The sequence below is a fragment of the Heterodontus francisci genome, chromosome 31, assembly GCF_036365525.1.
Source record: "Heterodontus francisci isolate sHetFra1 chromosome 31, sHetFra1.hap1, whole genome shotgun sequence".
Taxonomy (NCBI): Eukaryota; Metazoa; Chordata; class Chondrichthyes; order Heterodontiformes; family Heterodontidae; genus Heterodontus; species Heterodontus francisci.
In genome coordinates, this window is record NC_090401.1 from 39,846,293 (window position 1) to 39,918,381 (window position 72,089).

Consider the following 72,089-nt stretch of genomic DNA (forward strand, 5'->3'; position numbering starts at 1 on the left):
GTGGAAGTCTGAAACTAAATGAACCCTTTGGGAAGAGTGATCAACTTTGTCATCCGATAACCTGAACCAGGTAGATCCATAGTCCTCCAGGGCATTTTTAATAATTTACCAGCCAGTCTGAATCATTAATGGAACATTGAGGGGTTGTCGATGAGGACATAAGAACATAAGAAATAGGAGCTGGAGTAGGCCATTTGGGCCTTCAAGCCTGCTTTGCCATTCAACAAGATCATGGCTTGTCTACCTCAACTCCACCTTCCCACACTATCCCCATATATCTTGATTCCATTAGTACCCAAAAATCTATTGATTTTCTGTCTTGAATATACTCAATGGTTGAGCATCTACATGTTTGTGTGGTTTAAAAAAAAATTCCAAAGATACACAGCCCTCTGAAAGGAGTAATTTCTCTTCATCTCAGACCTAAATGGCCAACCTCTTATTCTGAGACTGACCCCGTGTTCTCGGTTCCCCAGTCAAGGGCAACATTTTCTCAGCATCTACCCTTTTAAGAATTTTATGTTTCAATTCGATTGCCTCTCATTCTTCTAAACTCCAGGGAATGTAGGGCTAGTCTACTCAGTCTCTCCTCTAAAGGACAATCCTCTCATTCCAGGAACTAGTCTAGAGAACCTTAGTTGCACTCTCTCTAGGGCAAGTATGCCCCTGGGTAAAGGGACCAAACTTGTACACAGTAGTCCTGGTGTGGCCTACCAAGGCTCTGTACAATTGTAGTAAGACTTCTTTACTGTTCTACTCAAATCCCTTGGCAATAAAAGCTAACGTACATTTGCTTTTCTAATTCCTTGCTGGATGTGCAATGTTAATTTTTTGATTCATGTACAAGGATACCCAGGTCTCTCTGAATGCAAACATTTTCCAGTCTCTCGCCATTCAAAAATAATTCTGTTACGACCAGGTGAGAAAGGGGTCTAGGGTTTCCTCTCAGCCTTTACCTGCTTTAACTGTAACAGGGTTTAATTTTTAAAACGCTGTTTTTAGCTCCCCCTCAGTGAATCCATAGTGTCATACGGCACAGCAACAGGCCCTTCGGCCCATCATGTCTGTGCTGGCCATCAAGCACCCAACTATTCTAGTCCCATATTCCTGCACTTGGCCTGTAGCCTTGTATGCTATGGCGTTTCGTATGCTCATCTAAATACTTCTTAAATGCTGTGAGGGTTCCTGCCTCCACCACCACTTCAGGCAGTGCATTCCAGATTCCAACCACCCTCTGGGTGAAATTTTTTTTCCTCAAATCCCCTCTAAGCTTCCTACCCCTTACCCTAAATCTATGCCCCCCTGGTTCTTGACCCCTTTGCTAAGGGAAAAAGTTTCTTCCTATCTAACCTATCAATGCCCCTCATAATCTTGTACAGCTCAATCATGTCCCCCCTCAGCCTTCTCTGCTCCAAGGAAAACAACCCTAGCCTTTTCAGTCTCTCTTCATAGCTGAAATGCTCCAGCCCAGGAACATCCTGGTGAATCTCCTCTGCACCTTCTTCACTGCAATCACATCCTATAATGTGGTGCCCAGAACTGTACACAGTACTCCAGCTGTGGCCTAACTAGTTTTATACAGCTCCATCATAATCTCCCTGCTCTTATATTCTATGCCTTGGCTAGTAGAGGCAAGTATCCCATATGCCTTCCTAACCACCTTATCTACCTGTGCTGCTGCCTTCAGTGATCAATGGACAAGTACACCAAGGTCCCTCTGACATCTGTACTTCCTAGGGTCCTACTATCCATTGTATATTCCCTTGCCTTGTTAGTCCTCCCAAAATGCATTACCTCACAGTTCTCGGGATTAAATTCCATTTGCCACTGCTCCGCCCATCTTACCAGCCCATCTATATCTCCTTGTAATCTAAGGATTTCCTCCTCACTATTTACAACAGCACCAATTTTCGTGTCATCTGCAAACTTACTTATCATACCTCCTATATTCATGTCTAAATCATTAATGTACACCTTGTTCACTACTCTCCAATTATAAGGCAAAGACATCAATCAGACAGGTTTTCTTAGATTTAAACGAGAAAGGTGGAGGTTTATTAACCTTAAAACTGTAATTCGGTTAAAACGACTGAATACGCGACACGACCACTCTAGCATGCATACGCGATAAACACACACGCAGATAGAGACAGAAAAGTAGAAAGAATAAAGGGGAAAAGTTTGAAGCAATAGCTGGGGTTTATTTATTGTCCTTTGAGTTCCATGTAGAGTCTTTGATTGCAGGTAAATCTTGCCGTTTCATTGGGGCCCAGTGAACGCTTTCAAACTTGTTTCGATGTAGGAGTCTTCTCTCTTAAGGTTTGTGTCTTCAGTGGATCTGGAAATTCATGAGAGGGAGAGCGAGCCAGGCTCTTTCTTCAAGTTCAGTTGTAGTCTGACCCAAACTGTTATGTGAGCAGTTCAAAACCAAACCTGGGTCAGCAGGTTAGTCATATGACTAGTTTTTTTAACAAACTCTCCTGCGTTTTTGTGGGTTCCTTTCATCTTAGTAGACACCTGCAGTGGGGGAAGGGGGTTGGGGAAGGAATGCTGGCTTGTTCCACATTCAATGTCGAGTGATCAAAATCCATTTGGGTTAATTGGATAAGGAAGCCATTCTATTGTCTCTCCAGGCAACTGTCTCTTAGTATGCAAATTTTTCCAGTCACTGCTGATCTCTTTAAACAATTCATATCTTCAGTCCAGCAACAGTTTAAAATTAATGTTTCATATGACAAAATTAATATGCCTCAGTCTTGGCAGGTGGGGTCTTCATACCATCTGCTTTTTTATTTTTCCTACCAAAGTGGATAACGTCACTTTCCCACATTGTATTCCACCTGCCATGTTATTGCCCACTCACCCAACCTGAATATATCCCTTTGCAGCCTTTTTAAGGTCCTCCTCACCACTTACTTTCCCACTTTGTATCATCACACAGAGTCCCTTCATCCAAGTCATTAATCTAGATTGTAAATAGCTGAGGCCCAAGTACTGATCCTTCCAGTACCCTCCTTGCCAACCCTTTTCACTTAGCTCCAAATAATCTAATATGTTGAGTGGACATAAGTGGACATCTATCAGAAAGTAGCTCTGAGCAGTTGCAAAGTTTTAGCTGGTTGATCATCTTCTTTGGCCTCCTTGTCTTGAGAGACAATGGGTAAGCGCCTGGAGGTGGTCAGTGCTGGTAATCCTGTGTACACTTGTGAGGGGTTGTTAAGGCTTGGTTCTGCCAACCTATACAAAAACTCTATAGAATCATAGGATGTTTAAGGCACAGAAAGAGGTCACTTGGCCCATCATATCTGTGCTGGCTGAAAAACGATCCACCCATTCCAAGCCGAACTTCCAGCATTTGGTCCGTCGCCCTGCAGATTATGACACTTGAGGTGCACATCCAGACTCCTTTTTAATGAGTTGAGGGTTTCTGCCTCAAATACCCTTTCAGGCAGTGAGTTCCAGACCCCAACACCTTCTGGGTGAAAAAAGGTTTCCTCAACTCCCCTCTAATTTTTCGACCAATCACTTTAAATCTATGCCACCTAGTTACTGACCTCTCTGCTAAGGTAAATAGGCCTTTCACCTCCACTCTATCCAGGCCCCTCAAAATTTTGTACATTTCAATCAAGATCTCCCCTCAGCCTTCTCTGTTCCAAGGAGAATGACCCCAGCAGGCTTGGAGGGCCAAATGGCCTGTTCCTGTGCTGTACTGTTCTTTGTTCTTTGGATGTTGTAGATAGAAATGAGATATAAATATTTCCACAAGTGATGCTGGGTGAAAACTCAAGTGGATTTGTGGATTTTTCAGGCTTGTGAACGGACATTATTGAGTCTTATCCTACTTCTGGTTGTATTGAGAACACCTATAAAATATTTTCAATTTAAAAATGGTTTTACTTAAAAGAAACGGAGAAGATCTGATGTAGAAATATAAAGATAGATTTTAGGAATTTGTGCACCTCGTGAGGAGCTTCACGTGCAACGGAACATGTCAGAAATTCAGACATTCTGTCCGTTTATGGTGTGCTCAGTTTCTGCGGATTGCGGTTTCCAAATATGGAAACTACGTTGAAAAAATTGAAAAACACATGGTATGTGCTGACCTTCTTGCCCAAATTGCTGATATATGTTCCCGGCCCACAAAGCTTTACACAGGAAGATAAATTTGTGAAGTCTCTGCTCTCTAATGAATCAACCTCCAAGCAATGTTCCCAAATGACCATTCTCCATCTTTGAGCCCAGAAAGTAGGCATTGGCAGGTTGTTTGAATGTGAGGGGTACAACAGCCAACCTTGATTTTTCTCATTCACAGACAGGAGTTCCTCAGGGTAGTGTCCTAGGCCTCAATTGCACCATCAATGATCTTCCCTCTGCCATGAGGTCAGAAGTGGAAATGTTCACTGATGATTGCACAATGTTCAGTACCATTCGTGACTCCTCAAATATTGAAGCAGCTCATGTCCATATGCAGCAAGACCTGAACAACATCCAGGCTTGGGCAGATAAGTGGCAAGTAACATTTGCACCACACAAATGCCAGGCAATGACTATCTCAAACAAGAGAGAATCTCACCATCTCCCCTTGACCTTCAATGCCATCGCTGAATCCCCGATCAACATCCTGGGGTTACCATTGACCAGAAACTGAACTGGACCAGCCACATAAATGCTGTGGCGACAAGAGCACGTCCAAGGCCGGGAATCCTGTGGCGAGTAACTCACCTCCTGTCTCCCCAAAGCCTGCCCACCATCTACAAGGTACAAGTCAGGAGTGTGATGGAATACCCTCCACTTGCCTGGATGGGTGCAGCTCCAACAACACTTAAGAAGCTCGACAACATCCAGGACAAAGCAGCCCGCTTGATTGGCAACCCATCCACCACCTTCAACATTCACTCCCATCACCACGGACACATAGTAGCAGCAGTGTGTACCATCTACAAGATGCACTGCTGCAATGCACCAAGGCTCCTTCAACAGCACCTTCCAAACTCACGACCTCTACCAGCTAGAAGGACTAGGGCAGCAGATGCCTGGGAACACCACCACCTGCAAGTTCCCCTCCAAGTCACACACCATCCTGACTTGGAACTATATTGCCGTTCCTTCACTGTCGCTGGGTCAAAATCGTGGAACACGCTTCCTAACAGCACTGTGGATATACCTACACCCCAAGGACTGCAGCAGTTCAAGAAACCAGCTTACCACCACCTTCTCAAGGGCAGTTAGGGATAGGCAATAAATGCTGGCCTAGCCAGTGATGCTCACATCCCACAAACAAATTAAAAACAAATTTCCATCAGGAATCGCTAGATAGTGATCAGGAATGGAAAACCTATCTGCTTTTTGCATTCCTTTGCAAGAGGCACTGAGGTCAGTGCAGAACCCTATTGACCTGGTTGAAATCATCTAACTCAGCACTGACTATGGATTGAACCTGGAACCTTCTTGGTCTATGTGGCATTGTTCCACATTGTGTAATACATTTGCCAAATGCTCCATGAGAGGAGCTCACTTTTTACTGAATATTTACTCATTTAAAATTTCTTCAACTATTAGCAAGGCTAGGTTAAAAGTTTTCACATGATCAAGAAATGCATACTTGCAAACATTCAATACAATATTTAATCAAAAAACAAAAAGAACCAAATAACGCATAAGCAAGAGAATTTTGACAAATGGCCTTCCCAATCCAGTGGGTTTTCAACATGGACTGAACACGCTTCTCATTACATTAATCCTTTGCTAAAATTCAATAGATTTTTGTTCTTTTCCTTTGAACACTTTTTGTGAAATTAGTTCCACATTTTTGAAATGATTGTTAATCTCTGGTCTCTTGTTTCAAAATAGGAGCGATGTTGGTGAATGTCCTCAGATTGTAGTTGCTAGGTGTGGAAACTATATAAGAAAAAAAATTGAATCAGTTCTACTGTTAACTACTTTCAATGCAGCTTACAGCAGACATGAGTCCGCAGAGCAAAACATATTAATAGTTCTTTTAGAGTACTTCTCAGAAAAAGAAACTAGATTTAATGAAAGGTTGATGTACAGCAGTTCACTCATCTTACAGTTACTTTGGCTTTTGTGTCATTTGAAATTGCAGACATCTTAATCTATAACATTATAATTTGAAAGATTTCAGCTTGTGAAGATAAACCAGTGCTTAGTTAAAAAATATTTGATGCCTGTGGCATTGTCATTTAAAATGAGAAGGCATGTTACATTTTAGATTAAAGCCAGAGGTGATTATTTAAAAGGCTTAGTGTTATTTTAGTTTCACTGAGGAAATCCTTGGTGGACCACCAAGTCTGATTTTCTTAGAGACAACCCTGGCTTTTCCAATGATTTACAGAATAGTTTACTGATAAACTGATACCTTTTGCCACTTATCAATTCTATGGCTTGAATCTGCAGGTATGGGCAGCATTTGTGCAATTAACCTGCAGCCCAGTGGAATTGCTTTGCTCTGGTGGTGCTACATCTAGAATGTAGCTTACCTTTTCTTTAGCAGTCCATTCCTTGGAGAGAAAGAACCACAGAAGTGAAGAGAGAAAGAGAAGTGGAGGAGGGACAGAGAAAGAAAAGTGGAAGTAGAGAGACAAAGAGTAGTGAAGGGGCAGATATATTAAAGTCAATGGGAAAGAAATTTGGACAGAATGTAAACAGGCTGTTGATGTGTTATTGCCTACTTAAGATGAATTTCATTGTCATTATTTTTGCAAAGATTGCTATCAGTATCCTTCGGTAAAAGAATGTTAGAAGTTCAGAGATTTCTGGTGGGGCCCAGCCTAACAAAGTTTGAGAACCACTAAATCAGATAGTCTTGTTCAAATTCATTGTTAAGAATGACAGTGGACTTGAGCAATAGTACCAATGCACAGTGCCAGGGAATGCTGGTTCACTTGCCCATCCTAATGAATTCCTGACCTCAGCTGCACCACTATTGACAGATGTAAAATGAGGTAAGGTAACTCCCCAGAAAGAGGGAGAGACAATCATATTGGGCTGCCTTCTACTCTGGCTCAACAGCAATTTAATTGAAGGCCTGGGAGCAAGTAGTTTGCCCACTGATTTGGGTCCAGAGGGTGCATCACCCATTGAGGCCAAAAAAAGGAGAAATAGGAAGATAATAGAACAGTAGAATTCTGCCCAAACGATATTGTTTAAAATACTGGTTGTAACTGATAAGTTCTCAGGCAGAAAAACAAAAGAATGGAAAATTCACCTCCAAAACAGTGGTGCTGCACAATATATTACGTCCACCAGTCAATAATTATTCATAAAATACTCATTCAGTGATGATTTGAACTCGAGTAAAATGTCATTTAGCATAATTAACTCAATAATTAACCCAAAGGGAAATAGGGAACTTCTGTTGTGCACTGGTAGGTTCCTCCTTACCACCAAATATGCTTGGTCGTCGTAGCATTTTAAATCAGGGGGCTGCTTCCAAATATTTAACTTGAGAATAAAACCTGTAAACAAAAAAAGGGAAAGTTGCTAAGGTTGCATCTTTAAAGGCAGACACTTTATCGTTTTAAAAATACTCAAGTTCCACTCAAGGCTTAAGTATCTAAACTGACACTCCAGTGCTATACTGAGGGAGTGCTGCATTGTCAGAGGTGTCATAATTTGGATAAGATGTTAAACTGAGGCTCCATCTATCCGTTCTGGTACTTGAAATCGATGTTGTAATACTCCAGGAAGAGCAGAGAGCCAGTTCCTAGCATTCTGGTCAACATTTTTCCCTCAGCCAAAATCAACCAGAATAACAGACCATTCATTTCATTACTGTTTGTGGGATTTTTCTGTATTCAAAATGACTAACATTTGCCTATATAACAGCCACTGCATTTCAAAGCAGGCCACAATATATGAGATGCCTTGAGACATTTCTGGAAAACATGATAAAGCACTACATAATTCAATTCTCTTTTTCCAAGTGAATTAATCCTGTGGGCACTTTTAAGTCCTTTTATTTGTGTCTATGTCTGCAGCATAGCACTAGTGAGGTGTGGTTTTCTACATTGGGCTCTTCACAATGCTCATGAACAGATGAGGAAAATACCTTGGATGTCGTTATCATTTGCTATTGGTAAAAACAAAATGATGGGCTTTTAAATGTCTTAATTGCAAGACAGTAGTTTCAGGAAGATCTTCTATCACATCATGGAATACGTCTAATATTCCAAAAAGAAAAAGATTTAACAGGCATGCATCATGTGTTTTTCTGGGCTACATATCATTTGGGAAGAGATTAATGCTGAGGAATGGGAGTCTGATGTTTAGATTCATCTTTGGATGATTCAAAGCCAGATTCAAATTTGAACTTATCAGGATATTTGTCTTTCCAAGATAAGAGGAAATGCTAAATTCAATATAAAGAAAAAAATATATTTTAAATACTGTTATTAACTACTGATAGTTATTTCTTAGTTCTCAGGATGTGGGGAACATTGTCAAGGCTACATTTATTGTCTATTCAAAGTTGCTCTGACAGAGAGATGACTATTGATGAGGCAGTAGCAGGTAAGTGGGCTGAGAATGCTTCCTTGAGGAACACCTGCAGTGATGATTTGGGGCTGTGATGTCAACCACAACCCTCTTCTTTTGAGACTAGTATGACTCTAGCCACCAGAGAGTTTTCCTTTTGGTCTTCATTGACTTCAGTTTTGTTGGGGATCCTTGGTGCCACACTGGTCAAATGCTGCCTTGATGTTGAAGGCACCTATTCACACCTCTCTTCTGGAATTTAGCTCACCTCAATGTCTCGGTTAAGGTTATAATGAGATCTGTCGCCAAACAGTTTTGGTAAAATCTGAACTAAGAATTAGTGAACAAGTTATAGGTGAATAGGTGTCACTTGTGGCACTATTGATGACTCTTACAATTAATTTGCATATGATTGTGAGGTTGCTATTCAGGTGGTACATGTTAGATTTGTTGTGGCTAGCACACACTTGGGAAATCTTCCGGGTAGACACCAATGTTATAGCTGTACTGGAACAGCTTGGTTAGAGGAACAACTAGCTCTGGTACACAGGTCTTTTACACTGCAGCCAGGGTGTTTCAGGGCCCATAGTCTTTGTGCACTCAGCTACTTCATAATGTCATGTAGATTGAACTAAATTGGCCAGACACTGGTATGATGGTGGGGACCTTGGGAGGATGTTGAGTGAGTTCATCCACACGGTACTGTGGCCGACGATACTTGAAAACACTTGCCTTGTCTCTAGCACTCATATGTTGGGCTCTACTATTGTTGTGGATAGTGGTGTCCATGGACACTCCACCTCCTGGTTGTGTACCACCATTTGATCAAATGTTGTAGAGTTACAAAGCTCTGCTCTGATCTGTTAATTGTGGAACTGCCTAGCTCTATCTACAGCCTGTTGCTTTAAATGTTTCACATGCTGGCGGGCCTGTACAGTAGTTTCACATGGATTATACCTCATTCTAAAACAAGGCTGTCCAACCCTTTCGGGCGGAGGACCGCATTACGATTCTTGCTCGGCCCGGGTTGGGGGCCGGTGAGCAAATTTCGAAGAGATGAGGGCATTAAAAATTTATCTTACTAAGAAAAACAACAGCAAATGTGCATTTTTGTGAAGAAACTTTAAATAAAACTAATTTATTAACTTACATTCTCGTCACTATATTGAAAACTGATTTAGTGACATACCAGGCATTGGTTTTGCTTGCATAAGTAGTCAATCTCTGCCTGCACACTTGACGTAGCGATGCAGAGTACTCTGGATGGATATCCATCTGTCAGGACTGATCTTGATCTCTCTCTAGGTCTCTCCCTCTGATCCCCCCTCTCTGTGTTGTTCCTCCCTCTCTGTGCCATCCTCCCTGTCTGTGTTCGCACCCCCCCCATTCCCCCTCTCTCTCTGTTCCCCCTCTCTCTCTCTGTTTTCCCCCATACTTTCTGTTCCCCTTCTTTGTTTTCCCCCTCTGTCTTTTCCCCCTCTCTCTGCTTTCTCCCCTCTCTCTGCTTTCTCCCCTCTCTCTGCTTTCTCCCCTCTCTCTTTGTTTTCCCCTCTCTCTTTGTGTTCCCTCTCTGTCTTTCCCCCCTCTCTCTATTTCCCCTCTCTCTCTGTTTCCCCCTCTCTCTCTTTGTTTCCCCCCCCCACCGTCCCCACTACTCCCTCTCTCTGTTCCCCTTCTCTATTTCCCCTCTCTCTCTGTTTTCCCCTCTCTCTCTCTGTCCCCCTCTTTCTTTGTTCCCCCCCCCCTCTCTCTGTTCCCTACCACCACCCCCACCTCTCTCTCTCTGACAGTTGCACTGAGCGGGAGTACACTGCACTGCAGCTTTGTGCTCAATCAGTTTGTTCAAAACATCACGCTGAGTTTCACGGCTGACAGCTGCTGAAGCAGGAACGTGCTTCCCAACATCGAACAGATACTGGGTTTTCCGGCGGTCTTTTTAAAAAAGGTCAGTAAACCCCTTAAATAAGGTGAGAAAACTGTACACAGTACTTTAGGTGCAGTCTCACCAATGCCCTGTACAGTTATAGCAAGACTTCCCTACTTTTATACTCCATTCCCCTTGCAAAAAAGGCCAACATTCCATTTACCTTCCTAATTACTTGCTTTACTTGCATGCAGACCTTTTGTGATTCATGTACAAGGGCACCCAGGTCCCTCAGTACTGCTGCATTCTGCAATCACTCTCCATGTAAATAATGTTCTGCTTTTCTATTCTTGCTGCCAAAGTAGACAACCTCATATTTTCCCACATTATACTCCATCTGTCAAATTTTTGCCCACTCACTTTCAATTCTAGCATTTTTCCAACGACAGACATTAGGCTAACTGGCCTATAGTTTCTTGCTTTCTGTCTCCCTCCTTTCTTGAGTAGAGGTGTTACACCTGTCCAGAATCTAGGGAATTTTGGAAGATTACAACCAATGCATCACTATCTCTGCAGCCACTTCCTTTAGACCCTTGGATGCAGGCCATCAGGTCCAGGGGACATATCAGCCTTTAGTCCCATTAATATTCACATTACTTTTTCTCTAGTGTGATAGTGATTGTTTTAAATTCCTCCCCTTCTTTTGCCTCCTGATTTTCTACTACTTTTGGGATGCTTTTTGATTCTTCTACTGTGAAGGTGGATACAAAATACTTGTTCAAAGCCTCTGCCATTTCCTCCTTTCCCATTATTAATTCCCCAGTCTCACACTCGAAGGGACCAATGCTCACTTTAGCTACTTTTTTTCCTTTTTATATATTTGTAGAAGCTTTTACTGTCTGTTTTTATATTTCTTGCTAGTTTTCTCCAATTTCTCACTATTTATTATTTTTTAGTCATCCTTTGCTGGTTTCTAAAATTTGCCCAATCTTCGAACCTACCACTAATCTTCACGGCATTGTACACCTTTTCTTTCAATTTGATACCACCCGTAACTTCCTTTTTAGCCACAGATGGTGCATCCTTTCTTCCTCAATTAAGTATATCTTTGTTGAGAGTTATGAAATATCTCCTTAATTATCAGCCACTACTTCTCTACCATTTTACCTTTTAACCTATTTTGCCAGTCCACGACACTCTGCATTGAAGCAGGGATACTTTGCTGCCTTGATGGAGGCTGAATGATATGATTCTGTGAGTATGACAATATTAGGCTGTTGCTCGACTAGTCTATAGAACAGCTCTCCCAACTTGGCCACCAAATGTTGGTGAAGAGGACTTTGCATGTTTGATTGGGCTGAGTCATCACCAATAGGTCTGCCTAATTTTCTTCATATCATTGAGTTCTGTAGTACAAGAACAAAGAACAAATAAAATTACAGCACAGGAATAGGCCCTTCGGCCCTCCAAGCCTACGCCGATCCAAATCCTCTATCTAAACCTGTCGCCTATTTTCTAAGGGTCTGTATCTCTTTACTTCCTGCCCATTCATGTATCTGTCTAGATGCATCTTAAAAGACGCTATCGTGCCCGCGTCTACCACCTCCGCTGGTAAAGCGTTCCATGCACCCACCACCCTCTGCGTAAAGAAATTTCCACGCATATCCCCCCTAAACTTTTCCCCTTTCACTTTGAACTCGTGTCCCCTTGTAATTGAATCCCCCACTCTGGGAAAAAGCTTCTTGCTATCCACTCTGTCTATACCTCTCATGATTTTGTACACCTCAATCAGGTCCCCCCTCAACCTCCGTCTTTCTAATGAAAATAATCCTAATCTACTCAACCTCTCTTCATAGCTAGCGCCCTCCATACCAGGCAACATCCTGGTGAATCTCCTCTGCACCCTTTCCAAAGCATCCACATCCTTTTGGTAATGTGGCGACCAGAACTGCACGCAGTATTCCAAATGTGGCCGAACCAAAGTCCTATACAACTGCAACATGACCTGCCAACTCTTGTACTCAATACCCCGTCCGATGAAGGAAAGCATGCCGTATGCCTTCTTGACCACTCTATTGACCTGCGTTGCCACCTTCAGGGAACAATGGACCTGAACACCCAAATCTCTCTGTACATCAATTTTCCCCAGGACTTTTCCATTTACTGTGTAGTTCACTCTTGAATTGGATCTTCCAAAATGCATCACCTCGCATTTGCCCTCATTGAACTCCATCTGCCATTTTTCTGCCCAACTCTCCTGTCTATCTATATTCTGCTGTATTCTCTGACAGTCCCCTTCAGTATCTGCTACTCCACCAATCTTAGTGTCGTCTGCAAACTTGCTAATCAGACCACCTATACTTTCCTCCAAATCATTTATGTATATCACAAACAACAGTGGTCCCAGCATGGATCCCTGTGGAACACCACTGGTCACATGTCTCCATTTTGAGAAACTCCCTTCCACTGCTACTCTCTGTCTCCTGTTGCCCAGCCAGTTCTTTATCCATCTAGCTAGTACACCTTGGACCCCATGCGCCTTCACTTTCTCCATCAGCCTACCATGGGGAACCTTATCAAACGCCTTACTGAAGTCCATGTATATGACATCTACAGCCCTTCCCTCATCAATCAACTTTGTCACATCCTCAAAGAATTCTATTAAGTTGGTAAGACATGACCTTCCCTGCACAAAACCATGTTGCCTATCACTGATAAGCCCATTTTCTTCCAGATGGGAGTAGATCCTATCCCTCAGTATCTTCTCCAGCAGCTTCCCTACCACTGACGTCAGGCTCACCGGTCTATAATTACCTGGATTATCCCTGCTACCCTTCTTAAACAAGGGGACAACATTAGCAATTCTCCAGTCCTCCGGGACCTCACCAGTGTTTAAGGATGTTGCAAAAATATCTGTTAAGGCCCCAACTATTTCCTCTCTCGCTTCCCACAGTAACCTGGGATAGATTCCATCCGGACCTGGGGACTTGTCCACCTTAATGCCTTTTAGAATACCCAACACTTTCTCCCTCCTTATGCCGACTTGACCTAGAGTAATCAAACATCTGTCCCTAACCTCAACATCCGTCATGTCCCTCTCCTCAGTGAATACCGATGCAAAGTACTCGTTTAGAATCTCACCCATTTTCTCTGACTCCACGCATAACTTTCCTCCTTTGTCCTTGAGTGGGCCAATCCTTTCTCTAGTTACTCTCTTGCTCCTTATATATGAATAAAAGGCTTTGGGATTTTCCTTAACCCTGTTTGCTAAAGATATTTCATGACCCCTTTTAGCCCTCTTAATTCCTCGTTTCAGATTGTGCCTACAATCCCGATATTCTTTCAAAGCTTCGTCTTTCTGCAGCCGCCTAGACCTTATGTATGCTTCCTTTTTCCTCTTAGCTAGTCTCACAATTTCACCTGTCATCCATGGTTCCCTAATCTTGCCATTTCTACCCCTCATTTTCACAGGAACATGTTTCTCCTGCACGCTAATCAACCTCTCTTTAAAAGCCTCCCACATATCAAATGTGGATTTACCTTCAAATTACTTACGATCTGCTAAACCACTACAGAGGGCATTAAAAATCAATCACTAAGTGTGGGATTAAAGTCACAAGTAGGCTAGACTGGGTGGAGGGGACAGACCCCTTTCCCTGAAGGACATTCTTCCAAACTTTGATAAAGATTGTTAAAAGAACAGTTTTTTTAAAAGAATTGTAATTTTATTGACACATCCATCACCCACTAAAATATGGGATTAATGTAGGATTAGTATAAATGGGTGGTTGTTGGTCGGCACAGACTCTGTGGGCCGAAGGGCCTGTTTCATCGCTGTATCTCTCTCTGACTCTAAAACTATGCTATTGAAAGAGACACTGGTGCAATGACCTACATGACCAGTAGATGGAGCTATTGTGCTCCTTTATTAAAGTTGCATACCTGATATGGCTCAGTTGCTAAATACATTGTCTGAGATAATACTGAATCAGGAAGCTGCTATGTTCCATATCTCTCAATCTGCAAACTTGAAAATCACTAACACCTCCAAAAATAAGAACCACTTTATTTATACAATGTTGTTATGATTATTTAAATAACATTTTCATTTATTACTTCTGCACATGTGTTGTTATAGTTTTTGCACAATTAAATTAAGGAAGTTTCATTTTGGAATGCATTTAATTTGTTAAGCCTGTTTTTTTTTAGGTTAATGCCACCTCAGGTTCACCACTGCTCCTTTGAGATCAGTATCACAATTCAAGCATTAATTCACAAATATGTTCCCCACCTCTCTGTGATTACTGTCACCAATCTGTCTCTGCCAAAATCCACAAGAATTATTGCAGGTTTGCCTCTACGCTCCATTATTCCCCTAGTAAAGGTAAGCTTTTCATTCCAGAAAGCAAGTGTCACAAGAGTAAGCCATGTAACTAAGTTCTTTCATCAATGATAGACTCTCTCACCTTGGCTGACCATGCAATTCCTAAAGACATCACCATTGTTTATGAGGACACCACTAGCATTCACAAGGCTGTTGCTATTATCCTTAATCTAGTCCAGCAGAATATATAACCAAATTTAATGTGACTCCTTTCCTTGCCTATAAAAAAACTATCTCTCCTCGTTCTTTTTATCCTGTATGTAGCTTTTGACATACAGGGAGGCGGTGGCGTAGTGGTATTATCACTGGACTAGTAACCCAGAGACTCAGGGTATTGATCTGGAGACATGGGTTCGAATCCCACCACAGCAGAAGCTGGAATTTGAATTTAATTAATAAATCTGGAATTAAAAGCTAATCTAATGATGGCCATGAAACCGTTGTCGATTGTTGTAAAAACCCATCTGGTTCACTAATGTCCTTTAGGGAAGGAAATCTGCTGTCCTTGCCTGGTCTGGCCTACATGTGACTCCAGACCCACAGCAATGTGGTTAACTCTTACATGCCCTCTGAAATGGCCTAGCAAGCCACTCAGTTGTACCTAACCACGACGAAGTCAATAAAAAGGAATGAAACTGGACGGACCACCTGGCATCGACCTAGGCACCGGAAACTACAACGGCAAACCCAGCCCTGTTGACCCTGCAAAGTCCTCCTTACTAACATCTGGGGGCTTGTACCAAAGTTGCGAGTACTGTCCCACAGACTAGTCAAGCAACAGCCTGACATAGTCATACTCACGGAATCATACCTTACAATGTCCCAGACGCTGCAATCACTATCCCTGGGCATGTCCTGTCCCACCAGCAGGACAGATGCAGCAGAGGTGGCGGGATAGTGGTATACAGTAGGGAGGGAGTTGCCCTGGGAGTCCTCAACATCGACTCTGGACCCCATGAAGTCTCATGGCATCAGGTCAAACATGGGCAAGGTAACCTCCTACTGATTGCCAAATACCGCCCTCCCTCAGCTGATGAGTCAGTACTCCTCCATGTTGAACACCACTTGGAGGATGCACTGAGGGTGGCAAGGGCACAAAATGTAATCTGGGAGGGGGACTTCAATGTCCATCACCAACAGTGGCTTGGTAGCAGCACTACTGACCGAGCTGGCCGAATACTAAAGGACATAGCTGCTAGACTGGGTCTGCAGCAGGTGGTGGACGAACCAACACAAGGGAAAAACATACTTGACCTGTCCCCATCAATCTGCCTGCCACAGATGCTTCTGTCCATGACTGTATTGGTAGGAGCGACCACCGCACAGTCCTTGTGGAGACGAAGTCCCGCATTCACATTGGAGATACCGCCCATCGTGTTGTGTGGCACTATCACCGTGCTAAATGGGATAGATTTCGAACAGATCTAGCAATGCAAAACTGGGCATCCGTGAGGTGCTGTGGGTCATCAGCACCAGCAGAATTGTATGCAACCACAATCTGTAACCTCATGGCCCAGCATATCCCCCACTCTACCATAACCATCAAGCCAGAAGACCAACCCTGGTTCACTGAAGAGTGCAGGAGGGTATGCCAGGAGCAGCACCAGGCATACCTCAAAATAAGGTGTCAACCTGGTGAAGCTACAACACAGGACTACTTACATGCCGAACTGCATAAGCAGCATGCAATAGACAGAGCTAAGCAATCCCATAACCAACGGATCAGCTCTAAGCTCTGCAGTCCTGCCACATCCAGCCATGAATGGTGGTGGACAATTAAACAACTAACTGGAGGAGGTGGCTCCACAAATATCCCCATCCTCAATGGTACGGGAGCCCAGCACATTAGTGCGAAAAATAAGGCAGAAGCATTTGCATCAATCTTCAGCCAGAAGTGCCAAGTTGATGATCCATCTCTGCCTCCTCCTGAAGTCCCCAGCATTACAGATGCCATACTTCAGCCAATTCGATTCACTCCGCGTGATATCAAGAAACGACTGAAGGCACTGGATACTGCAAAGGCTATGGGTCCTGACAATATTCCGGCAATAGTACTGAAGAACTGTGCTCCAGAACTTGCCACAACCCTAGCCAAGCTGTTCCAGTACAGGTATAATACTGGCATCTACCCAGCAATGTGGAAAATTGTAAGGCAGCATTTGACCGAGTATGGCATCAAGATGCCCTAGCAAAACTGGAGTCAATGGGAAACAGTGGGAAAACTCTCTGCTGGTTGGAGTCATACCTAGCACAAAGGAAGATGCCTGTGGTTGTTGGAGGTCAATCATCTGAGCTCCAGGACATCACTGCAGGAGTTCCTCAGGGTAGTGTCCGAGGCCCAACCATCTTCAGCTGCTTCATCAATGACCTTCCTTCAATCATAAGGTCAGAAGTGGGGATGTTTACAGATGATTGCACAATGTTCAGCACCATTCACAACTCCTCAAACACTGAAGCAGTCCGTGTAGAAATGCAGCAAGACCTGGACAATATCCAGGCTTGGGCAGATAAGTGGCAAGTAACATTTGCGCCACACAAGTTCCAGGTAATGACCATCTCCAACAAGAGAGAATCTAACCATTTCCCCTTGACATTCAATGGCATTACCAGTGCTGAATCCCCCACTAGCAACATCTTAGGGGCTACCATTGAGCAGAAACTGAACTGGAGTAGCAATATAAATACCGTGGCTACAAGAGCAGGTCAGCGGCTAGGAATTCTGCGGCAAGTAACTCACCTCCTGACTCCCCAAAGCCTGTCCATCATCTACAAGGCACAAGTCAGGAGTGTGATGGAATACTCTCCACTTGCCTGGATGGGTGCAGCTCCAACAACACTCAAGAAGCTCGACACCATCCAGAACAAAGCAGCCTGCTTGATTGGCACCCCATCCACAAACATTCACTCCCTCCACCACCGACTCACAGTGGCAGCAGTGTGTACCATCTACAAGATGCACTGCAGCAATGCACCAAGGCTCCTTCGACAGCACCTTCCAAACCCACGACCTCAAAGGACAAGAGCAGCTGATGCATAGGAACATCACCATCTGCAAGTTCCTGTCTAAGTCACACACCATCCTGACTTGGAGCTATATCGCCATTCCTTCAATGTCGCTGGGTCAAAATCCTGGCAAAACCCATTCCTAACAGCACTGTGGGTGTACCTACCTCACATGGACTGCAGCGGTTCAAGGAGGCAGCTCACCACCACCTTCTCAAGGGCAATTAGGGATGGGCAATAAATGCTGGCATTGCCAGTGACGCCCACATCCCATGAATGAATGAAAAAAAACATGTCTGACCACACCATCATCCTTCAATGTCTCTCCACTGTCGTTCAGCTGGTGGGACTGGGCACCCTGGTTCCATTCTTGTCTATCCAGCCACCTGCAGTGGCTTCTCTTCCTGTTCCCGCCCCATTACCTCAGGTGTCCCCCAAGGATTCATTCTTGGTTCCCTTCTATTTCTCACACATACTACTCCTCGGCAACACCATCCAAAAATGCAGTGACAGTTTCCACATGTATGCAAACAACACCCAACTTTAATTTGCCGCCACCTCCTGCTATCCTCCACTGTGTAAATTGCCAGACTGCTTGTCCAACATCCAGTAATGGAAAAGCCAAAATTTCCTCCAACTAAATATTGGGAAGACTGAACCCATTTTGGTCCCCACCACTAACTTTGTTTCCTAGCCACCGAAACCATCCTTCTCCCTGGCAACTGTCTCAGGCTGAACCAGACTGCTCATAATCTTGATGGCATATTTGACCCGGAGATGAGCTTCTGACCACATATCTGCGCCATAAAACTGCCTATTTCCACCTCCGTAACATTGCCTAACTCCACCCCACCTCAACTCATCTGCTGCTGAAACCCCATAGAAACTCCACACTTTAGTTATCTCTAGACTTGACTATTCCAATGCACTCCTGGCCAGCCTTGCACATTCTACCCTTGGTAAACCTGAGGCCCTCCCAAACTCTGCTGCCCATTGTCCTAACTTGCAACAAGTCCTGTTCACCCATCACCCCTGTGCTCGCTGACCTACATCAGCTCCAGGTTAAGCAATGCCTCAATTTTAAAACTCTCCTCCTTGTTTTCAAATTCCTCATAGCTGTTATCTTCCCGATCTCTGTAACCTCCACCAGCCCTACAACCCTCCAATATCTGCACTGCTCCAATTCTGGCCTCTTGAGCATTCCCAATATTATTCACTCCCCCATTGGAAGCCGTGGCTTCAGCTGCCAAGGCCCTAAGCTCTGGAACTCCCTCTGTAAACCACTCCAAATCTCTTTCCCATTAAGACGCTCTTTAAAATCTACCTCTTTGGCCAAATGTTTGGTCATTGGCCCTAGTATTTCCTTATGAGGCTCGGTGTCAAATTTTGTTAACACTCCTATGAAGCACCTTGGGACATTTTATGACATTTGAGGCACTATGCAAACACAAGTTGTTGTTGCCATGAAATTCTGCAAGGCAAAGAGCTGCATTCTAAGAATGTCCTTCTAGATACTAATTTAATGTTGGCAGTGACACAAATCTGCTTGTGTAGCTTGGCAACTGATGAAAAATACCAAGAATATCATTGGGTGGGAGAAGGCTCGGTTTTTAAGTTCCTGACATCACTCAGATCTAGTTAAGGCATTTTCCGGCACACAGATGTTGTACCATCATCTCATAAATGACAGCAGCGTAATTGAAATTCTATCTATATAAGGTATTTCACTCTCTCACCTGTGATTAATCCTGTTAGAAGGCTCATTGCCATGGTAATAAACATAGTTGTTTGCCAGTAGTCAGCATGCAATGTCTTACTGAAAGCAAAAAAACACAGTGCTTAAAATTGTGCCAGGAAGAAAACTATGGGTGTACATTTTACAAGTCTGCATTGCCGGTGGGGAGTCCAACCCGCCAGCAGCAGAAATTGGTCATTCAGTCACACAGTACTAAAATGAATACTGACAAAATGGTGAGTAGAGCACGCCTGAATTTCTGATTTGTGCTACGGGTGGAATTGTAAAATTACACTCTCTTTTAGAAGTTGCAGATCACAGGAGGCATGATAACCTGTCTACAATGTTGTTGATTCTTGGCAAAATACAGAATGCTTTATACTTACTGAAATGACGTGACTGCTGGGGAATCGGATACTTTTCCAACTTTGCAACTACTGTCAACATTAAACATGAGCCCTGGAATCCTGCAACACTTCAAAGCCAATCTCTGCCACAAGCCAATCAATTTCTGAAAGATGGAATAGAATCATGGAGCTGAACTTTTGGGCCCCATCAAGGTCGGGAATGGAGGTGGATGCGGTCCGAAAATACCGGCACCTTCCGGCATGCCACTTTCCCAAACCTGTTCCCAGCGCCGGTCATTTTTGCGGAGGCGTGTTTGGGGCCAGCAGGGCTACCAATCCCCACAAGGCAGGTAGCCGATTAGGTTCATTAAGAGCCTAGTTCGGTGTAAGTAAAGGAGGCTGACTGGACTTTTCCAGTTGGCCTCCAGTGTCCCCGCACAGGCAAGGAGCAGTTTAGCTGCCAGAGGTGGGCACCCAGTGGCAATCCAGGTGGCCAGCACTCCTAGAGGCCCTCCATGCCTACCTGGGTGTGACAGCAGCCACAAGCTGCCCTATTGAGGGGCTCCCCTATCTCACCCCACACCCCACAGAGGTGGCCCGGGCTGCAAGAACCATTTTTTAATTAAAGTTTTTGAAAAGTTGGTGAATGAGCATCTCCATGTTGAAGCGCCCTCTTTGTTATTTACCTGCCATCACAGCCTGCTGTGCCTCTCAAGCTGGAAGGCCTCTGATTGGTCCCTCCAGATTCAAAAGCCTTCCCGTCCGCCATCCTTATTTGGACAGAGAACTTGTCTCCAGGCCAATTAAGGGGGCACCTCTGTGAAAATCCAAATAAGTGACGGTTACCTCCCACCCCCACCCCTCCACCCCCCACCCCGCCCCCGAGGGGTGAGGTTGGGATCTGGAAACAGTCCTAACTTCTGTTTCCCACCCTCATAGGGAAAATCCAGCCCCATGGAATCGTACAGCATAGAAGAGGCTACTTGGCCTATTGTGCATGTGCGGCTCTTCAAAAGAGCTCTCTAATTCAGTCAATTTAGCAAAGGAATGTAGATTCTGGGACACATTTCCAAGTGAGCTAAATACGTTTATGTCATAAGAATACTGTAACAGCAGACATTTTTAGATTCAAGAACTCTTGAGCATTAAACTTATGGTCTCTGATGAGGAGGAAAGGATATAGAGAGCAGCAGCAAAACAAAAGCTAAAGCGGAGACTGCAGTGGTCGGCAGCAGAGCAGGAACCAACTTGCCCACAGACGACCAATCAATTTGTAGTCAGCCAGCTTCCTGTACCTAAACAGCCAGCCGACAGATAATCAATCAGACTGTAGCTACCTACCCACGCTGCAACGGTTGCATACAACATTTCTGTGGTATTTTCAGCAAAGATTACTGCCCTCCCAAACTTCTGCATTTAAATTTAGAAAAGGAATGTTCCAATTTTTTCAGTTCAGCCCATAGTAATGGTGGACCTCTTCCCCGCAGCCATGAAACACTCTATTCTTTAGACTATTCCACCTGATAGGTGGAGCATTGGCCCAGGTATTAATTTGTAACTGAAAATCAGGTTCAAAGACAAATCAATAAAACCAGCAAATCAGCAGCATTTGTTTGGGAATGGGTTAAACACTCAAATACAGCCTCTTTCCAATTCTGTGCAGGGGAGAAATTCTGTGGCAATTTCCACTGCTTTAGAATCATGGAGCTCTGGTCCTGGTACTCAGGGATGCCTTGGGCCAGATACACAGTGAAGCTCTTTTTAGTCTGCCACAACAATGTATTGTAACGCAAACCTCAAGAAAGGAACCTCATACACCCTTTTTCTATTTTCACACCAGCAGAGACAAATTTCAGGGCCATAAAGGAAATCCACTTGCACCTTACATTCAAATGTATGTTTATTTATTAGCAAACTGACAAATCCTGCAGCTGAGACTGTTGTCTTGCACATCCCCAAAGGCTTGTATACTTGGAGGGGTAACCGCTTGCCAACTGGCTTAGCACTTATAAACTCACTGAACACGGCTTGTTCAGAGTGAGGCAAATTACATTGTTCTCTTACCTTTCTGTAAAGCTACAATTTTCTGTGGGGGCAGAAATCCAAAAGCTTCAGGAATCGCATAAGACATGAGGTCACTTATGGGGAACAGCGTGAGACCAATGAAAAATAAGGATGGCTCATTAAAAGTAACCTCAACCCTATCTCAGAGACTGACATGCTTGCTTGGATCAATGGAAAACCAACTTTACCACAATCTGTGTAACGTGAGAGTGCTTGATTTTGACACAGGTACAAAAAGCGGAAATGGCTTCAGCACAAATTCACAGAAAAAGGAAGGAATTGGGAAAAGAAATGGAAGATTTCTCTACTTAAGGGCAAACTAGACTAAAAATTAATTTTTTAAAAAAGAGGGAACAAATTAACAGAACTTGTTGAAAATTAAAGTGAAATTTCACTTATAAAGCAAAACAGGTCACACTAGAATAAAAATTATGCTGCGTATTAAAAGCTTCAAGATACTTATTACATTTATATGACAAACCCTTCATTAAAATGTTGGATAAAATCATTTGGTATGAATGCTTTACACACTTGAATGCTTATATTGCACAGCAAAAGGCCTTAGACATTTTGTTTAGTGTAAAGTTTGAAAATATACCTTTGCAAATCCTCACTGGAAGGCACTGAAAGTATGATGATGTACACTATGCCTCCTATGATTCCAGGTAAGCCGTGGGTATATAAAACACCACAGGTATCATGCAGGCCCAAATATAATTCAAATCTGCCCTAGAAGAGATGTTAAAATTGTTAGATGTTGTCTATACATACAGACAAAGAAGAGAGGAAACTAAACAATACTTTAGAGTGCTTTGAATAAGACTGCCACAAATAAAAACTGGCAAATGCAATAATAGATCTTTGACAGTGAAAGTGTGATCAGTTTGACAGTGGATGCATTTTTAAGAAATGGTCTTTTAAAATCTTTTCTCCCCTCCTCCCGTGAAACTGTTGACTCTTGTTGGTGTACAGTTTCACATATGTCTGCAACCGTCTGGTACCTGACCCAACTGCCCATTCTTCACACGGAAGCTTTGACAGTGAGCATCACCAGGCAGCTCAACTTTGGACATGTGCCAAAGCTAAGCACATGCCTACTTACTCTCCACACGTGTGCACTCTCCAGTGCCATCACTGGACAACGATCAGCAGTCGGAACTTTGGCTGCATGAATATTTTTTCTGTCTTGTTATAGCAACTCAGTTGTTAAACCAGTTATGACAAGCCAACTCAGCACAAACTAGAGATCAAACCTAGGACCTTGCAGTCTGCATGGATGAATGCATTCTTACATTGACATATGCTTACTGCATTTGGCTTGCTTAGCGAGGGAGCTTCTCAAGCAGACTTTCTACAAACTGCTCCTGATAGCCATCTGTGCTTGAACAGTAAGTGCCATAAAATCCAGTAAATTGCTTGCATTAGTCTAAAAGATGCACTTCTGAATTTATGTGGGGCAGCCAGTCAATATATGATCAGCATGTTGACAATAGGAACAGGAGTTGGCCATTTAGCCCCTTGAGTCTGTTCCATCATTCAATGAGATCATATCTGATCTGCAACCTAATTCCACATGCCTGCCTTTACTCCATATTCCTTAATACCTTTGGTCCACAAAAAGCTATCAACCTCAGTTTTATAAAATAACAATTGATCTAGCATCAATTGCCATTGCAGAAGAGGGTTCCAAACTTCTACCACCCTTTGCATGAAGAAGTGTTTCCTAATTTCTCTCCTGAAATGTCTGGCTCCAATTTTTTGATTATGACCCCTAGTCCTAGACTCCCCACCTAATAGGAATAGTTTCTCCCAATCTACCCTATCTGTTCCCCTTAATGTCTTGATAACTTCAATCAACTCACCCTTAACCTTCTAAATTTGAGGGAATATTACCCTAGTTTGTTTAATCTCTCCTTGTAGTCCATTGGAGTCCAGGTACCATTCTAGTAAATCTAAACTGCATTCTCTCCAAGGCCAATATTTCCTTCCTAAGGTGTGGTGCCCAGAACTGAACACAGAACTCCAGTTGTGAAACTCGAAGTCTACTTAAAAACTTACAGAAAACCATTGGATTCATGATTCTGTTTTACAGGACCTTTTGCCATTGATTAATGACTTCTGCAAGCTATTGCTCTTACTGCCTCATGCTCCTGCATGCTTAATTTGCAATCTTAGTGTTTATATTTCAACAGACCGTTCCAGGCACATTACTCTTTCGTCAAAGAGAAAAAGGACAATATATTAAAAATAAATAGAATAATTAAGGTACACACAAACATTTTTTTACTTTTAGTGGTCTTCTTCAGTATTACCTTCAGGTATTTCATCCCCAGGGTAGAGATAATACCAGCAATGAAGCCGATTATCATTGCGATATAAGCAGATGGTATCAGAGAAGCAGAAAGCCCAACAGCAACTCCCCCTGACAGTGTAGCACTGTGGATATGCGACTGTAGGGACACAGTTAAAACAATTAGTGTAAAGCACCAGTTACTTCTGAATCTTTATTTTACACACAAAGGTAGAATGTTGTCCAGTTCCTAAGTTCATTTTTCAAGTTTTCACATGTTAGTTTTGAGTACAGTATTTGAAATTGTGTTCTAATGCAGCAGAGGTGGTCACTCATCTTTTTATTAAGACTGCAATCTCCAGCAATAAATTGTTTGAGGACCACTCTCACTCACCCCATAAACTAATGTCATGTGCTTAATTTTTTTGAGCTTTTATACTTCGTGCCTTTTTCAACTGCTCTCTCTTTTTCTCTGTAACATCCCAAAAGCTGAAAGGCTCAGAATTCAGGCTCACTGACACATGGAACTGGAACTTTGTTGAGGATCACAGGTGAAGGGAGGTGCACTGTAAGTACCAATATTCTAACACATTTCTCTAAAATCACAGATTCGGCTTTTACTAAAAACATTATAAATTATAAAGGAAACTCTTTCTGATTTTACCTAAGGGTGAATTCAATAGTTTATTTTAAATATGACTTTGTTCTTTCGGTGCCTGGTAAATTAATTGTTGGGGGTAGCTCACACAAATACATTGGCAAACCAGAGGCATAATCACAAATAGAATATGCAGCACAGAGAAAAAGCCAGAATTTAGAACAGTAACATGGAAAGAAAGCTGGAAACTGAGTTGCAACATAGAGTGAAAGCCAGAAAGAGACAAAAGTAGTGAAACAAAAAGCAAAACACTAGAGATAAAGATTTCAAAGAACAAAAGATCCAAATGAAGTGGGTAGAAATTCCAGCTGTGTGTTGCAGGCCCACTGATCTGTCCGATCACAACCTGTCACAATCTCATCCCAAATCCTGGATGAAGGATTATTTATATAATGGGCAGGTGCCCACGCCAGCACTGGCACAGACCTGGTGGGATGTAACAGCCATTCCTAGCTCCATTCGGGGCAACTGAAGTCTACTGGTCAAGCTGGCTGAGGATTGAAGAGCTCAAAAATGTTGTACAGATGCGCCCTTGCAATGGGGCCCCACATTCAAATGTTTGAATATGACATTATGGGGCTCAAATACTGCCCAGTGCAACATTCATAGCTTGCAAGCATACTTACCCTTGGCACATAGCTGGTATAACTGGCAGGATTTCCAGGGTGAGACCAAGTTCCTGTCAGGCATACCCCTGTCGTGACATTAGGATTGGGGTGGTGGATTTGGAAGCCTGTCCACACCTCCACCTCCTCACTGGATGTCCATTTGGGAGGCCATAACATGAGCATGAAATTTGATAGAAACATATTTTTAAATGAAATGTGGGTATTTAAAAAAAACATTTAATTTCTCATGATTATTTTTTATTATTTTATTCCTCACTTTTTTATGGAGAAAAATTCTCACCTAGCCTGAATGGGTTATTTTTATTTGAAGACACACGTTATGTAAATATTATCATGAACTAATATTAATTGGAAAACTGGTGGAGACACGTTCTGCCCCATGTACCAGCAGCACTGCTCCGGGAACACCCAATTTCCACTTCAAAACAGGGCGAAAATTCTTGGCTCAAAGAATTTATTTTTCCTCAACAACTTTCTCTCATTGGCAGAAGGCACTGACTCCTTGCTGGCGTACTGTTCCAAAGACACCAGGTGCTCTCTGGTACCTCAACCATATTGTCATCTTTATGTATGAGACTCAACACTGAGTGTTAGCAAGCTGTTACATACTGGAGGCATTATTCCTTGATCCTCCAGCCTGGAACTTGTCCTCACACAACATCCTGACTTCCAGTGGGTGATTTTTAAAAACTCATTCATGGGATGTGGGCGTCACTGGCTACAGCAACATTTATTGCCCACCCCTAATTGCCCTTGAGAAGGTGGTGGTGAGCTGCCTTCTTCAACTGCTGCAGTCTACGTGGGGTAGGTACACTCACAGTGCTGTTAGGGAGAGAGTTCCAGGATTTTGACCCAGCGACAGTGAAGGAATGGTGATATAGTTCCAAGTTAGGATGGTGTGTGGCTTGAAGGGGAACTTGCAGGTGGTCGTCATAGAGTTATACAGCACAGAAACAGGCCCTTCAGCCCATCGTGTCTGCGCCAGCCATCAAGCACCCAACTACTCTAGACCCATTTTCCAGCACTTGGCCCGTAGCCTTGTATGCTATGGCATTTCAAGTGCTCATCTAAATACTTCTTAAATGTTGAGGGTTCCTGCCTCTACCACCACTTCCAGATTCCAACCACCCTCTGGGTGAAAACATTTTTCCTCAAATCCCTTCTAAACCTCCTGCCCCTTACCTTAAATCTATGCCCCCTGGTTATTGACCCCTCCGCTAAGGGAAAAAGTCTCTTCCTATCTAACCTATCAATGCCCATCATAATTTTGTATACTTCAATCATGTCCCCCCTCAGCCTTCTCTGTTCTAAGGAAAACAACCCTAGCCTTTTCAGTCTCTCTTCATAGCTGAAATGCTCCAGTCCAGGCAACATCCTGGTGAATCTCCTCTTCACCCTCTTCAGTGCAATCACATCCTTCCTATAGTGTAGTGCCCAGAACTGTACACAGTACTCCAGCTGTGGCCTAACTAGCATTTTATACAGCTCCATCATCACCTCCCTGCTCTTATATTCTATGCCTCGGCTAATAAAGGCAAGTATCCCATATGCCTTCCTAACCACCTTATCTACATGTGCTGCTGCCTTCAGTGATCTATGGACAAGTACGCCAAGGTCCCTCTGACCTTCTGTACTTCCTAGGTTCCTACCATCCATTGTATATTCCCTTGCCTTGTTAGTCCTCCCAAAATGCATCACCTCACACTTCTGAGGAATAAATTCCATTTGCCGCAGCTCCGCCCATCTTACCAGCCCATCTACTTCATCCTGTAATCTTAGGCTTTCCTCCTCACTATTTACAACACCACCAATTTTCATGTCATCTGCGAACTTACTTATCATACCTCCTATATTCACATCTAAATCATTAATGTACACTACAAACAGTAAGGGTCCCAACACTGATCCACTCGCAAAAACAACCCTCGACCATTACCCTCTGTTTCCTGCCACCAAGCCAATTTTGGATCCAATTTGCCAAATTGCCCTGGATCCCATGGGCTCTTACCTTCTTAACCAATCTCCCAAGTGGGACCTTATCAAAAGCCTTACTAAAGTCCATATAGACTACATCAACTGTTTTTCCCTCATCTACACATCTCGTCACCTTCTTGAAAAATTCAATCAAGTTAGTTAGACCCGATCTCCCCCTGACAAAGCCATGCTGACTATCCCTGATTAATCCCTGCCTCTCCAAGTGGAGATGAATCCTGTCCCTCAGAATGTTTTCCGATAGTTTCCCAACCACTTATGTTAGACTCACCGGCCTGTAATTACCTGGTCTATCCCTCCTACCCTTCTTGAATAATGATTCCACATTCGCTGTCCTCCAGTCCTCTGGCACCTCTCCCGTGGCCAGAGAGGATCTGAAAATTTGTGTCAGAGCCCCTGCTATCACCTCCTTTGCCTCACACATCTCAGCTGGACCTGGGGATTTATCCACTTATAAGCCCACTAAAACATCTAATACTTCCTCCCTTTCAATGTTAATATGTTCAAGTATATCGCAATCCCCTTCCTGATCTCTACACCTACATCATTGTTCTCCACAGTGAAAACAGAGGAAAAGTAATCATTTAAAACCTCACCTATGTCCTCCGGATCCACACACAGATTGCCACTTAGGTCCCTAATGGACCCTACTCTTTCCCTGGTTATCCTCTTGCCCTTAATATACTTATAAAACGCCTTAGGATTTTCCTTTATATTGACCGCAAATGTTTTTTCATGTCCCCTCATCGATCTCCTCATTACTTTTTTAAGAACCCCCCTACACTTTGTATACTCCTCTAATGCCTCTGCTGTTTTCAGCCCTCTGAATCTGCCACAAGCCTCCTTTTTTTTCCTGATCCAATACTCTATATCCCTTGACATCCAGGGTTCCCTGGACTTGATGGTCCTACCCTTCACCTTAATGGGTACATATTGGCTCTGAACCCTCACTATTTCCTCTTTGAATGACTCCCATTGGCCTGATGTAGACTTTCCTACAAGTAGCTGCTCCCAGTTCACCTTGGCCAGATCCTGTTTTATCAAATTGAAATCGGCCTTCCCCCAATTCGGTACCTTTATTTCTGGCCCATCTTTGTCCTTTTCCATAACTACCTTAAATCTTACAGAGATATGCTCACTATCCCCAAAATGCTCCCCCATTGATACTTCTACCACTTGTCCAGCTTCATTCCCTAGGATTAGGTCCAGTACTGCCCCTTCTCTTGTAGGACTTTCTACATACTGGCTCAAAAAGCTCTCCTGTGTGCATTTTAAGAATTCCTCCCCCTTTAAGCCTTTTGCACTAAGACTATCCCAGTTGATATTAGGTAAGTTGAAATCCCCTACTATTATTACCCTATTATTTTTACACCTCTGAGATTTGCCTACATATTTTTATTTTTATTTAGAGATACAGCACTGAAACAGGCCCTTCGGCCCACCAAGTCTGTGCTGACCATCAACCACCCATTTCTACTAATCCTACACTAATTCCATGTTCCTACCACATCCCCATCTGTCCCTGTATTTCCCTACCACCTACCTATACTAGGGGCAATTTATAATGGCCAATTTACCTATCGACCTGCAAGTCTTTGGCATGTGGGAGGAAACCGGAGCACATCTGTTCCTCTATCTCTCCCTGACTGTTTGGAGGCCTGTAGTACACGCCCAGCCAAGTGATTGCCCCTCTTTTGTTCTTAAGTTTAGATTTAGATTTAGATTTAGATTTAGATTTAGAGATACAGCACTGAAACAGGCCCTTCGGCCCACCGAGTCTGTGCTGACCATTAACCACCCATTTATACTAATCCTACACTAATCCCATATTCCTACCACATCCTCACCTGTCCCTATATTCCCCTACCACCTACCTATACTAGGGGCAATTTATAATGGCCAATTTACCTATCAACCTGCAAGTCTTTTGGCTGTGGGAGGAAACCGGAGCACCCGGAGAAAACCCACGCAGACACAGGGAGAACTTGCAAACTCCACACAGGCAGTACCCAGAATTGAACCCGGGTCGCTGGAGCTGTAAGGCTGCGGTGCTAGCCACTGCGCCGCCCATATGTTCTATCCATATGGCCTCATTTGAGGAACCTTCTAAGATATCATCCCTCCTTATTGACTCCTTGATCAACAGTGCAATATCACCTCCTCTTTTATCCCCTCCCCTATCACGCCTGAAGATTCTATATCCTCAAATATTGAGTTGCCAGTCCTGCCCCTCCCTCAGCCATGTCTCTGTGAAAGCAATAATATCATAATCCCATGTGCTAATCAATGCCCTCAATTAAAGTGCCTTATTAGTAAGACTCCTTGCATTAAAATATATGCAATCCAGCCTTGCATTTTTCACTTGTGCCTTAACAGGTTTATATTTGCTCTACCTTCCAAACTGACTCAGTTTCTCTTCTATATTTGGCTGTGCCTCACCCCCTACTGTACCTCCACTCTATATCCCACCCCCCTGCCAAATTAGTTTAAACCCCACCCCAAAACAGCACTAGCAAACCTCCCAGCAAGGATGTTGGTCCTGTTCCGGTTCAGGTGCAACCTGACCAACTTGCACAGGTCCCACCTTTGCCAGAAACAGACCCAGTGATCCAGGAACCTAAAGCCCTCCCTCCTGCACCATCTCCTCAGCCACGCATTCATCTGCTCTATCCTATTTCTATGCTCGCTAGCACGTGGCACAGGGAGTAATCCAGAGATTACAAACTTTGAGGTCCTGCTTTTTAATCTGCTACCTAGCTTCCTAAAATTCTTGTTGCAGGATGTCATCCCTCTTTCTACCTATGTCGTTGGTATCAATGTGTGTCACGACCTCTGACTGCTCCCCCTCCCCCTTCAGAATGTCCTGCAGCCGCTCCATGACATCCTTGACCCTAGCACAAGGGAGGCAACATACCATCCTGGAGTCTCGTTTGCAGCCACGGAAACTTCCATCTGCACCCCTTATGACAGAATCCCCTATCACTATAGCTCGTCCACCCCTTTTCCTCCCCTGCTGTGCAGCAGAGCCATCCGTGGTGCCACAAACTTGGCTGTTGCTGCTTTCCCCTGGGAGGTCATGCCACCCCCAACAGTATCCAAAGCAGTATATCTGTTTGAGAGGGGGATGGCCACAGGGGACTCCTGCACTACCTGCCTGTGCCTACTACTCCGTCTGGTGATCACCCATCCCTTTTCTGCCTGTACAGCCATTACCTGCGGTGTGACCACCTCGCTAAACATGCTATCCACGATGTTCTCAGCATCGCGGATGCTCCACAGTGAATCCATCCGCAGCTCCAGCTCCGTAATGCGGGTAGTCAGTAGCTGCAGATGGATACACTTCCTGCACACATGGTGGTCAGGGACACTGGAAGCGTCCCTGATTTCCCACATAGCGCAGGAGGAGCATATCATGGGGCTGAGCTCTCCTGCCATGACTTACCTTTAGATTAATTAGTTATTCCCGGAATTAAAAAATACTAATTACACTAAGGGGCCTTGTTCTACCCACTACAATCTAATGTCTTTAATAAGTTACACTGAATTTTTAAAAAACACTTTAGTAGTACTCACCTTATCACTAGAGGTTCTTTTTTCAACAAAAAAAACCTTTCCTTTTTAAGCTATTTAAATGCACTAACAGCTGCTACTCACTCAACCAATCACCTTGCAGATTTGCCATGATGTCACTGTAAGTTTTTTTTCCAAGTCTCAGCGCACGCTGCGAGAGAGCAGGTCCACCAGCTGCCGCTACTCCTGTCTTCAGGTAAGTGAGGGCCTTGAGCCCCGCGCTCTCTTTTACAGCTCCCGCTCCGGATCAGCTTCCACTCAGGTTCACCAGCCGTCGCCACTCCTGTCTTCAGGTAAGTGTTCCCATGTATCTGCTGCCCTTGTCCTTCTAGATGGTAGAGGTCATGGGTTTGGAAGGTGCTGTCGGTAGTGGAGGGAGTGAATATTCGTGGATGGGGTGCCAATCAAGTGGGCTTCTTTGTCCTGGATGGTGTTGAGCTTCTTGAGTGTTGTTGGAGCTGTACCCATCCAGGCAAATGGAGAGCATTCCATCACACTCCTGACTTGTGCCTTGTAGATGGTGGACAGGCTTTGGGGAGTCAGGAGGTGTGTTACTCACCACAGGATTCCTAGCCTCTGACCTGCTCTTGTAGCTATGATATTTATATGGCTACTCCAGTTCAGCTTCTGGTCCATGGTAATGATGCCAGATAGCAATCAGGAGCAGGTACTTTGGTTGATTGCCTCACCCTAATGCAGAGACACCAGAACCAATTGTAGGACCCTTAGTGTTGCCCAGGCAACTAACTCAACACAGAGTGAAAATTGAAGGTGTAACCATACACGACCTGTACTTCTCAGCTCGTCATTATCAAAACCTACTGTGCCACGTGGAAAATATATTTTATTTTCAAGTTGCTATGGAAAAAAAGGACACTTAATAAATGAAACTGAGGTACCTGACAGAGTGTAATAAAAGCAAAATACTGCGGATGCTGGAAATCTGAAATAAAAACAAGAAATGCTGGAACCACTCAGCAGGTCTGGCAGCATGACACTGACCCGAAACGTTAACTCTGCTTCTCTTTCCACAGATGCTGCCAGACCTGCTGAGTGGTTCCAGCATTTCTTGTTTTTATTACATGACAGAGTGTGTTCTATAGAAAGTTTGCCACACCACTCTTGCTCTCAGTTCAAGACCAACAGAAAACTAGTGGAATACCCCATTTGGTCTTTTAATTTGTTTCAATGTCACTCTTTAAATAAAGTTTATAAATATAAATTATATTGAATTTACAAAAAGAATAATGACCAACACTGGATATTTGAAAGAAAAATAGAATCTGAAGAGGAAAGGGAGGTTACTGTTTCAGGTGAGACCCTTCATCAGAACAGAAAACCGCATCTTTCAGATGCTTCAAAGAATTGTGTGGAAAACAATTCCCACTGAGTTTTATGGATCAAATATGTGAGTAGTTTAATAAAGATTTATATAAAAATATGAACAAATGCTGCAATACTGGAGCACAGTCTTTCAAATTAAACATTAAATTGAGTCTTGGTTCCTTGGCCCAGTGAATGAGAATGCCCTACTTTGGTCAACTTTAAGCACAAGTTTGTGAAAAAACAATATAAGTATGTAGTAACTTGGCACAGTAATAACATACTTGTCTCCAGCAAGTGCACTGATCATACAGTTCACCTTAGTCCCAAGTCTGTTTAACACTGGAATGAATTGCATACTTATCACATAAGTTTAAAAAAGATCTATTATTTAAGCTCTGTGTTTTAATGGTATATATTTTTCACTTTGAGTGAATAATGAAGCATTGTGATCCCACTCAGGATCATTGTTTACAACTCAGAATAATAACTTGGCAACAGTAGTACAGTAATTATATGGAGGAAGCAGGGTACCTGTCACTGCTAGAATTCTGATAAACACAGTTAAGCGAAGTAGATGAAAAGTATTTTGTTACCATGTCTATTTTTCCTTTATTATGGATCAGACTGGAAATCGCAAATGTTGCAACAGTGCAAGCAGCCAAGGCATAGTAGGTGTTGAAAACAGCTTTCGCCCTTTCCATATCAAGAAGTGCTGCATTAAAACTGGGCCAGAACATCCACAGAAAGATTGTACCTGTGGACAAGAGGAAGAATTTTAGTCAGTGGACTTAGAACTGCAGGATATTTAGCACATAACTTCCTATTGTATGGAAACCACACAAAGAACAAAGGTAAATACATAGCATAATTTTAACTGCTTATAAAACCTTTCACAACATATTATTGCAAATGGAACATCACACACTGTTTGATGGATTTCCTGGAAAGTTGCTGAATCATTCGTTTGATTGGCTGTTTCCTGACATAAAGAATACTGCTGGAAATTTTATGAAGCTTTTCCTTTTGTAAGTTTGGAAAGGAATTAGAAGTATACATAAGCAAAACAAACTCTGATTGTGGTGAGTTGGATGGAACAGGAGTCTTAAAATCTTATTAGTGCAGGGTATTCTTTTGAAACCGTTCTATCAGACAAGCAGATGCGAATGGCCTTCAGATAGAATGTTAGGCTGAGGTCCCATCTATCTGTTCCAGTGGTTCAAGGGAAATGTAAACATCACTGGCATAATTTAAAGGTCGGAGACTTCTCTAGTGTCATGGCAAACCTCTTCCCCCAACCAATGCTGCCAAAAGCACATTGCTGTTTATGACATCTTCCTGTGTGGAAAATGGTTGCCATGTTTATCTACATAGCAACTAACATTGTTCTTCAAACTAATTCATTACATGTGAAGGATTTTGAGATATTTCTGAAGTTATATAAATGCAAGTCTTCTTTTCTTGCCAAAATATAAAAAAATGAAGTGATTAAGTAGTGGAGAAACATCTCATTGCAGGCTTAATCTCTTTTTTAATTTTGTTCAAATGTTTCCAGTTTTCCAAATCCGTTACTGTCCAGATGAGAACTGAACTCATTTTGGCCCGGATTTTGCGGGAGTAATGATGGAGAAATTGTCAGAGTTGGCCGTCATTACTCCTCTGAAAATGACCGCAACTTCTGGAGTTCGCACACATGCAGTTAAATGCGGAAATCCAGAAGTTGCTGTCAGTGATGCTACGGCATCCCCACCCCACCCCACATGGTGCACTGATGACGTTTCCATAGACTGCAATCAATTAGAAATCACTGAACTGGTGACAACTTCCACTATTACCCCATTAGTCACGCTGTATAAACCCTTGAAAAAGTTACGTCTTGTTGAAAGATGTGTAACTTGGGTTTTTAACAGCATATTATGTCCATAATTACTGCTAAACAACCTCTCTAGCCTGAAAAACTTATTTTATCTTTGTGGAATGTCAAATTCCTCCATTGTGATAAAAAAAAATCAACATATTTTTAAAATAATAGATTTTTAAAAAAGTTTGGTTATGTTTCAGCTTTTACCTTAATCCCATGTGTATGCCCCAATCTTTATTTCACTCTCTGTAAAACGATATTAAAAAGTGATAAAAAAAAAAAATCAGTGCTTTTAACTTCCTGGTTTGATGTCTGTAAGATTTCTTCAATGTGATTGGTTACTTACCCTGGTTGATGACATTACCGTTGCTGGACTTCTGGAGATCCCCTTGACTTGGTCCCAGAATCAAATTAACATCAGGGAAGGTGAAATCCACTCCAAAGAGATTGTTAGATCTTAGTTGACAGCTTTCTTTGAGATCAGCGGCGAGTGCCATCACTTCACTGCTGACCACAAAATCTGGGCCAATGTTAACCTTTCTAATGTCCTAATGTAAAACTTCATCCTGCTAACTATCTCCTGCACTCCTTATACAATAATACCTTGTTACAGTTTTTAATCATCCTCCTTTGTCACTTTTAAGAGTGTTTAGATATTGTTTCCAGCAATGACAATTTGCCCAGTGTCTGGTGTATTAATTTTCTGACAGTTAAAAATGTGAAACACGATATTGTAATTGGAGACATGCTTGCTGTATTGCAGTGTATAATGGTGAGTCTTCCACACTGCAGGATCTAGGACATGATCTGATTTAGAATTTTTTTCAAAAATGATGCCCAATTTTTTTAAACAATGCAAACAGTAAATCACCTATAATAAAATTCTTTATGCATACTAGTTGATCTCCCATGGTATGGGGATATAGTATTTGCAGGAAGCAAATATTAAGTGTAGTTTTCAGGTGAAAGGGGTTTAGAGGATGGGGAATAATTGGACCTGAGTGTGCAGATGTAATTGGATACCCTTCTTAAATTCATCCATCTGACCTTTAATACTTTGACAAAACGTATGGCAATTTGTGGAAAAAGATTGAGTTTCTCTGCAGTGCAGGCTGAGAAGTTCGGAGATGCAAGACTGAGGTGCTCCAGCACTGCCACTGGTGGGAGGGTGTAATTGCAGTGAGACAAGTTTACATAGGCAGCTTGCACTGGAAATGTAGACAAGGTGGGAGTGAGGCAGGTCAGATTTTAACTATTCGGTGGCCGGCCAGCTAAGCGCACCAACTGACTAGCCGATAGTGCCGGTGGAAGCCCTGGTCCGTTAATATATATGCAGCGGGCTGTGAGTGCATCCTGATGTAGCTTGCCATCTCTGGGCCAATGCACCATCGGGCAGCCCATAGGGTGACCACCTGGGCAATAAAGTCAGTTTGGAGCAGAGGTGGGCATGGGTGTTGCTATCAAGGGGATGAGGGAGCCTGGGCTGGCAGTCGTCCACATTTTTCTTGTGGAGACCTGAAAAGCATTCCTTCTCTTCACGGCCCCACAAAAATAATTTCAACACTTACTTTCTTGAGCCTTTTCTACTGTCGCACTGTTTGAGCAGAGTATCCAAGTCGCACATTCCATGCAATCGGCAGTTAAAGTGGCATTGAGGTTTTATGAATGTCTTAGTATTCCTATTTACAGGGATTAATGAGGCTCCTATCTGATTTAGGTTGGTGCTTTAGCGGAAGGCACTGGAAAAAATGGCAGTGGAACAAGAAAGGAGCTGTGAGCCTACCATCTTCAGTTTAACTCCACAAACACCCACTTTCCAACAGGCGGAGGGAGTTAAAATCTCCCCCAGGCAATTATGATGGTAAAAATTGGTGCAAGATTGAAAGAAAGACTTGCATTTATATAGCGCCTTTCATGACCTCAGGATGTCCCAAAGCATTTACAGCCAATTAAGCACTTCTGATATGTAGCCATGGTTGTGAGGTGGGATAAAAGTTTGCACTTTCATAACTACTTCAGATATTTGCACTTTACACTTCCTAACAGATTTCCTGGACAGTTTCTGAAATATCAGTTTGATTCGAGGTTTCTGGAAAAATTATCCTGGAAACACTTCATGGAAAGTTAAATCTATTATTATAACACTGAGTTCATGTATAATTATATATTATAACACATATAATTATAATGGCTTGGCCATGTGAGCCGCATGGAAGATGGCAGGATCCCCAAAGACACATTGTACAGCGAGCTTGCCACTGGTATCAGACCCACCGGCCGTCCATGTCTCCGCTATAAAGACGTCTGCAAACGCGACATGAAATCGTGTGACATTGATCACAAGTCGTGGGAGTCAGTTGCCAGCATTCGCCAGAGCTGGCGGGCAGCCATAAAGACAGGGCTAAATTGTGGCGAGTCGAAGAGACTTAGTAGTTGGCAGGAAAAAAGACAGAGGCGCAAGGGGAGAGCCAACTGTGTAACAGCCCCGACAAACAAATTTCTCTGCAGCACCTGTGGAAGAGCCTGTCACTCCAGAATTGGCCTTTATAGCCACTCCAGGCGCTGCTTCACAAACCACTGACCACCTCCAGGCGCGTATCCATTGTCTCTCGAGATAAGGAGGCCCAAAAGAAGAAGAAGAAAGAATTATAATGATACTGCTGCTTTTCTAAAACACTTTACTGAGATTTTCCTTTTCTATATTTTGAAAAAGAATTAGAAACTCACATAATCAAAACAAAATCGGATCTGATTAGATGGACTGGAGACTGACCACGTGCTCCTAAAATCCTACTAATTCACAGTGTCCTTTTGAGTAGCCTAAGGGCAGCGAGTAGGATCTGCTGCAGCCTGGACCTGACGCATTTTGGTTCCTTTCTTGTCACACCTTCTCATTACACATGTCTGAAGCATTTCAGTTGGGTTTTGGGCAACATAAAGTGCATGTTGGAAACCCTGTAAGATGTTACATATCCTGCACATATAGGTGCTAACTGGAATGAGGCAGCTGAGGCAAGTGACAGAGCAGTGATAAAACCTTAAAATAGCTGATGGGTATCCAAGAACATATCCTTGAATTCCAAAGACGATGCTTAAATCGATGCATACCAATCATAGAAAAGAGATCACTTATAGGGAATGATCCTTCCTTTTCATGTCCGTTTCGCAGCCCTGGGCGATAGAGAACTCGTGAAACCATCAGACCAAAAAGAGCGCCAAAAAGATGCAGATACATGCCACTAATTTTGCGGTCAACCTGTAATGGAAGAGTTGAAGAGCTTAAATCTACCAGTGAAATCATGGATTAAGATTTGAACATTATTTTTCTTACTCTAAATTGCTCCACAGCAATACTACGAGCAGCACTAGCTCTGCTTCTAGCCTCCACCAGGGCACACCCTGGGGTCTGTGGCCAGACAGGCTGCCGGCCCAGATTAGACAAGTACATGGAACAGGAGTAGGCCTTTCAGCACCTCAAGCCTGTTTCACCATTCAGTTAGATCATGGCTGATCTGTACCTCAACTCCAGTAACTTGCGCTGGCTTCATATCCCTTGATATCCTGCTTAACAAAACTCTCTTTATCTGAGTCTCGAAAATTTAATTGGCCCAGCACTCACAGCCTTTTGGGGGATAGAGTTCCAGATTTCCACTACCTTTTGTATAAAAAAGTACTTGCTGATTTCACGCCTACATGGCTTAGCTCTAATTTTATTATGCCTCCTTGTTCTGGATTCCCCCACAGAGGAAATAATTTCTCTGAATCTACCCTATTAGATCCCTTATCGTTCTAAACACCTCAGGAACCAGCAGCTTACTGGAATTATTAAAATAAGACCTGAGGCTCAACATTGGATGAGCCTCAGGCCCCCAGCTTCTGGTATGCATTACGTGCATGCTGACTGTACTTAGCCTGAAAACTAATTTTAGGCCGAGATTTTTTGATGCAAAATGATTTCCTTAGTTAGCACCCAGCTGTAAAATTTCACCAATTGTTTTGTGTTAAAAGCACTGCCTGATGTGGTATTGGGTCACGCCAACAAGAAAAGTCCCCCGAATTAGTCGATTCAGGCTGGGCAGCCAGTGGGGGCACTATCGAATGGGGGAAGTCAGTGATAATTCCTACTCCTGACCACTTTTCCATGACTCCCGTCTGAAACAGTTCAGGTAAGGACAGATTTGAACTCATCTGTAATGCCCCCAGAGTCAATTAACGTGTCAACACTCAGTGTCTGAACTTCTGCATGAAATATGGTCGCTTAGATGAAGAATCAAATGATGCCCATTAAACCAGGATAAATCTAAAATAGTGAACAGAAAAACCAGGAAAAACAATTGGTAAGAATACTAGCCAGTGGATAATATACAGAATGAACAATACTCCCTGTTATCACCTATAGAGAAATAGTACCAGAACAATGCTAGATATAAGAAAAAGCTGGCATAACACTTCAAAGAGCGTTTATAACAGATGTATTTGACCTTTCTAATTTTACACTTACATGTGATTAATCTACGCAGTGAAAATTCCCAAATACAGTTTTTGCCTTTCCTTTTGTTTGCTTACCTCGTACAAAAACTTCAGGAGCCATTTATTAACAGTGAAACATGTCACCTCCAGAATGGTCATCAGGAGTAACTGCACAGGACTAGTGTTTCCCAGAACTGCTCCCATTGAGACCAGTGCAGATACTGCACTGAGGTCTGCATGGATTACGCTAAAAATAATAACAAGTTGCAGTAGTTACGATAGGCAATCATAAGAATGAACCAAATTCAAATGGAACCAGTTAGGGATAGTATATTATATGGTGTTAGAGCCTGGGGAGATATACCTGTCGAAACTAAACACTGTAAGTATGCAGGTAGCCATATAATATATCAGGTTTAACAATAAGTCTCATTTGCGTCTGCAGTTACATGTTTTTGCATCAATGTGTAGCAGTTTCATATGCATATCAATGCAAATATTGGCAGTATAATTCAGCTCCTCATTTGATACCAAGCACACTCAAGCAAAGTGGTGTAGGACTTCCTTATATCACTTCTAGTTTGCATCAGCTGTGGTCTAACTCCAGTGTAGTGATTTGCTGCATTTCAAATACCTAATTCTGCTCCTTGTAACAACAGCAAACACAGCCAACTGAGATTGTTTTCACTCCTTTTATTTATTTATTGATACAGCACTGAAACAGGCCCTTCGGCCCACCAAGTCTGTGCCAACCAACAACCACCCATTTATACTAAGCCGACATTAATCCCATATTCTCTACCACATCTCCACCATTTTCCTACCACTTACCTACACTAGGGGCAATTTACAATGGCCAATTTACCTAACAACCTGCAAGTCTTTTGGAGGTGGGAGGAAACCGGAGCAACCGGCGGAAACGCACACAGACACAGGGAGAACTTGCAAACTCCGCACAGGCAGTACCCAGAACAGAACCCGGGTCGCTGGAGCTGTGAGGCTGCGGTGCTAACCACTGCGCCACTGTGCAACCATGTTGGGTTTTGGTGTATATCATGGTGAACTTACCTCTTCACAGAACAATTTATTGAAACAAAACCAAAAAAGTCATCATATAGAAATAGAGAGAAAATCGGAAAAAATGAATTGCATAATATGCAATATCAAGCTTCACAGATTTCGGAATATGGATAAATGTGAGCCTTAGAGTCATCGGGCTGAATTTTGTTGAGCTCCTGATATCAATCTCCGTGGTGAGGGAGGCTGGAAGATTGCAGTGGCAGCAGCCCGCCATGGAGCCCGACGCCGGATTGCTGGGCCTGATCTTCTCAGTGGCAGCGAGGCTCCATGGCGGCTACCCACCCTCCCCCCACACTTGGTGATGGGACCTGACTTTAAATATTTAAATAAACCACATGAATACATTTACATACAACTCCCCGTGATCTTACCAGCTGTCCAGGATCTTCCGTGTGATGGGTGGCACTCACCGCCTTCACTTTCCTATCTGGGGAAAGCTGGCACGACCCAGCTGGGGAAGGGGGGAGCTTAGGATTTTTAGTGTAATGGCAGGGGTTGGAAATGGGGTCAACTCTACATTTCAATTTTGGGGGGCAGGGGAAGCGGTGACCTCTGCACTTTGTGCAGTTGGTGGTGGGGGGGGGGGCGGGGGAAGAGGACAAATGTTCAATGCAAGTGTTTTGGAGTGGGGAACGGGGTGGCCATTTATTTTCATTGTATTGGGAGGGCTACGGGTCAGAAACTTATTTACAGTGTAGTGGGGGAGGGGTACAGGGTTCAACTGTGCTGGTCTGGCAATCCTTTAAAAATGGTGCCAGCGCCTGCTCAGAGGCAGCTGACGCCGTTCACGCTTTGCAGAGCCTGCCCCGCCACATGATTGGGGGGGGGGGGAAAACGGCCCGCCGTGCATATTTAAATGAGCCGTCGCGCACTAGATCTCAGCGGCTTGCGACCCATGTGCGCAGACCACCATTTCTTCACCTGCCGCTGCTCCCGGCAGTGGTGAAAGGAAATTCAGCCCAAAGGGTCATTTATGGCACAGAAGGAGACCATTCAGCCCATCAAGTCCATGCCAGCTCTCCACGGACCTATGCAGTCAGTCCCAATTCCCAGCTCAACCTTTGTAGCCCTGCAAGAATATTTCTCTCAGGTGGCTATCAAGTTTCCTCTTTCAGTCATCGATCATCTCCGCTTCCACTATCCTTCACTGGATCGCCTACAGTCTAAATCCAAGGTACAATATTGAACATAGTTATTCCTGATTTATGTCAATTTATCCCCAGAAGTACTAACTAAATTGTAGCCCCTCATCATAGCTGGTAAGATTCAGTCTGACCACTGTAATCCCCTACATTGGGCTGGAGTTGCTTCTCCCGCCACCGTGAGTGGCGGCGGGCATTCCGGCCAGTGACAACTATATTTAAAAAATGTTTACCCAGTTACTGATTCCGTAAATCATACACTGTTTATCCCAGAAGAAAAATACACTAATCAGGTTTCTTTAATAAATAACTAAATCATCAGTTTATTATCAAACAAGACTTACTCAGTAACAAAGCAAAGGCTTAACACACAGGGCTGAACTTTATAAGCTGCCGCCAAAATGGGCGAAAAAATGGCGGCCCGCCCGTACGGACCGCACGCCAAAGAGCCGCCGCGATTCCAAGCGCAGCAACTCATTGAAACAGCTGGGGTGGGCCACACCCCCTGATCATGTGGAGGGGGCGGGCTGTCTGTCTCCGGCAATGGCGTCAGCTGCCTATGCACAGGCGCTGGTGCCATTTTTAAAGGGTTGTCAACTCTACCAGAATATTTAAATATTTAAAGAAAGATTTAATTAAATTAAATAAATACATCTCTTTTGCCCCTCTCCCACACCCCCATAATAATTAAATTAATTATTTGCCCTTCCCCCCCCCCGCAAAACACTTACCTTTACCATCTGACCTTCCCCTCCCAAACTGCACAGACTTTAAACTACAACCCTTCCCATCATCCACTACACCCATGACGTTAATTTGACCCCGTTCCCCTCCCCCTCGCACTGATAAACTTACCTCCTCCCCCCTCCCCACCAGTGTTGCGCCTAGTTTCACCGGACGGGGATCCAAAGGCACGGGAATGCTGACTGCTGGGCCAAAAATCACAGCGGAACATCAGGAGGCAACATAAGTTTATTTAAATTAATTATTTTAATTGATTTAAATATTCAAATTATGGTCCCGTCGCCCAGGGGCTGTGAGGCTGCCACGGTGCCTTGACATCATCGGGAGAATCTGGCCGGGCCCTGTCGGTGTCAAGGTCCATGGCGGCCTCATCTGGGGCCATCTTCAGGCTCCCCCCACCCCCTGCCACAGATCCCGATGTCGAGGGCTCCTTAAAATCCAGCCCACAGATTGAAATATGAAAGTTCCCTTTTTAAATTACCTCCACATACACACACACACTGAAAAAAATACAGAAATTCTCTCTGCAGAGGTCTGTTGCAAAAAAAGACAAAAAAAGAATACTTTGGCCAAATACTTGCTAATCCCTTTTGGTCTGGCATCCAGGTATATGGAGACGGGCCACTGGGATCTTTTCTAAAGCAGTTCTTTTTAGGCGGCGTTGAGATTTAATCTGGCAGGTTTTTCCAGCTTCTCAGGAGAGATGCAGCACCAGGGATTTTAGTTCTCCCACACTGAATCTTTGCGGGTATCTTCACAGCGGTAGAGAAAGAGGTGAACTGGGTGGTTTCTTTTTCCTTGGCAGGCAAAACACCAACTGTCTTCAAAACAGTTCACATCCCAACTGAACTGGAAACAATATCCAAAACCCAAACAGAAAGTCAACCTCCTGGTTGCCATAAACCTTGACATGCGGCTTCTCTGTAAACATCTTCCCCAGGTCACCAAGGTTTCTGTTGTTTATTGAGCTTAAAGCACATGATTTCCAGCAAAAGTTGTTTTCAAACAATATCTTAAGTGTCCTTTCAGTGAACTTGGAAAAAAACACATCCATGGAATCTTTTCAGTTTTAAAACACAAGTCCTCAAAAATATAAAATATTAAAAAATTGAAGCACTTTTGTAACAAAATGTTAATCTGGGTCCCATTGCCCAGCAGCGGGGTGGGTCGGGGGGTTGCCACAGAGCCTTGCCACCACTGGAAAGATTGGGCCCGGCACTCCCGGCATTGGGCTCCGTGGTGGGCCGTTCCCGGAACGCTCTTCCGGCACACCCCACCATGGAGCCCGACGTCAGGAGCTCAGTAAAATCTAGGCCATTGAATGCATCCTTTGATCTCCCTTCCTTTACAACATACCTTTTAAATTTTCTGCACAGGCTTCAAACTTTGCTAAGTATCACCTTTCTGCTTAAAACTCTGCCAATTAAAAGTATTCCAACTTACCCAGCTTCAATGGTAGGCTTCAGACTCTTCCAACTGCAAAGAATTCTTTATAAGGTACCAGATTTAGTCAAGTGTTTCTGGTTGAGACCACAGATAGGTTTTTTTTTCACGATACATTGGTATAAGTTTAGCAGGAATACAACCACTTATCAGTCCAATTCCTAGCTTTATGTATGCTGATTTTTTAATGCCCATATCCTACCACAATTATTCTTTTTATTTCTGTCTCCATATTTATTTCAATTTTACCCTTCTGTCTTTCTTTCACAAAACATTATTTCCTGATCAAAACTTGGTAATGACATGCTGCTACATGACTTTGGCTACAATGATTCTGAACTGTTAACCATGTAATGTATGTGAATAATGCGGGTTGATTCATCCTTTACTTTTCTTTCCTTGCTTGTGGGGAATGCCTTCACTCTACGTTAACATACTGTGCCATATAAGTTAGATCATCGTCAGTATATTGCCATGCATCTGAGCTCTTTCTTTGAACCCAACTACCATAGTTAATGATAAGTGGCATCAGTTCATATTGTCAAATTAGTGGTGTTAGGAATGTTGCATTGTTACATAACCTCCTCCCATGTTGAATGTTGTCATTTCTTGATCACAGGCCAGAGTGCAACCGCAGAAGAAACAACTCAGCTGATCAGGCTAATGAGTAAAACCAAATCCTGTGAGCCAAACTACTCTTCAGCTGCAAGTTTAAAGGATTCAGCAGTCTGTCCTGACTCACAGCTTTGCCTTACAAGCCGCCAATGCATCAGCAGGAAGTTGAATGATTTACTATTTTAGTGCACTCCACTTTGGAGTTGGCTAAAACTAAAAACAAAGTATCATAACTGTAACAACTTAAATCTAATAGAAGGCAGTTTTGGAATTTGAATTTATGAGTCTATACAAAATGCAGTTGTTAAGTTTATAAATCACGATCGCTCGGATTTTGCTGTGAGCAACAAATGAGCGGCTTTGGCCATTCACCTGATGTTGCCCGGAGACTTTTTGCGGGCTTGTCAGTGGAGAGTTCTAGTTTTTAGGTGTCTGATCCAGTGTGGTGTAACAACCATGTACATCTGTGAGCAGGGCAGAAAGCAGGGAAGTTTTTCAATCAATCAGGTAGAAAAATCCTCACTGAGACACAGAGACTACAAAACAGGGTGTAAAAAAACAGGAAATATAAAGAACATTTAAATCATTATACAGGCAGCAAAATAAAAATTGTAACCTGCACCTGGGATTACGGGATAAATATAGATGAGAAAAAACAAAAAAACTAAAAAAAAATTAACTTTTTTTAAAAAACCTGCAACATTAACTTTCTTTTGAGGCAATGAGAGCCACAATTTAACATTGATTTTTCAGGGCCGGAGTGGTTATTCAGAAGTCTTTAGGGTGAGAATCGTGGGTAATTAGCCTAAATTCACATCATTATAGTGATCTCTGTACGGATTCCATTGGTAACAACTGAAACAGTACAGCTGTGAAGAAGCAAGACATTACTGACAGCAACTTCCAGATTTCTGCATTTAACTGCGCATGTATGGATGCCAGAAGTTGCTATCAATTTTATCCTGTAATAATGCCAAGCACTGACAGTCTTGCCATCGTTAGTCAAGCAAAATCCGGGCTATGATTACTCTTTTTTTTAACTGTAATCATACTAAAAAGCGAAGCTAATATATTCAATCCCCATACGTCAAACAGAGCACATACTTTCAGAGGTATAAAAGTTTGTTCCCAGTGTATTACACAACTGTCCGTAAAGATCAACCTACAAGAAAAGGAACTATGCAAGACATTTTAATAAGGATCTTATTGTACTTCAGTCTCTGTTGATCCAGCATATGACTCTTTTCAAAATCTGCAATCATAAATATCTCATTAAAGCTCACATTTGTCCAGGTATCAAGTAAGCATTTCCTGGCTAACAATGGCCTCCGAGGTACCAATCAAGATTTACAGTCCTGTCTAGCTTAAGTACAGTTGATCTCCTAGGAATGCACAGGCCTGGTCAAAGGAAACTCAAATCTGCAGGAAGCTCTGGGAAAGATGAGGTACTACACTTCTCTCCAAAATGTCTGCACTCTCAAGTAATCAAGTATTTACCATTCCGGTACAGTTCACTTTGGGTGGCAGCTGAAACAAAAGACAAATACTAAACACAGATTTACTGGAAGTATTCACATTCGGTACAACCTATTAAGCTTAAGATCTTTACTAATAATGAAGTATGAAGAAAATTTTACCTGATTATGCTAATTCGTATCTTTAAGTTTTCAAAGTCAAAGAGCAAACCTTCTAGGATTGTTGCCCACTGAAGTGCAAAGGCTGCAATGAGCATAGTAAAGGCAAGGCCGCTGTGCCCATATCTCTTGAGGAACGTGGCCAGGAAGCCAAAGCCGACAAAGACCATTGTATTGACATCTTGAAATACTATTATTGAAAATAAAAGAGTGAAGTGCAGTCAAAACTGAAACTTTAATCATTGGAAGAGAATTAACTCATGATCTAAAATGACATATGACTTTATTCGTTGTGTCCCAGTATTACTCCATTGAGCTAACACTTTCACTATAATAATTACATTTCGTCTTTGAAATGACTTCAATTAATGGAAACTTTGTTTCAGAGCCAGCTATAAATCTGCATTCTGGCTATTGGTTTCCTACATTACAACAGTGACCACACTTCAAAAGTACTTCATTGGCTGTAAAAAGCTTTGAGATCTCCTGAGGTCATCAAAGGCGCTATATAAGTGAAGGTTCTTGCCTTCTTTATAGGCGTGTGGTAACCAACATTTACTTTAACATCTGCTATATGCAGTTCCTAGGTTTCACCACAAAACTGGATGGCAGTAAATGGTGCCAGTTAAGTCTAAACAATATATATTGAATCTGTATTTTATTGTGACTTGAACAAACTGCAAGTACCAATGTTAATTGTTACAATGGAAAATAGTTTGAGCTGTTAATCCTCCACAATCCTGTGGATCTAGTGGACACTGAAGATCCAATGCCACTTTTTAAAGTAGAGTTCTTCCAGTGTCCTGGTTACCATTCCTCCCTTAGCCAACACCACGAAAACAAACTCATTCATCACATTGTTGGATATTGCTTCTGCAAATTGGCTGTTGTGTTTAGCTGTATGTGAAGTGCTTTGAAATGCTTCCAAGAAGTGTGACTTGGTGATATGTAACTGCAGATCTTTTACAATAACATGAAAAAATGTAAATAGCAACATTAAATGGGAGGGGGGGGGGGAGTAACTACCTGGATGAAAAATATAATTAATAAGTATTTTCTACACAAAACTTTTTTCATGGTATCTATTTTTTTCTGTACGGTGTGTCTTAGTTTAAAGTCAAAATTAGGATAAATGGAACTCCAAAATGACTTTAAGAAACAGTTATGGGTTTCTCTTATCAGCATTGTCAGAGTTTGATGCCCGATTATTTTAACACTGAAACTAGTGGCTTGGTTTTATCATGTCTTAGCAGCTGCTGTTGTGAACTTACGAGCCTCGCCCAAATATGTTGCATCAGAAGGACATTCAGAACACAGCATTTGAACATCTCCATTTACATCCTATGTTGTAAGACACGTTCACAAGTGCACTTTAACTTTGTTGTTTACAGCCCCTGGTAACAAAATAAACTGCTGCAGATGAACCATGTTTAAAACTGTACACAAAATTGTTTTAAAATCATGTTGCGGTGTACAGAAAATTATGCATTAACAAGCCAAATAAATTCACCAAACTGCTGACATTTGGGTTTGGACATGATTTTAAAATGTTTAAAAGATAGAAGCACATCAAATCCTGTGAATTTCCACAATTTTTCCCTATTATGTTTTAGATATAACTGGGAGAAAATCCACATTCCATATTAACCTGGCTTGTCAGTGGCATGTTGCCTTATAGTATGCACCATATAACATATATTTTAAAGTAAATTACTGGACAATACAACTCATTTAAACAATATTAGTTTGATTCCTGTGCTTCACCCTATAGTTGTTAAAATTTGAGTTCTAGTTTATAAATAATTCCAGTCACTGGAGATCACTACTCACTCTATTTAATTATATACACATTGTAGTTTTTTCTTTCACTAAACTAAGATGATTAAATAATTAATGTAAGGAAACATCCTAAAGTTCTTCACAAATGTAACATTTTAATTCACAAATTAACAATATATCCAATTTAAAATGCCATTTTCCTTATTTATTAATATTGTGAATTGAGAATTATTGCTAGAATAGAATGTGTTGCTCTACTTTGTAATATAACATCTAATGTTAGAAACATAAAGAAAATAAGTAATGCAATGATGCTGGAAGTATTGCTCCAGTGAGCTGTGCCAACTAACAAATAAAGTTTTCACCTTAGCCGTGCATTAGAGGAAGACTGACTTTTTTTTCCCCCATAGCAAGTGGGGAGAAATTGAAGGGCAAGCAATACATGCTTCTGTGATGCACCACTTACCAAATGTCAGTCAGAGAAGATGTGAGAGACAAAAAATTTAACAGGAGGGGGAAGAGAACTTAAAAACGAAGGGGGAAGGGAATAGGTGGAAACAGAAAATACCGAAAATTAATTTTTTCTAATTTTACATAAAAATAAGCTTGGGACATCAGTGCATTAATGAATGGTACTCTCTACAGGTAATTCAGAAGTTCTGGAAATGTTTCTCTCAATCTCCGCATCTTCAATTTGTTGCCTTCATTCTGGGACTATAATTTTCCTTCATCCACTAATTCCAATGGAAAAGTGGTCATGTGCATAAAACTGGGAGCACCATTTTACACTTAAACTTCTTTTTGCTGAGCAACATGAGCTGATTCCTTTAATTTTTCCTGTATTCCTGATGTACACATCCAAGTCCTTTCTACAAAATTTGCAGTTGCTCACGACTCTATTCACTAAATGGTTTGCAATTATTCTACAAATGCACCTACATAAGCAGAGAACAATTTCGTAATTGAGCTTCAGTTATAGGAGACTCTATAAAGTGATTTAGATGTATTGAAAGTGGTTAAATGATGGCAGAAGACTAAATGCTGCAGAATGTTAGAGCACTGTCTTCTGACTTGTGGCATCAAAATGCAAAGTTAACCTGGACAGTTTGGTTGAAGGTTTCCTATGTCTGACAGTTATGAAGGTTCCTATGTGAGATAAGTCTTGTTCGTCATAATCTATTAACAGCACTAATCTAAAAAAATCCGACATTCAACATTTTGATTGCTACAGAAAATAGTTTTATGCACACTTACCTGGGTAGGTGGCAATGTATGTTCTTGGACTATCTTCACGGTAATCAGTAAATAATGCAAATAGTACTAATATTGTGCATTGTAAAATCAGAGCCAGCAGAGGAAAGCTAATCCTGATGCTTGGAGCTAGTTTATTAGACATAATGATTTTTCTGAATATTTTAGCAACTTTCTGCTAGCGATTAAATGTCAGTAAAATGAATAAGTATGAAGTCCACGTATTTGTCAGTTTGTTATTACGCAGTCAGAGGGAAAAGCTGCTCCTAGATAAATTACATTGGACACACCTATATCTTCAAGGGACAGTGACTTAATAGGATGCAAAGCTATCCAAACACACTGGTCTGATTAACTAGAAGGCAAAATATTTTTGCCTTCCCCTTTAAGAGCTTCATCAAATTATGGTTAACATTTAACATCCTCTTCAATATTTCCTTGCTCCAAACTTATATTTAAGCTTGAATACAGACTTTAACCTGCAATTCCATTTGTTGTTCCATTTTATTAAGTTTGATAATGTCCATTTTCCATGTGGCAATTATCCACCTGCCTGATTACCCACCAGGGTTCTAATGGAACAAAGTGAGGAGCTGCCTCACCCTACACACAGCCATCAGCGAGTTCCTCCATTTCACATAAACTTCATAGCCCAACGAGCAATGCAAATGATTCTCCTCTCACAACTGCCCCATTTTTAGGTGTAAATGGGGTGGCAATGGGACAAAGAAATGACTGCTAACCACTGTAAGTCCACCTATTTCAAATTTAGATGGCCAGAGGTCTCATAGGAAATATGCAGCGGCCTAATTAAAATATTGCTTTGGAGGTCAATTGACACTGTCAGGACCCCCAATGCCTTTTTCAGGTCTATTAGCACCACCGCCACTACTTCCTCAACCCAGGGAGGTGACCATGTATGGTAATATTTAAAAGAACTGTTAACTTCAGTAACAGGAAGCTGGAAGTAGGTTTGCAGTCATTTATCATGAGTCTCTTGAGAGTTTTGAGCCTTCTAGTCGTTATTAAATTCATCTTCCTGTTGCTGTGTGTGCTCATCAAATTTCCTGTCACAGAAATCTGCTGCTCTGTTAGGGCCTGATGCTTCCAGCCCTCCCCTTTAAGATGCTGCTGCAGGCCCATGATGAGTTTCTGCCCCGTCAGGTTCCCCATGCGCTCAAATGGTGAGCTGCTTATAAGCACTGTGAATAGCATTGCCAGCTCCCTCTCTGAGGCCCAGACCATCAATGGGCAGGCAGGTGGAACAATGGCCCCACCCAATCCAAGCCACACACCATCCTGACTTGGAACTATATTGACGTTTCTTCACTGTTGCTGGGTCAAAATCATGGAACTACCTTCCTAACAGTACTGTTGGTGTACCTACACCCAAGGACTGCAGTGGTTCAAGAAGGCAGTTCACCATAACCTTCTCAAGGGCAATTAGGGATGGGCAATAAATGTTGGCCTAGCCAGTGACGCGCACATCCCACGAACGGATAAAAAATCTGCACTCCACATTAAAATCCCTACTAAATTCAATTTATGATCCCATGATAACTCCAGCAAATAAGATGCTTTGGGAAACACTGCACGATGCCCGAGAAGGTAGCGTCAAGAACTCTTTCCCATTACTAGCTGCTAAAGAACAAATAGTGGCACATTTCTTTGTTTCAAATGAAGTTCACATAGCTTAGTGTTCTTCCACATTATAATCCATCTAGGGCTCAATGGGTTGCTTCTGTTCCTATGTTCCTGTTTGCCAGTCAGCAATAATCTTGTTGAACCAAAGGAGCAACACTAAGAAACCCATAGCATCTTTTGGGAAAAAAAATTCCTTGCATGATAATCTCTCTCCTCACTCTCCATCAGGATAGCAATCTCATTTCAAAGAGGTAGTTTTTAAGGAATGTCTTAAAGGAGGAAAGAAAGGTAGTGAGGCAGAGAGTTTTAGCAAGGGAATTCCAAAGCTTAAGGCCTTGGTGGAGCAGCTAAAACAGGGTTGGTCAAGAGGCCAGAATTAGAGGTAGGGAGGGGCAAGGCCATGGAGATATTTGAAAACAAGGATGGGAATTTTAAAATCGAGGAGGTGCTTGACCAGGAGCCAATGTAGGTCAGCGAGCACAGAGGTAATGGGTGAACAGGACTTGTTGCGAGTTAGGACATGGGCAGCAGAGTTTTGGATGGCCTCAAGTTTACAGAGGGTAGACTGGGAAGGCTGGCCAAAAGTGTGATGGAATATAAGTTTTTTTAAATTCTTTTCATGGGATGTGGGCATTGCTGGCAATACTAGCATTACTAGAGGTAACAAAGGCATGGATGAGAGAATAGTAATGAAGGAGTGATATATTTGTCTTTAGCCCGCAGTGTGATATATCGCTTCAGTAAACTAGCTGTATTGCAGTCCTGGACAAACCAATTTCATGTTTAGCCTGCTGTGGAACTGCAGTAAACATCAAAAACCATACTGTAGGTTACAGAACATCTGTGTAGAGTGCCAAGGATGATTTCCTTGTTAATACTTAAAATGCCAATCATTTTAGTGCTCTATAATTTAAACAAAAAGTGTTTATGTAGTAAGTTCTCAAAATACTTATGAAAATTATCTTTTCTTGATCATTCTACTTATGAACACCCAAACCTTATGTAAGTGCCAATTGCTAACAAAAAAGGGATTATGCACATTCCAGCATCTACCCGATGTTGTTTTCAATCAGTGTCTCCCATCATCATTCACAATCACTTGTAACCTCTGGCAGGTTGATGGTAGTGTTACCATGTTGAGCAGGATACAGCAGCAAACAATTGCAGCTGGTCTTAGCTCTAAGATGTGCTTTGACCTTGTGAGGCCTAAACACACAAATCTCAGAATAACTCATTTATAATTGTTCTCCTTGTGGTAGTGTATACTCCATTATGCCTCCATCTTTGTTGGACTGGAAAGATATAGAGTGGAACCTTATGCGTTTCCGACGGTGGGACCGGAAGTTGTCGTAACTTCCGCTCCTGCCGAAAATCCCATTTCCCACACTATTTTGTATTTAAATTAGCCATGTGGCAATGGGTACGGGGAAAACATGGGATCATACGGCAGGGGTAGCCTTTCATAGGTATCACTGCCCCATGTTCGCCACAGGTATAAAGCAGTCTGTATTTGCAGCCACAAGGAGCCTTCCTTTCATATAAGTATCTTCAGATTAACTTAATTGAAGCTTTCACTTAAATCAAAATGTTTTTGCCTCCCTTATTTTGTGAAACTCACCACCAACTTCATATCATTTATTTTCTCTACAGCCAAAGTGAATAAAATGGCAGCCAGCAGGCAGCACCCGCCCTATGGGTTCAGTGATGCCTCCCGACAGGTTCTCCTCCAAGCCGTCAGGGAAAGGCAGGAGGTCTCTTCCCTGCAGATGGAGTCAGAAGACCCTCCGACCTGATAAAGGTGGCTTGGATGGAGGTAGCGGAGGAGGTCTCGAACCGTGAGGTAAGTCTTAGATCATGGGTGTAGTGCCCCAAGCAAATCAATGATTTGCTCAGATCAGCAAGGGTAAGTGGTCCTTGCGAGGCTGCTCCATTGATTTCTTGCATGGCTAGGTGTCTTTAAGGTAGAGGGTACACAAGAAATGCAGTCGAATGCATGAGCAGCCTTGGTGCCATCTACTAAATGATGACTATTGGCATTGCTTATGAGATTGGATGTGTCGTGCGAAAACCAATGCAGAATGAGTGATGTTGATGCATATATGCAATGCTTGTGATGCAGCATTTGCCATGTCATTAAATCTGCACTGTCTGTTGCAGGAGAAACGAAGCCACAATCAGCATGAGTATGCTAAGACGGGAGGAGGGGTCCCTGACATCAGGCTGCTAACCATGACTGAGGAGGAGGCTTCGGAGATTGCGAGAGAGGAGGGAGGCAGGTCGAGCGGAGATGGCGAGGCAGGAGCCACAAAGGGTAAGGATGAAGTGTCATCTCTAATCTTGCAGCCATATGTGGAAACTGAAGGAAATTGTGTGAACACATGTGAATCACATGCTTAAAGTGCCTCTGTAGGTGGCTGCACTCGAGCAGCAGAAAGCCTCATGGCTCAAAAATCCTCCTCTGGGGAGCAAGAAGAAGCCAATGCCCCAGAGGGTGCACCATCACCTGCCTCTCCTTCCACCTCCACCAGCGCAGATACATCCACACAGTCCATGGCGGGTTTAAGATTAGAATCTGGGTCACAAGTCAGTGTGCATGACACAGACACGTCCCAGCAGCTGAGGGAGCATTTGCCACCTGGGTCCCCTGACAATCGGAAGACTGCTGGGGACCAGGTCCCTGCTCAGCCCCATGCTCAGGATGATCCTCTGTTTGTTGATACGAGAAGTTTGCTGGACATGCAGCAAAGCCATGTGGAAAATATGTCGGAGATGCCTGAGGTCATGCATAGCATGTGCCATGGAGAAGTTCATGCAAGCCATGACATGACGTCTGCCCTGACCCACGCATTTGAGTACATGTCTTCCTCAGTACAGAGTCTGGCGAGCTTCATGGCGAGTCTGGTTTACCACTTGAGTCATATGCGATCTGACCTGCACTCCATCACTGTTGCCATGAGCTCCATGGCGCAGAGTCTAAGCGAGAGGGGGACAACTTGCCTGGACCTCCCTCCAGGTGCTCCTTCCCCTCAGGGAGACAGGCTGGTGCCATCGTGGACACAGATGGAGGAGGAGCGCGTGTCAGCTGCCCCGGGGTCTTCGTCTCAGGATGCCCCCAGGGAAAGTGGCATCTCGTCCTCCCTCGCCCCCCGACACTGACACCCTTACCTCCAGCAGGCGAGCACACGGGGGATACTCAAGCACATGGCTGCAGACCCCCAGTAGGATGGAGTCATCAAGGCCCCATTCCTCCAGAGGACGCCCGCCACAGTCATCCACATCAATGGGGCAGTGCACTGAGCAGACTGCCTCCACCTCAGCTGCTAACGCCGGGGTAGCACCTGGACGTAGTGACAGGAAAATAAAATAAAAACTGTTTTGAGTACGAAGGTGGCACGGGTGATGTAGAAATGCTAATGAATGCCAAGATGTATTAAAACATTTTTATTCTTTGCAAAATTTGATCCACTCTCAGTCATGTTTTGCTTGGTTACAGATGGATACAAAGAGGCCTAAGGCAGGAATGCAATGATGCTTGCAAAGCATCCCAGGAAATGTCCAGTGTCCATATTCTCATTGGAATTCTAACCTTCAATCTTCTATAATGGCTGCTTCCCTATTGATGATTTATAACATTTTTCAATACTGTCATGCCTTATTTTTGTTTTCTATGGTTCTAACTTAGCGCTGTTTGCAGTGGTGTACAGTCACATTCATCGTAGCCTATGGATGATTTCAAATGCCAATCACATGAAAGTGCAGCCATGCTTCGTTAAGATTGCAGGATGAATAAGACTTCATGCAAAAGGGAATTTCTGTGGGGAATCGTTTTCTCCTCCCAATGCTCCTTGATGATGTGGCTTATTGTTGGCTGAAACGTGCATAAATGAGGTTTCCCCTGATGTCCCTTGCATGTCTCTCCTTGACCCTCATATCGAGGACAGCATCATTGTCATTGTTGTCCTCCTCCTCACCCTCTTCATAGTCCTCCTCATCTGAGGAGGACCGGTGTTCCTCCTGTTCCTCTGCCTGCAGAATGTTACAGTGTCTAATTGCAAGGTTGTGCAAGGCACAATGGACAATGATTATTCGTGACACCCTCTATGGTGCGTTCTGAAGAGCTCCTCCAAACAAGACAACAGAAACGCATTTTCAGCATACCAATGGTGTACTCAATGATGGCTCTGGTGGATGCGTGAGCGAGGTACTGGTGATGTACTGGTATCATCAACCATGTACAAAGTGGGTAACCCTGGTCACCTAGGATCCAACCATCCACTTTGGCTGTTCCTTGAAAACTGCTGGCAGCTGGGAGTTCTTCAAAATGTATGAGTCATGACAGCTCCCTGGGAAACGTGCACAAACATGCATGATTCTTCTCCTGTGGTCACAAACCAGTTGCATGTTTAAAGAGTGGAAGCCTTTGCGATTAAAAAAGACTACAGGCTTGTCCCAGGGAGCTCTAATGGCCACATGAGTACAGCTGATCATCCCTTGCACTCTAGGGAAGCCAGCAATGGCGCAGAAGGTCTCAGACCTTGCTGCCTGGCTGTCCTTGTTTACAGGTAAGTAGATGAAATCATTGGCACATCAAAAAATGGCATTGGTCATCTCTTTGATCCCTGGTAGCAAAGAATTTGAGTGCAATGGTAACCTTGAGGGTAAGTGGCATGGGGTTCCCAAAGAAAACAAGTGGCTGCAGGTAATGCTGAAGGATCGTACACACTTCTGTCGGCATTGCAAGTCACATCCTCATACGTCTCTGGCATTGCCTCTCAGACATCTGAAGGTAATGTGTCCTTGTCCTGAGGATGTCTGTCTTCGATAATGCCTTTGCAGGATGGCTTCATTCTGAGCAGCCTCACCCTCTTGTGTTGTCTGCTGCTCCTGTTGAGGCATCATCCGTTGATCACCAAGATCCCTCCTCAGTCTCTCCCTCTGCAATTGTTTGTGTGTTAGAGGACAAATTGCGTGTATGAGACTCATGTCTTTGCAGCTTTTCAATTGTTGAGATGGGTTGTAAAACTGTCCTCTTTCTGCCATTCAGCAGAAGCAGGAAAGTCATGAGCAGATCTCTGTTATGTGCCTTAAATTTGCATGTAACAGGAGATCCCATCCACCTTCATTTCTTTCTTCCCAATTGACTTGCATTCCTTGATTGGACACGTGGTTTGCATTCTTCTTCCAGAAAATGTTGTGTCTGCGATACCAGGCAAGTTTGCCCATCTTCTAAGCTCCTCCTGCTACCTTCCAGCCTGCACCCATCACCCTTGATCCACCCAACTTAACCTTCACCCTTCCCCCGTTACCATAGAACCTCCCCCATTACCGTGGACCAGCTCATCATCAATTTATACATGCCACCCCTCCCCCATTCCTACTCCCGTCACCGTCCAACTGCCGACTCTCACCCTTGAACCTCCAAGAATCCACCTTGATGTAGTTACAGATTCCCAATCCCCTCTCTATGATGACCTTGAATACCCAACCCCAAATCTCGACCTTCTCCCCACCATATACAATTGCCCCCTGTGACTCTGACCGTACCTTCTGCCAGCCAGTACCCTGATGTGGACGCACAGGACTCTGACGACAACAGTGATCCTCCCTCCTTTTAGGCCTCTGATGACCATCAGTTTCCTGACAGGAACATATCAACTCGCCACCCCCGGCAACCACACACAGCCAGCCTCATCGTCAAAATCAGCCACTACAACCCCTGGACACTGCCCTCCTCCCTCCCCTGCTCCTCCATGCACTCAAGACCCCACCCTCTCTTCCCCGACTACCCTCCCCTGCTCCTCCATGTAGCCCTCCCCCACCTTGTCATCATCGCCATCGCCTGAGATGATTCACCCTTGTTGGTGCCGAGCCTGGAGGCAAACATCCATTCCAATGCTGGTGTTAGTTTAGCGGCTGAGTGAAAGAGAGAAGAGCAGAGTCCTGAGACTCAGCTGCACAATCCGACTGTTGCACGCCACGTTGAAACATTTGTGAACTGGGCGGCACAGGAATATCGCTCACCGTTCAGTTAATCTAGCAGGTAGGACTAAATCCTAACTATGCGTATGGTAATGAGTATTCATGACATGTAAATGAATGCGAAGCTGCAATCCGCCACTGCACTGGGGGAGCCCCCGAAATTCCACAAATCTGCTCATGAGTAAATTCCTCTAAAATATCCCGCTGCCGGGAAACCAAAGAAACACCTCCCACCTAATTATATCTCCCCGCACGCCACCAAATCCGCCACGGCGGACTGAATAAAATTCCCCCCATAGTGTCTATTAAATGTCAAATAGGGACTGGCATTTCTTAAAAGCAGGTGCAGATCTGCAACTTGATCATTTACTTGCCACCTCTCCACCAGTCTATTCTTGTGTAAATTTGTTGCCTAGTTCAGAATTTCAAAGGTAAAATTAGGAGGACTGCTACCAGTGTAACAGTTGGCCATGTTTGTGATGATATTCCTGGCATTAAATATCACTTGTATAGTTTCCAGTCCAGCTAACTGGTTGATTAATTGCAAAATCGATACACCATTTGCTGCTGTTAAAGAAATGCCCATAAATTCCCATCCATTATTACATTCATCTGCAATACTATCAGCCCCTTTCACACCATGGAGCAACTATGGGTGTCAATCAATCAGTAATCTCCGGCCAACATTGCCACTGTTTTACTCAGGCAGATACATTATTACGTCAGGTTCCCAACTTCACAGCAGGAGCAAAAAATAACCAAAAATGGACCTGCAGCTCCTTTGATGGCTCAGGAAGTTTATGCAAAAATATACCGACTAGTACGTTTATATAGCGCCTTTGACATAGGCAAATGTCCCAAGGTGCTCCACTGGTGCATAATCAGATTAAATTTGACATGTTAAAAGGATTCAAGAGGTAGAAAAACTACTTCATTTGGTGGAGGAAGCGAGAATGAAGGGACGTAATCCTAAAGTTAGAGCCAAGCAATTTAGGAGGGAAATCAGGAAGCAATTTTTCACACACAGAGTGGCAGAAATTTGCAATTTATTTTCCCTCCAATAGGATGTGGATGCTGGGACAATTGGAGATTTCAAGACTGAGATTGATAGATTTTTGTTAGGTAGGGGTATCAAGGAATATGAAGCTAAGGTGGGTAAATGGATTTGAAGGACAGATCGCCCAGAAACTAATTGAATGGAGGAGCAGGATTGAGTGACTAAATGGCCTACTTCTGTTCCTATGTTTCTGTGGCTCAGCTTGCAGGAAGAAACTGCAGTCAGGCACACTGACACTCAATAAATTCATCCCCTTTCAGAAGCACATTTCACCCTTATTAAGTACCAACTATTCTACTTTAGAATAAAGTCTCCTTTGCTAGGATTAATATGACTTTATTTTATTAAAGGAAAGATCATTCTGAGGGAGCAGTCTCCATACTGGAATGAATTCACAAGGGAGAGAGAATGTAACAGGATGGACACGTAAGGGGAGGGACATGGCACTTGGGTGAATTCATTGTCGGGAGCAGAGACTTTGTAAAGGTACAGATTCAACAGGGATAGACTTTTAACTGGGATGGATTTGCCAGTGACATGATATGTTGCAGGGATGGAAGGATTTCATGCAAGGTGTACTGGATGGCTAGGAATTAACAGAACCAAAACCTAGCATGAGTCACTGCTTTGAAGAAAGGGTTCGGGGAGAAAATTGGATAACAAACAAATAAAAATTGTTTGGTGGATTTTTCTCGGCTATGCTACTAAATACTTGGGTGGAATATTGGTGGAAAATCAAGGGAAGATGCGCAAAGAGGCCTATCGATGTTTCCTCGCCCCTGCCAGAGCTACTGTGAATCCCTGCCTTGCTGCAGCGATCTGGGCTGATCACCACAACCTATTTAAATTACTTTGGGGAGGAGCCCAGAAACATAACGAATTTTCCTGCCTCAACTGTTGCCAGCTCTGGGGACCACCAGAAGAAGGGTGGCAGTGAAGCCTGGGGCAGTGGCAACATGCTCACTTTCCTGAATTTTAGAAGGCCTAGACGTGGACTTCTCTCCCACACTTAAGGCCCCTTACACTTTTGTTTGAGGTCCTTGACTTTTTGGGATTCTCCTGACCATAGAATTATAGAAACATTATGGCACAGAAAGAGGCCATTCAGCCCGTCTTGTCTGCACCGACCAAAGAAACGAGCCGCCCAATCTAATCCCACTTTCCAGCACTTGGTCCATAGCCTTGCCGGCTACACTATGTCAGGTAATGTCCAGGTAACTTTTAAAAGAATTGAGGGATTCTGCCTCCACCACTGTTCCTGGCAGTGAATTCCAGACACCCACTACCCTCTGGGTGAAAAAGTTTTTCCTCATGTCCCCTCTAATCCTTCTACCAATCACCTTAAATCTGTGCCCCCTGGTAATTGACGTCTCCGCTAGGGGAAACAGGTCCTTCCTGTCTACTCTATCTAGGCCCCTCATAAATTTGTACATGTTTGACCCTCTTTAAATGTGGCACACATCTTTTCTTGCACTGCAGTGGATGCCTTGCCGGAACATTACCACTTCTCCATCCCCAGCAGCGACCAGTGCTCTCTTTGTGGTGGAGATGTCACCTCGAGTCCACCCTGTATAACTAATCATCCCCGACCCAGGAAAATGGCTTGGCATCACAGCAGGCAAACGCCCCATTCTGACCCTCCTCCAGTGGTGGAACCACCCCAAGTACAAATTCAGCCACATGTCTCATAGTTACCTCTCGTTGCCCCATTTTGTGCTTTAAAACTGTTGGTTACAGGCAGCCTGGCAGCAGACCTTTTAATACCAAATGTCTCCTCCTGTGATTTTTATAAAGTTCCATCCCAGTAACATCATGAATTGGAAAATGCATTGTGGGTAGAACTCTCCATTCATGATGTCACAGGTAGGGGGAGTTCTACTCAAAATGTCTGCTTCCAGCAGTTCTGAAGCATAAACAAAACTACATGAGGTGACTGTGGGACAACAATTAAGTGTACAGGTATTTCACAGAATAATAGATAAGAATATGAGGCATTTTGGTAGAATAGATTTTAAGTAAAGCAAATAATGAAGGCAGGGAAACATGAAAAAAACTTGTTTCATTCACCATGATACCTGGAGCAGTAATAATATAGTTCTATTCACCTAGAAGCAACTAATGATCAGATTAAATCAATATTAAAATGTGAAATTAGCTTATTCTGAGCTATTTTAATTTGCTGTAATATAAACTATATTATGGACAAGATTTTTTTTTAATGATTAATTACCATAATGCAAACATACATAATTTTGTTTTAAACAGCAGAACTTGTTCTGTAAGCATCAATACCTACTTTTTGAGTAAGCTTAAACCGCTCCCTCTCCCAGAAAGCTAAAACATATCAACTCTGGATTCTTCCATCACAGCCATATTCTTGGGATGCAGGTTATGGCGCACTGTACTCAATGTTTCCTTCTTGTGTTTACTCCATTTTAACCCTCAAGTATTCTTCCACACTCCTTCATACTGCTCTGAATATCCAGTTGCTCCCTGCATTGTCACATGCCAACATTTTCACAGAACTACGAAAGCTGGCAGCACAGAAGGAGCCCATTTGAACTATCAGCCATGATATTAACATCCCCATGGCAGACAGGATAGGGTTGGGGGAGGAGGGTTAAAGATTTAAATATGGGACACATGCCCCAGGCACGCCGCACACATGACCACCACCTTTTTATGGCAGCGGATATCATGGTGTCTGAGTATTCCTCTGTGGAGAAACAGGACACATCATTAACATATTTAAATCAGGCTCCCACAGTGCAATTGGGAGCCCAATGTAAAAGTCACTGTTGTTGCATGGGTTTTCAAGAGGTCGGGAAATCCAGCAGTGGAAGGGAGCTGTAAGCTGCTGGCTCCACAAGGGAAGTGCCTTTCCAGCACTCCTTGTGAGCCAGGAGGAATAGGAGTGCTTCCCCCCACCCCCACCAACGCCCTGCCCATCCTGACCTCTCTCTTTCTCTCTGTCACCTGTCACAATGGCCAATCTCTTCCCAAGCCGCAGTGGCCAACCTTCCCACTGCCGATTGCTGGGAACCTTCCCATTGCCAAAAATATTATCCACATCCTCGGTCATGGCAGATTCTTCAGCCTCTCCCACATTCTCCCTGCCTCCCCATAGTTACTGTCAAGTGAGGAGGGGTTGAAGGGCTTCCCTCTTTTGCCCCTCCTTATTAGACCACAACAGGTTTAATTCTTTCTTAAAGTGGATGTACTGAGCAATTCAGTCGGTGTTTGAATACTTATTTGCTATGATCATAACAAGAACCAATCGAACAGATTTTCTTGAGTTAACAAAAAAAGAGGTTAACTTTATTGTACCTAAACCAAACTAATAAAATAATAAACAAAGCACCAACTTTCATTCACACACATACTCTGGAGGTTTACACACATACAAATAGATTACAGAATGGGGAAAGGTAGATTGGTTGAGTTGGAGTCCATAAAAAAGTATACAGTCTGTGAAGGTTGGTGATTCGGCTGGCTTCTAGCTGAATTCAGTGATCCTGAGGCTTTTGTTTGAAGAGATAGATGACTGGCTCTGTGCGTCTCTTGGAGATAGAGATGCGGATGATTTCCTCCAACGGGGTTTCTTATTTTAATTTATTTATTTAGAGATACAGCACTGAAACAGGCCCTTCGGCCCACCGAGTCTGTGCCGACCAACAACCAACCATTTATACTAACCCTACACTAATCCCATATTCCCTACCTACACTAGGGGCAATTTACAATGGCCAATTTACCTATCACCTGCAAGTCTTTGGCAGTGGGAGGAAACCAGAGCACCCGGCGAAAACCCACGCGGTCACAGGGAGAACTTGCAAACTCCGCACAGGCAGTACCCAGAATTGAACCCGGGTCCCTGGAGCTGTGAGGCTGCGGTGCTAACCACTGCGCCACTGTGCCGCCCCTATTGTAGCCAGAGTATGCAAAGGTGGTCAGTCAACAAGCAGGATTTGAACGCTTTCAAGCTGGAACAGAGAGAGAAAGGAACCCCCACTTAGGGTCCAGTTGCTTCTCCTCTGCTGCAGAGGAAACACCAGCTTAAATCCACAGATGAGGAGGGGCTTGTCACATGACAGTCACTGAGTCATTCAAACATAGCAGTTAGCAGTATTTCTCTGCTTGCTGAAAGAACAAGCAGTTCCTTTAAACTTCCTGAGCCTTGGTTCTTGCTGGGAAATTAGCAGACACTTCTTCTTTCTCCTTACAAGCAGTGCAGTGTAGGATACAGTGTTGCAAATTAGGTGATCATCTTAAGCTGAAAGGATGACTTTGCTGGCAGCTGGTCTTTTTAAAAACGTCTTTAAAAAAAAAGTACAAATTCAGATCTCCAGCCAGTGGACCATTCAACAAAACACATTGGTGTAACACCATAAAGATTGGGGCCATGCTGTCTGTGATGGCTCTTTGCTACAACAATCCACTGCCTTGATGTCTTCCATTAGCCTAGTACCATCTGCTCCTGTAGCAAAGTAATTTTTTGCATGAAAATTTTTTAAAATGTCTAATAATTTGATTTAAAAGATATAAAATCCATAAAGTAGGAATTTAGTGTTAAAAACTTCAAAATATCAAATGATTTGAATTAATTGATACTGATTTTTTAAAATTCATTTTCTGGATGCAGGTGCCATTGGCAAGGCCAGCATTTATTGTCCATTCCTAGTTGCTCTTGAGGAGGTGGTGGTGGGCCTTCTTCTTGAACCACTGAGGTCTGTGTGGCAAAGGTACTCCTACAGTGTTGTTAGGTAGGGAGTTCCAGGACTTTGAGCCAGTGCAAATGAAGGAACAGTGATATATGCGTAATTTGTGATGGTGTGTGACTTGGAGGGGAACTTGGAGGTGGTGGTGTTCCCATGCATTTGTCGCCCTTATCCTTCTATGTAGTGCAAGTGGTGGATTTGGGAGGTGCTGTTGAGCAAGGCTTGCTGAGTTGCTGCAGTGCATTCTGTGGATAGTACTGCAGCCCTGGTTTTGAAAGAACAAAATCTTAATAATTTCCCCAGAGAAGGAAATTTTCTGAGCTGGAAACATCAGTTTTTGAAGTGTTCCACAGTCATTATGTCGCAGACAGATTTCAATGCCTCGCTGGTTCCTCTTCTCCATGTCTTAGGTGACAAGGCATGAGCATGCGATGGAATCGTTCCAGCTGACTCATCTTCCTTGATGGTACAACGTTTAGGAACTATCCACTTGCCTATATTGTGTTGCTTTAAGTCTCACATTCCCCCGCCACCTTTTTGTCTGGTACTTGCTAATCTGATACAGAAGGAATTACCATCCCAATTAATATGCATGAACAGTTTTCATAAAACAATGTAAATAAATCAATAATGGCTTCCAAACCCTGCTTAAGTGCAACACATTAGACTATTACTAATCTTCCATGGTACTGATCATGGCAGATTGGCAGTTACAACATTGCAAAGAAGTATGCTGTGTGGGAGTGGGAGAAGGAGACACTTGCAGGACATCCCTTCGGAAGGAAGTGATAGGCAAAAATGAAATGAATGAAAAACTAATGTGCAGGCACAAAACAGGAGCAAGTGATAGAGGAGTCCAGGAGCCAACCACTTAATAGATGGCTAGTGAAATACATATGGTGCTGCTTGAGGTAGTCGTGTACCTCTGTCTGTTGATACATTCATGGGGGTACTACTGGCTGGGCACAGAATACATCTGTTGATTCTCATCTTCTTCCTTCAGAAAGCACAGAATTTGGGGGATTCCATAGGGAGAATCCATTGTGCCATTATTCGCATCATTGACAATAAGAAGGCTGTGCCACAACTGTTCAAAATGTCACCTTAATTCAGAACAGCAGAAAAAAACTAAAATGGCAAGAAAAAACATTTTAAAAAGCCCAAAATATCCACCACAATCCTCAGGTTGGGTTCTTGTAATCTATCTAGGTGTGTCTGTGCTCAGCAACCCTGAATTCTCACTTTTAATGGGTGTGAACATGAATTTGTCTGCAGGAACTCCTAAAAATTGTTTCAATGCTGTGGTGGGAACTTTATTTCAATATTAAAATTAAGCTCCAACTTGTTTCAATCAAAAACATCCTGCCCTCAGATAACGCATAACTGGAAATGTGAATGAGGCACAAAATGGACATTTATAGAAAATCTACCCCTGTATTACCAATCGGTTCTACCTATACAAACCTGTCTAAATTCATGACTTTTATTCACAACCTCCCTTTGAACTTGAATAATGGCACAATCCTTTCAAAATACATCACGGTTTTGAGCACATGCTTTTACTTGCGTAGATACTACATTTCAGCAAAAAACATTCCAGTTACTTTCACTGCCCCTAAAAAATTGTTTCTCAGTGCGTTTTTTGCCCACTACTTCAATCCTCAATAATTTTCCATCAATGCACAGGAACACTCAAGAGGCCCAAATTGGAAAAGCGCAGATATCTCATAGGGTTGTGTAGCTGCATTAAGAGTCCATAAGTTCTTGTAAAAGGGGATTTGGATGTTAGCCTGAAAACAAGGAACTAACGGTTTGAGGAGGGTGTGGAAGTTTTATCAGAATTAGGCGCACAAGTGGACAAACGCAGACTGACTGTGATTCATCTTGTTTTTTTCTACAAAGCTGGGGGGGTTTCAGTATTGAATAAACTTTGTAATATACTAAAGTTTTAAAAGAATTATAAAATTTACAAGAAAATGATTAAACCTATCTCTGTAATAGCATCTTCTGTTTGAAATATATTGCTAACAACGTTCTCATTGGTGGCCTGCAGCTGTCTAAGAGGCTTATCACCATTTAGCTAAACAGATTCAAAAAGGCAACAAACTTCTGCACATACAACTTCCAGAGCTTTTTTTTATTCTTTCATGGGATGTAGGCAAGGACAGCATTTATTGCCCATCCCTAATTGCCCTTGACAACTAAGTGTCTTGCTAGGCCATTTCAGAGTTAAGAGTCAGCCACATTGCTGTGGGTCCGGAGTCACATGTAGGCCAGACCAGGTAAGGACAGCAGATTTCCTTCCCTAAAGGACATTATTGAACCAGATGGGTTTGTACAACATTTAATGATAGCTTTATGGCACCATTACTGAGACTAGCTTTCAATTCCAGAATTTATTAATTGAATTGTTTTATTCATTAATTGAATTTAAATTCCACGAGCTGCCATGGTGGGATTTGTACCAGTGTCCCCAGGGCATTAGCCTGAGCCTCTAGATTACTAGTCCAGCAACATTACCACTACGCCACTGTCATTACCACTACAGCCCTGCTCTTGTGGTTGATTGTTTACATGGTACCTTACCTAGATGGCCATTCAACAAGTGAGCCTCCCCAATCTTAATCACTCCACCATTAACAGGCGTTCCTTCACCTGCCAACACTCTAAGCTCTGGAATTCCTTCCCTAAATCCTTCGCCTCACTTCCTCTCTTTCCTCCTTTAAGAATATCCTTAAAACCTAGCTCTCTGACTAAGCTTTTGGTCATTTGTCCTAATTTCTCCCTATGTGACTCAGTGTCAAATTTAGTTCGATAATGCTCTGGTGAAGTGTCTTGGGACATTTTCCTACTTTAAAGGTGCTATATGAATACAAGTTGTTGTTGTAAAGCACTTTGGGAAGTCCTAAGGTTGTGAATGGTGCAAAGTAAATACAAGTTCTTTCTTTTCTATCTCTATTGACTTACCTGAGGAGACATAAGGGCCAAAAAAGTTTTGAAAAAAAATATTTGGAGCAATTTCTTTTGGCTATTGATGGCTGTTTGTTTGGAATTTTAATTGGTATGTTCTGTACCACATTTGTTATGATTTGCTGCTGTTTTATGAACATGTATTTTCAGTCAATCAAGTGCAAGTGTGACTCAGGAATTTTTCTAAGTTACAAAGTAATACAGTCAAAATATCACACAGGCAATGCAACAGAGCAAATGCATTCTAGATGTAATACCCCAGTGGAGCTGTTGTGGAAGTGCTCAAAGAAAGTCAGATGATCTGCAGTTTTATAAGGAGATGTTATACCAGGTAGTGCACAATGTATTATTCTGCTAAGGTAGAATACTGTCCTTTAAAGGCCACAAAGTCTAATTGTTGTGAAGTCAATATAGACCTACAGGTCAGTCAGAGATAATTTTGTTATTTGATGAGGTAACCAGAGTTTCAAAAATACTTGGCAGTTTCAGGCTGCAGCTGAGAAGTATGCAGCATTTTAAGATTGTTTTGTACCTGTGACAAATTGTGCCATTTTAAATGTGCTATTTGGAGTGTAGTGACTACACATGCAGACGTATTACTTTTAATATATTAAGATAGTCAGATCATTTCAGTTCATAATAATTAAACAACACACTTCTAGGCCTCTTTTACATGCTAAAGAACTTGTTACTTAAATCAACATGTGAAATAGATCTTAATTCCTGCAATTCAAGCTTTCAACACTTAAGATGAGTTAATATTAGCAGAATAAAAAATGTTTTGGCTATTGCTTTTAGAATAAATATTATCTTTGAGTTGATATAATATGAACTGCATGACACCTTACCATTGGAGCCAGATACAATGTCAATGGCAAAATGACAGTGTACATAAAGCACCATTGGTACTGCCAGAGATCATATCCATCAGCAGAAAAAAATGCACAATTTGCATTTATATAGATTATCATTTCTCTCAGGTGTGTCTCAAATTGCTTCACGTACAACAAATTACTTTGAAGTGCAAAAAGTAATGAAAGGAATGGTCTGTTAATTTAGTCATTGGTGATAGTTGAGGGAGGAAAGTTAGGCAGAACACCAGAACTCCTTTTTTGAATAGTGCTCTGGGATCTCTAACATGCACCTGTATCGTTGAAACAGGCAGACATGGTCTCAGCTTAATATCTTATCAAAGAAAGGCACCTCTGTAAATACATGCAAACGTACTAATTGAAGGGTGAGAAATAAACTTTTCCCATTCAGATACAGTGCAATCATGCACTCGATTAACCATGTTTTAACCATACAGGACTCCACTGGAGTGTCAATCCATATTTAGTGATTAAATTCTGGAATGGGGTTTGAACCCATAACCTTCTGACACAGTTCAGAGTACTACCAACTGAGATAAGTCAATACTGCAAAAGAGATACCTCATGTAGCAGTACCATAGTGTAATAGCAAATTACCAAAGTCATACTGATCAGTAGATTAAAAAAATCATGGAATAGCAAGAACACACAGAGAGTGATAAATGGGTGGAGCTATCTACCTATCCTTAGAATACAATGCAATTTAAGTACCTGATTTCAGCGGGGATTCTGGGCTTGCTAGAAGGACCAACTTTATCAATTAATCATTTTGTCCTGTAAAAAATCTCAACACTTCCTTCAAATATCAAATAACCACGACAATAAATAATTACATTTGTATTGTGTATTACACTGTTGTTACGACCAGGTGAAAAAGGTGTCTAGGGGTCTTTCTCAGGCCTCACCTGGTCTTATTGTAACAGGGTTTTAATTTTAAACACACTGTGTTTTGAGCTCCCCCTTGGTGAATCCTTGTTCACCACTTTCCAATTATAAGGCAAAGAAGCAATGAGCATAAACAGGCTTTCTTAGGTTTAAAGAAGAAAAGTGAAATTTATTAAAACTTAAACTTAAATTCTAATTCAAACAACTCCTATGGATACACGCCGTGCCCCACGCTAGCATGCATACGCGATATGCACATGCAAATAGAGACAGAAAAGAGCAGAAGAAAAAATGCAGTAGAGAGGTTTGAGGTAATAACAGAAGAGTTTCTTGTTACTGTGCTTCGAGCTCACTGTAGTCCTTTTGTAGGTAATTCTTGCTTGTAGGTAATTCTTGCTTTTTGTTGGGGCCCAGTATTCTTATTATACCTTGTTCACTGTGGGAGACTTTTGTCTCTTGGGATTCCTGTGTCTTCAATGGATTCCAAAGCCGATGAGCAGACAGGAGAGAGGCGAGAGCAAGCCTGCCACGAGAGGTATTTTCCAGTCCAGGAGCAAACAGGTTTCTGAGTTCAAATTCTCTGTGGCAAATTCAAATTCAAAAAACTCCAACAGCCAGTTAGTTATGTGACTAAACTGGTCTGACTACGTCTATTTGTGTATTGGGGGAGCAGGGACTGGTTCCTTTGTTCCAAAACTGTCTGCTAGTATGCAAAAAATGCCTTTCCGGCGAGCGGCCTGGCAATTCCTTGTGATAGGTCCTCTTTTCTTCTCAGCAACAATTTTTAAGTTTAATGTCCATGTGGCGAAATTATGTGCCTCATTCTTGGCAGGTAGGGGCCTGCATGACACTTTATTATGTAAACTGGAAGTAGCTGTCCTGACTTGTACAACAAACCACCTTAATCCAAAACAATACTAGATAGTTTTCTTCAGTTTTGTTCTATTGAATTCTTCAGCTTTTAGTTTCTTTCTTTCTCTCATTTCCACTGTATTTTGCTTCCATTCACTGTTCCTCTTCTGACAACACTTTAACAGAATCTTTATCTGAACTAGTGCTGCAGTGAGTAAATCTTGATGGTGTGACACTCCATATCTTTAATTCCTTACGCAGGTCATACACCATCTGTTTATTAAATCTAACTTTCGATGTTGCACCCATCTTTCAAATTTATTTGACATCTGTAGATCATGAACAATGGTTCTCCTTTCCTAGTACAATTTCTCCAGTAACTGTCCTTGTCTATAGCTGGACTATCAGCTCAATCAACACCATTTGATGAGGTCATGCTACAACATGAGGACATGCTACAACACTGGCATCTACCTGGCAATGTGGAAAATTGCCCAGGTATGTCCTGTACACAAAAATCAGGACCAGTCCAACCTGGCCAATTAATGCCCCATCAGTCTACTCTCAATCATCAGTAAAGTGATGGACGGTGTCGTCAACAGTGCTATCAAGTGGCACTTGCTTAGCAATAACCTGCTCAGTGATGCTCAGATGGGTTCCTCCAGGGCCACTCAGCTCTAGATCTCATTACAGCCTTGGTTCAAACATGGACAAAAGAGCTGAAATCAAGAGGTGAGGCGAGAGTGACTGCCCTTGACATCAAGGCAGCATTTGACCGAGTATGGCATCAAGGAGCCCTAGCAAAACTGAAGTCAATGAGAATCAGGGGGAAAACTCTCCCCTGGTTGGAGTTGTACCTAGCTGTCATGCTAGGCCCCCACCTACCAAGAATGAGGCACATTAATTTTGTCATGAACATTGACTTTTAAACTGTTACTGGAGTGAAGAAAGGACTTGTTAAACAGATCAGCCATGGCTGGAAAAGACATTTGCATATTAACAGACAGTGCTTGGAAGGACAAAGGACCATTCCCTGACACATTCAACCCACAATGGACCTTGATCACCAGGTGTTATGTGTAACAGGAGCATTCCAGAGACTGCTAAGGTGATACAATCCAAGATGTGGTCAGACCAGTTATTCACATGACTAACCTGCTTGGAAACCTGGGCTTTTCTGAATTGTACAAACAGTTTGAACTCAGAGAGTGTCTGTTTGCTCCTGGACTGAGAAGATCTCTCTCCTGTCTGCTCCCATCTCTTTCTCACAAACCTCTGAATCCACTGAGGACACATAAACCCCAAGAGAGAAAAGTCTCCTACAGTGAACAAGGTTTAAGAAGAATACTGGGCCCCAATGAAGAGCAAGGTCTACCTACAATCAAGAATTCTACAGCAAGCTTGAAGAACCATAACAAAAACTCTTCAGATATTGCCTCAAACTTTATTTTTTCCTTCTGCTCTTTTCTGTCTCTATTCGCATGTGTGTATCACATATGCATGCTAGCGTAGGCACGTTGTGTATCCATAGGCGTCAACTGAATTTGAGTTTAAGTTTAATATATTTCAATCTATCTTCTTTAAACCTAAGAAAACCTGTTTGTGCTGGTTTCTTTGCCTTATAATTGGAAAATGGTGAAAAAGGATTCACCAAGGGGGAGCTAAAAACACGGTGTGTTTAAAATTAAATCCTGTTACGGAAAGATCAAGTGAAGGCTGAGAAGGACCCCTAGACATCTTTCTCACCTGGTTGGAACACTAGCACAAAGGAAGATGGTTGTGGTTGTTGGAGGTGAATCATCTCAGCTCCAGGATATCACTGCAGGAGTTCCTCAGGGCCTAGGCCTAACCATCTTCAGCTGCTTCATCAATGACCTTCCTTCAATCATAAGGTCAGAAGTGGGGATGCTCGCTGATGATTGCACAATATTCAGCATCATTTGCGACTCCTCAGATACTGAACCAGTCCATGTAGAAATGCAGCAAGTCCTGGACAATACCCAGGCTTGGGTTGATATGTGGCAAATAACATTCGCGCCACACAAGGGCCAAACAATAACCATCTCCAACAAGAGAGAATCTAACCATCTCTCCTTGACACTCAATGGCATTACGATTGCTGAATCCCCCACTATCAACATCCTGGGGGTTATAGTTGACCAGAAACTGAACTGGAGTAGCCATATAAATACCGTGGCTACAAGAGCAGGTTAGAGGCTAGGAATCCTGAGGCGTGTAACTCATCTCCTGACTCCCCAAAGCCTGTCCACCATCTACAAGGCACAAGTCAGGAGTGTGATGGAATACTCTCCACTTGCCTGGATGGGTGCAGCTCCAACAACACTCAAGAAGCTCAACATCATCCAGGACAAAGCAGTCTTCTTGTTTTGCACCCCATTCACAAACATTCACTCCCTCCACTGATGCACAGTGGCTGCAGTTTGTACCATCTACAAGATGCACTGCAGCAATGCACAAGGCTCCTTAGAAAGGACCTTCCAAATCCGCGACCTCTACCACCTAGAAGGACAAGGGCAGCAGATGCATGGGAACACCACCACCTGCAAGTTCCCCTTCAAGCCACACAACATTCTGACCTGGAACTATATCATCATTCCTTCACTGTCGCTGGGTCAAAATCCTGGAACGCCCTTCCTAAAAGCACTGTGAGTGTACCTACCTCTCATGGACTGCAGCGGTCCAAGAAGGCAGCTCACCTTCTCAAGGGCAATTAGGGATGGGCAATAAATGCTGGCATAGCCAGTGATGCCCACATCCCAGGAACGAATAAAAAAAGGTAGCATTTGTCAAGATCTTTTTGCCAGAGCCTGGTTGATAAAATGAGTAATGTTCACATATGATGTGTTAAGGCGGTACATATCACAAGCACACAAAGCACAAATGCACATAACCTGTGTAATGAGTACACAGCACATATCTCAGTGCTTATTTTGTGGAATGGAAAAGAAATGCAGTTGGCCAAGATCACCTTTTTATGTTATTTAATTTTTAAAAGTTGGTTTGGAACTATTTTAAGTATCACCATATTTTGAAACAGTGAATAAAATATTGAGGTTGAAAGCAAGAAATATATACTTTTTCACTTTTTTATTTTCAATGCAAAAATATTACAGAAGCCTGCTTGAAGCAGAAACAATTTAAAATCAATGTGCATTTGCATCAAGAATTGACATTAAGGTACTTTCACAACAGTAAGAACAATGATAAAAGCTTGTTTCTAACTGAACTGAATGATCATGATTTACTTTTATTTAAATACACTAGCATTACTCACACTTTGATATGGAACATGGTTGTGATATTTATCTGCTATCCTCATCCGTCAAGATAACTATAGCTACTTATAATCCCATAAGGACAACCAGAATAAAATCACCCGACTCCCCCCTCCATCCCCCGCTCATTTGCTGCTGAAACCATCATCCATGCCTTTGTTACCTCAAGACTTGACTATTCCTATGCACACCTGGCCGGTTTCCAACACTCTATCCTCTGTGAACTTAGCTGAGCCATGTCCATGTCTTAACTTGCACCAAGTCCCGTTCACCCATCACTCCTGTGCTCGCTGACCTACATTGGCTCGCAGTTAAGAAACGCCTTAATTTAAAAATTCTCATCCTTGTTTTCAAATCCCTCCATGGCCTCACCCCTCCATATCTCTGTAATGTCCTCCAACCCCACAACCCTCTAAGATATCTGTGCTCCTCCAATTCTAGCCTCTTGAGCATTGCTGATTTTAATCCATCCACTATTGGTGGCCTTCAGCTGCCAAGGTCCTAAGCTTTGGAATTCCCTCCCTACATCTCTCTGCCTCTCTTCCTCATTTAAGATGCTCTTTAAAACCTACCTCTTTGACCAAGTTTTTGGTCATCTGCCCTAATATTTCTTCATGTGGCTCAGTGTTAAATTTTATTTGATAGCGCTTCTGTGACGTGCCTTAAAACATTTTTCTATGTTAAAGGCACTATATAAATGCAAGTTGTCGTTGTGAGTGCTTGTAAATTTTAGATGCTTCATCAATGACTGACACTTTTCTCTCCTTTTAAGATTATTTTGCACCCATAACGTCTGTTATAAGATGTAGGGTGTACTATATTCTTGACAAAGTCAGTAACACATAAAGAATTGTCCTTCTGTGCATATTTCAGGTCTTTGTTTGATTACACCTCTGTGAAGCAGCTCGCAACCTCTTCCAACTTAGAAGTGTTATTTCAATGTACATTATTATTATTCTTACTATGTCCACATTTATAATGGAAAGACCTATGTAGTTACACCCTCCTCAGAGTGCAAGTTCTACATTATGGTTAAGTCAATCAAAGTTAATTGTTGCTGAAAAAAGAGACATGCTGTTGAAGCTTTTCATCTTGCACTCATCAGGACAGATGCAAGAATGCCAAATTTCAAAGGGAGCAACAATTTATACTGCATGAGAAAAGGGTGCTGATTGGTTGGCAAGTCGACTCTGATTAGTTGAGGCGTTGCCATGGAGAATGCATGGTGAAGTTAATTATGCTCTGATGAGGGAAGGTTGAAAATTTAAAGATGGTAAAGAAAAAAAGAAAGACTTGCATTTATATAACGCATTTCATAACCATAAGACATCCCAAAGTGCATAACCAACATTGAAGCATTTTTAAAGTGTAGTCATTGTTGTAATGTAGGAAATTTGGCAGCCAATTTGCACACAGCAAGCTCCCACAAAAGGCAATGTGATAAT

General features: G+C 42.7%; 1 protein-coding gene across 2 annotated transcripts; it reads right to left on the reverse strand.

Annotated features, from left to right (window-relative positions):
- Window positions 1–5,607: 5,607 nt before the first annotated feature.
- On the reverse strand, window positions 5,608–48,625 carry rhd (Rh blood group, D antigen). Of its 2 annotated transcripts, none has more exons than XM_068011352.1 (10): window positions 48,375–48,624; window positions 45,345–45,531; window positions 38,780–38,930; window positions 37,322–37,469; window positions 32,949–33,109; window positions 24,203–24,340; window positions 22,489–22,619; window positions 19,481–19,560; window positions 7,402–7,475; window positions 5,608–5,898 (listed from the first exon to the last, which is right to left on the reverse strand). In XM_068011352.1, exons 1-10 carry the CDS (start codon window positions 48,514–48,516, stop codon window positions 5,872–5,874), a joined length of 1,239 nt encoding a protein of 412 aa, XP_067867453.1. In that variant the 5' UTR covers window positions 48,517–48,624; the 3' UTR covers window positions 5,608–5,871. The 2 variants fall into 2 exon arrangements, 1 of the variants encoding a protein (XP_067867453.1); XR_010968902.1 differs by lacking the exon at window positions 5,608–5,898 and adding an exon at window positions 11,525–11,763 and having other exon boundaries at window positions 48,375–48,625.
- Between the last annotated feature and the right edge of the window lie 23,464 nt (window positions 48,626–72,089).

What these genes read in the sequence shown, in the direction of transcription:
- rhd (XM_068011352.1), bottom strand. Translation starts at nt 48,516, where the DNA reads ATGTCTAATAAACTAGCTCCAAGCATCAGGATTAGCTTTCCTCTGCTG. An exon ending in TCCTGAAGTTTTTGTACGAG is followed by an intron (nt 37,470 to 38,779) that starts GTAAGCAAACAA and finishes CTTCCATTACAG; the next exon opens with GTTGACCGCAAAATTAGTGG. An exon ending in TCCAGTGAGGATTTGCAAAG is followed by an intron (nt 19,561 to 22,488) that starts GTATATTTTCAA and finishes TTTTGCTTTCAG; the next exon opens with TAAGACATTGCATGCTGACT.